Source organism: Triticum urartu, chromosome 6A (assembly GCF_056163025.1).
Source record: "Triticum urartu cultivar PI428250 chromosome 6A, HENAU_Tu73, whole genome shotgun sequence".
NCBI classification, from domain to species: domain Eukaryota; kingdom Viridiplantae; phylum Streptophyta; class Magnoliopsida; order Poales; family Poaceae; genus Triticum; species Triticum urartu.
In genome coordinates, this window is record NC_141878.1 from 582322908 (window position 1) to 582394845 (window position 71938).

A 71938-nucleotide genomic window follows, 5' to 3' on the forward strand; every position below is an offset into this window, starting at 1 on the left:
AAAAGAGAGACGTGCTCCTATGACTGGTTCGAATGGTTTTTAAAAAAATACGCGAATAGTTTTTGATGTTTTCATCTTATTATTTTGAAACATTGTGATCTATTTTTTACCAAAAATATGAAATAATTTTCGTAGTTTAATAAAAATACAATAACTTTTATGAATAGAGAAAACCTAAAAAACAAAAATTGGAAGTGAAAAAAAAATAGAGACGGGCGCTAGGCGAGTGGGAACTTAGGCCCAGACTATCTAACATACGCTGTAGGCAAGCGTCCCCCGCCCATTGGCGAGGTGGGCGGTGGGAGCCGATGAGGAAGTGCCCCGGTCGAGAGTCGCCGTGGATGTAGCCGGCCGGCGCCGTCGCCAACGTAACCTTGTAGGGGTAGCACATCGAAACGAGACAGAAACTACAACTTTGCAGAAACTCATGTACACAACCCTCTCCTCCACTGGCTGCTGCTCCCAGAATTACCCAGTTCAGCTCCCTGTTTTTCCACGCGTTCCTGTTAAATCTCCTGTGTTTTGCACTTTAGCTGGACTGCCGGCCTGACCAGCCACGAAACCCATGAGGCCATGAGCACATCCTCCAGATCCTTAAGATAAGCTTCGAAGTAACTGTAATTTGGAAAGGCACGTGGGTTGTGATATGATAAGATAAGAGGGTATGCTCTGTACGTGGTGAAGAGCGAACGTGCAGTACCCGTGCTCGTGCTTTCGGTTTTGTAGCTTGATTAGCGAGCAACAGCACACCGGATCCGTGGCGCAATGGTAGCGCGTCTGACTCCAGATCAGAAGGTTGCGTGTTCGATTCACGTCGGGTTCAATACCCCCGATCCTAATCCGGTCTATTTTTTTTTTAACTTTTTGCCGCAGTTTCATTTCGGACTTCAGATCATATAGATGCAGAAGCAGGGGAGGTGTTGCTCCAGCGACTGAATAAGCACGGCACATATTTGTACCCGATAAAAAGGTATGTTCTTCCTTGGAGTAATTTGGGAGCATTTGGCACCTCCGCAAAATTCAAACTCTGCAAGCCAAAATATTCAAGCTCCCAAAGCAACTCAAAGATGGCCCCATCAAGCAAGCCAGGGGCAGGCGCTTTGTTCTCCAATCATAAATTGAATACCTAATTTTGAATGTTAAATTTGTGTGCAAAGTCACTGACGGTCTACTTAGACTAGTCACAATAGGAGTAACTTAACTAGTAACATCACACATTTCAATACAAGATTGCTTATGTGGCAGTTAATTAATGAGGAGAGAGAGATTTGTGGTAACTTAGCTAGTTACTGTAACATCACACATTTCAAGGCATAATGAGTCTATAGCCTAATAAATGAACTCTTTCATGATACCATTCATATGTTACTATCCACTATGGAGGTAGTAACATAGACTAGTAACATCGGCAAGTTATTACTACTCTATGTTACTCTCCACTGTGAGCAGTCTTAGTTTGACAGTGTATTGTGATTCACCAAGCTCCAACTCTTCCTGGTCACCTCATAGACCGTGTTATTCATTTATTACTAATGATGACACCATTGTTACCACTATAAATAACGACGACATAATGACCAAATTAAGCGGCTTTATCATATATCCATGTAGGAAAGAGAAGACGAAACCACCGTGCAAAACAATCAATCACAATGATTTCATCGAGAATGCATCTGGTGCTCGGTAGGTTAGAGTACTCCTGGCACTTCTAGCTATGGAAACACTATTTTAAAACATGTCCAAATTTCAATAAAAAAATCATGACATACACACATCATGCATCAACCATCATGTCACAAAATTTAAAGCTCAAATGTTGAAAAAGGAAAGATCTAGCTGTGAATGGTAGTTTAATTAAATTGGGATGTAGATTATGGCCAATTATCGCTATGATCGCTGACTTTGTCTTCTTTTTGCCGAGTTACAAATTGAATTTACATTTTATTTTTTGTGACATGATGCATACATGTAGCATCATCATTGCAAAAAAGAAAAATGTTTGAGACTTCTAGACCCCCTCCCCCCTCCACCCTGGATGTTTCTACTCAACCACACTCATCTTTCTAGAAGAAAGAGCCATTCCCCTGCTACCCATCAACCCATCGCCAATATTGCTTCTAAAAGTTGAAGGATTCCTATGTCAATTACGAATAACCTCAAGGCAAGTGTGAAAAGATCGAACAACAATACAAGGAATCATCAAGACTCAAGAATTTTGACCCACAAACATAAAGATGACCTTTGTGACTATGACCCAAGGGGCTTACGTTGTTGGAATAGCTAGTCCTACCTAGGGAAGCAACTAGTCTTCTGTGTCATCTCATTTGAATACAAAACAGGGGAGGACACTAGAGACGAGATTGGGGAGCTTGGGGGTCGAGTCCAAGGAGTCGAGCACAAGTTGCACCAAGGTCGAGGAACAATAATTTGGAGTCGGGCTTGATTTCCAGGAACAATTGAGCCATCAATCAAAATCCTCCGGTGTCACCTTTGTAACATTGGTGTAGATCACACTCCGTCAAGGTGATTGAACATATTTAAGAAAAATCAAAGTGTTAATTTTATCGGTGTACAATAACCTTCCTTATAAGCTCCATACACAACTTTCAGTAGTTATTGTTGCGACTATGTTACTAAAAATCCCCCCTAATCTCATGTTGTCACGATGAAGAAAACATGGCTTCATCTCATTAACAAAAGTTATTTGGTTGTGTACTATAGGAAAACTCAAGAATTTACTTTAAGGGTTGAGTGCATCCCATGGTTTGCATAGACAAAGTTTTGATATATGTTTTTTTTTGGAAAATAGTTGTATAAAATTATGACTTAGGAGTTACATCGTCCTCTGTTCTGAAGGTGTTCTACTTACTTTTCTAAATCGGATGTATGTGGATGGGTTTTAGTGTGTTAATTTGTTCACTCATTTTAGTAAACATGTACTATGTATTGAAATATCCAAAACATCTTATAATTCGCAATGGAGGTAGTACATAGCAAATTTCAATGTCTTGTTCTTTGATCCAAAGGTACGTCTGTATAGAAAACACTACTTCTCATGGACAGCTAGAATATCCTTCTACAAAAAAAACTCTCACTCAATGATTATTTGCAACTAATAGAATATTTGTCAGTAAGCAATACTAGTAGTACTTGAGAGCAAAATGGGGCCGCAAATCGTCCGGTGGTAGCGAGTGCAATTTGTGACGTTTTTTCCAAGGGAGAAGTCGGCCACCCCATCCCTTGTGTCAGTCATGGAAGAGATAGATACGGGTGAGGTATAAAGAGCAGAGAAGAACGCGCCGGAGGTGCTAGCCTAAGTGGCTGCAAAATATTTATTTTATTTATTGCAACCTTATAAGTGACCCATGTGTGGTTGTCTATCTTAATACAACTCTCTGTTTATGTGTTTGAATGAAAACTATGGGCGGGTGGTGGTGGAAGGGGGCATTGCGAGCAGAATGTGTCATTGACTGTGGTGGCTAACTTGGATTGGGAAGGAAGAGTAATATCGATAGAGGTGGTGAACTTGGACGGGGGAGGCAAAGCATCGAAGATCATGTGTACATAAAAGTCAAAAATGGAATAAATAAAGTCTTGAGTAACTAAAATGGGTTTAAAGTGCCATAAATATTCAATGGATAACAAAGGGTCATATAGGAGCTTGTTTGTCTTGTCAACGTTCACCATATTCTGCAGCTATCATTGACTTCATCATCCATGAGTTGCATGTCATGTTTTTCAATTTTATGAGAATACAAAGAATATAATGTTAAGGCAAGATGAATAAGTTTCAAAGCGGTGATAATTCTCGAGTAAGGTCGGGTCAAGAGAATAGAGATGAATAGGGTTAGGGTACATCAAGATATATGCCACTTTATATTTTTGCAAGGAGGTGATGGTTAAGGAGACGGAATGTCGACCAGAAAAAGATGAGGATAGAGAGAATTAGTATTTATCGCTATATGAACAGAGATGGCATGCTTTCATATTCAGCATATATTTATAAATCAAAACAATTATTTCATTGATTTATTTTTGTTTTCTATGGCAACGCACATGCATTTAGCTAGTTTCTCCTAAAAGTTGAAGGATTCCTACGTCAAGAGCGAATAACCTCAAGGCAAGTGTGAAGAGCTCCAACAACAATAGACGGAATCATCAAGACTCAAGAATGTTGGCCCACAAACATAAAGATGACCCTTGTGACTATGACTCAAGGGGCATGCGTTGTCGGAATAGCTAGTCCTACCCAGGGTACCAACTAGTCTTTTTTTTTGAAAACGAAAGGGGCTCGAGCCACCTTTATATTTCAAAACAGGCCGAAGCCTGAGTAGCATACAACATGAGGCTTGTGGGGTGCACTTTAGTGCAAGGCCACAAGATAACCTGATAGAAAAGGAGTTGCTCAGACAGGAGTAGAAGAAGAGGAGAACCGATAGCCAAAAGCCAAAACATAAACAAAAACAAGCTACATTGCTACTAAATCGCCCCAGAACTTGAGGTCCTCCTTGTCTTGCAACTTCCTGGCTCTGTAGGACCAAAGACGGATCATATCTGCGGCATGAAAACGTACGTATGCATCTGTCCAAGATCGTGAGTTGAAAACACGATCGTTACGGGCATGCCAAAGGGAGATGGCACAGGCGGCAAAAGCAACATTCCACTTGCGTTTGTACTGAAGATGAGCAGCAGCTTGCCGGACGAAGGAGAGGATGCCAGGCGCCCTGCCAGCTAACGTAGCAAGTTGAAGGTGCTGCCAGAGAGAGGATGCCGCCCGACAATGTAGCAAAATGTGGTGAACCGACTCCATAGCAGGGCAGATGTCACAACCAGAGTCAGTAGTGATGGCAGCCCAGTTCTTCCTGATCATGTTGTCTCTGGTATTGAGCCGGCCCCAAAAAGCGAGCCATAGGAAGGTTTTATGCTTCAAAGGGATCAGGGCGTCCCAGATCAAGTCATGGAAGACGCAAGAAACACCACGGAAAGTCAGCAGGCTGTAGAAGTAACCTGTGCTCAGATATTTGCCAGTGGCCGACGGCAAGCGAACATCTTTAGCTGACCCATCAGGGGCGAGCGGGGCAAGCAGCTGCTGCAGAAGGACGAGCTCGCGCTCATCAGAACGGGAGAGGTTGGGGTGTAACTGTACTGACCAGGTGCCATCTGAGTATTGTGAGGACACGGAGCAGCAGCGGTTCCTGGCGAAGGAGTATAGAACAGGCAGCAGCAAACGTAGCCTGCCTTCTTCGACCCAAAGATCATGCCAGAAGGAGATGAACTGGCCCGAGCCGAGGATGCATCGTGAGGAGTTAAAGACAAAGGGGATGCAGTCTTTGAAGCCATGCCACAAAGCAGTATCCCTCCCGGAAGGCCCAAGAGGCAAGGTAGACTGACAGTGTTGCAAGGCGAACCATTGGTAGCACGGGATGTCAGAGTGTTGTAGAACCTTGGAGAGAAACTTGCAGAGCATGGCTTGGTTATGAGCTTGCAGGTTTCTCACACCCAGACCTCCATTCTGGCGATGAAGAGTCACCTTGTCCCAGGCCACGAGGCATTGTCCCCCTTTTACTTTGTTCTTTCCTTGCCAAAGGAATGCTCGTAGCAGGCTCTCCAGGGAGCAGATTGACTCCTTAGGCCATGGGAAACATGCCATGAAGTATGTAGGAATGCCAGCCAGCACAGAGTTGATGAGGGTGAGCCTCCCACCTAGAGAGAGGAAGGTGGCCAGCCAGCCTGACAAATGACGATCCACCTTGTGGATAACAGGAAGCAGCAACCCATGCGTGATCTTGTTGAGTGACAAGGGCAGACCAAGGTAGGTGCAGGGGGTGGAGGAGATGGGGCAACCAAGCAGACCGGCACTAAAGTGCTTTTGTGAAAATTAATAGTCAAACCGGAGAAGGCTGAGAAGGAGTTGAGGATGTCCTTGATGATCGTGGCCTGCTGCATGTCCCCCTTGAAGATGATCAAAGTGTCATCCGCGTACTGCAGCACAGGAAAGAAACAGTCGGCGTTGAGTGGATGTTGCAGAGACCCACTTTGGAAATGCAGACAGCATAGTCTTTGCAACACATCTGCCACCAACAGAAAGAGATAAGGCGACAAGGAGTCACCCTGCCGAAAACCACGCTTGGCAAGGATGGGTGGGCCCAGCTCCCCGTTGATCATGACTCTGGAGCTGGCAGAGGAGAGCAAGTTGTCGACCCACTGCCTCCATTGTTGTGGGAAACCCCGTGCTTCCATAACCTGCTTGAGACAGTCCCAGCTGACGCTATCGAAGGCTTTGTGGAAGTCGAGCTTCAACGCAACAACAGGCAGTTTTCTTTTGTGAGCACACTAAATTAACTCCGCAGCCAACGCAAAATTTTCGACAATGGAGCGTCCTTTCAGAAACCCAGACTGTAAGGAGTGCACTGCGTTGGCTGCGGAGTTAATTCAGTGTGCTCACAAAAGAATTGGTGACCTACAAAAGTGATACATAGCAAATTGCGATGCCCTGTTCTTTGATCCAAAGGTACGTCTGTATGGAAAACATTAATTCTCACGGACAACTAGAATATCCTTCTTCCAAAAAAGCGCTCTCATGAATTCAATGATTATTTGCAACTAATAGAATATCCGTCACTAAGCAATACTAATAGTACTTGAGAGCAAAATGGGGCCTCAAATCGTCGGGCGGTAGCGAGGGCAAATCGTGACGTTTGGTTTCTCCACCGTATGTGCATCGTCTCCAATGGCCTACGAGCTTGGGTGTAAGCATGGACGTTTGTGTATGTACATATGGGTGAGAGGCACTAGTCCCATGGCTGGCGTGAATCACACTCACAAGTGGAAATTGCGAGAGCTCACATCACAAAAGGACACGGGCATCTTCCTACGAGCATAGGGACATGATGGATCAGAATTGGGCACAGTGCACACACGCGTCCAGGCCGGGAAGGCACTGGATATCCAGGTCTCGCGTATTCACACTGGCACGTTATACACAGCCACACACTGATCTATCTGGCAGATTACCTGGCAGCCAGTACGTGCCGCGAGGCCGATCTTGCTGGCTATAAAATGCTGCCCGGCGCTTCGAGAGAGAGTGAAAGGCAAGACTGGGAAGATCATAGAGAGAGCCAGCCATGTACACTACCAAGAGGTGCATTGCCACGGCCATCGTGGTGGTGCTCTGGCTCCAGGCCGCCGCGGACGCCCGCCGCCTCTCCCCTGGCGGCGTGATCCGGCTTCCGAGCGATGGCAGAGGTTCGTGACTGACACAAGTGCCCGTGAACTACTGTTTGTTGCCATAATGCATGACATTTTTGTAATGTCGAAAAATGTCTTGCATTACGGGCCGGAGGGACTACATGCTATTTCTACTTCGTTTATTGCTTATCACGGATGGACTCACTGTAAGCATGGAAGATCTCAGGTGATTCTGTTGATCAAGTCGGGTCGTCAAAGGTGATCGGCATAGAGGATCCATTCTATACTTGTCCGGATGGCAAGGTGCTGAAATGCAGAGTCATTGCGTTACAATGGTATTGTGGTTGCGTGCGTGAAAAAGGTGTTGGCCCCGCTGGTCAAGCCATGTCGGCGGTGGCGGGCTCGCCGAGGAAGATCGGTGAGGAGATGCTGTCGCGGAAGAACTATTGTTATTGTTAGAAAAAAAATTCTTAATTGGAACATTTTAACTAACTATTGTGCCACGTGGATAAACTAACTCACGGATGGCCTCAGGTGGTCCTACCGATCAAGTCCAAGTGACAAAGGTGCTCAACGATCTAGAGCCGTGGTGGCCGTGTCCGGACGGCACAGTACAGAAATGTGAACTCGTTGCATTCAAAATCTATTGCAAGTGCGTGCCTAAAGACGGTGCAGGTCTCACCGGTCCATCCATGTCGGCGCCGGCGCACTCGGCGAGGAAGAAGGACGGCAACGATGTCGCCGTGAGCGACGGTAACTAGCTAGCGCGTGCGCCTGTGCGACATGCTAGAAATATACTCTCTTTGTCCGAATCACTTGTCTTAGATTTGTCTAAACACATTAGGATGGGGGTAAATATACTTAAAGCAATAGTAATAAGGTCCAGCACATATGGTTGCATGGACACCCTTTCCCGTTTTGTTATACTACTAGTCGTACGCATGTGCGTTTATGTACGCACACCACGTATATGGCAAATCAGGGCTAGCACACACGCTCTCTAGATCATCAGGATGTATTTTTGAAGTGTCGCCAGCTCCTGTGTATGCATGTTTTTACATATATAATAAATGGAATAATGGCTACTACGCACGGCCCCCTTTTTTAACCCGTCACTCCGTTGATTTCACTCCATGTCAACGTCTGCCGATGGAACAACCTCCTTCGTTCTCCGTTGGCCTCATTTCGTCGGCTGCGTCAGCAGTCGATTCATGACAAAGCTAGTGATCTACTGTACATTCCTCTCTATCTATTCTAGATTAGCGTGGTCCTGATGTCCGGCCCAGTGCTGTCTGTGAACGTTCTCCATCCATCTTGATACACACATGCTTTCGATGCTGGAGCTTGGACGGTGGCGCTTGGGCGTCGATCCTTTCGGAAGGTGTTGCTATTGAAAAGTCTCATTGTCCGTGTCGTGCTATGACATGATTGGTACAGATATTATCGTTGTTGTAATTTGTCGACCACAGATCTGATCACTTTAGATTTCTTTTTCTTTTTTTCTTCAGCTGCATCGCTTTGTTTTTATATGACTTTGCTAGTTGTTGGCGCGTTTTTTATGTGTGCGTTAATGACAATTGTGTGCATCCTAACTGTAAAGAGGCCGAATATGTGCTCTTTGTGTTTGTATCATCTTGATGCTTCATTTTGAGCCAATAAAATTCACCCTCTATAAAAAAATCATTTTTTCATAAAAGGCATTTTTTTATTAACTAAGTAGCAATCGAGGGATATAATCATAATGAGTGACCGAAGCTATATTCCTCTTCTATCTATCTAGATTAGCATGCTCTTGATGCCCGGCCCAGTGCTGTCTTCGTATGTTCTCCATCCATCTTGATACACACATGTAAGCCCTTCCACATGCTACAAAAAATTACGGAACATAGTGTGTTTGCTAAATAAGAATGCAGAACGGAATACGGCATGCCAACTTCCCCAACGTTCTCTCTAAAAGATGCACAACATATGGGCCGTTCCATGTGAAATTTCTACTGCAATATTTATGCTTCCAACTTATGAAGCAGATGTTGCATATCTTGCATAAACTCGGACGCAAACACAAAACCATAAGCCACCCACCGCACCGCACACACCCTACAGGCTACAGCTACAGAACGACAGCAAGAGTAAAAAGTCAACTGAACTGGAAACTATATCTTTTTCACCTCACCAATGAGAGGAAGATCACTTCATCAACATTTAACAGTCCAGTACATCGGCAAGGCACGCAGGATACAACAACAAGAATGATATCGCCCAGATTTCTGGCAATAATCCTCCTACCAAGACCACACAAACCTGACACATGACAACCGAACTGCGGTTTCCAAAAATTAGACAGCACCTGCCAGCCACGCCGCCGGCCCATCGCCCTTTCTTCTAGGGAAGCAGGGCAGCTCAAGGCAGATTACAAACATCATCAGACTACCAGAGAGAGAGTCACTGGCTGGGACTCTGTCGGAAAACTGTACACTGACCAGAGGCAAGAATGGACGGGGGCGAATCAGCGAATGGCATTCCCCCTAGCCTCTGTCTCATCAAGTCTAAAAAACCGAAGCTAACAGTCGGTCTAACGCTAGTTTATCAAATCAATGGCGAGGCCGCCGCCCATGCTCGCTGAAGCTGCCTCTTGACCAGTGAGACGGGGAGAGCTTCCTGATTTGCAGAGGGGCTGATCTACTCTGGGATGCTGGTTTTTGTACACGGCCGCCCGTCGATGCTGCCGAGTAAGGGCCACCTTCACGCTCCTGCCTCGCTTCTATTCGGCCAGAGCTGTACTCCATGTTTATGAATGGCGAAGGGTTCCGGTAGTCCAGGCACCCGGAAGCTCCGCTGTTCCACCAGCTGCCGCTACCACTGTCAAAGATGAAGCCCGCCGGGAGGTCGTCGTCCGGGTCACATGATGACTCCCTGTGGCTGTAGGAATCACCGACGGCCTCCTCTGCATCATTGTAAATCAGCTTCAGTGCCTGGACTACTTCACCCATGAACGGCCTCTGTGACGGATCGCTGTGAACGCACACCGAAGCGATGGACGCCACTTTGGCTACGTTGTCGAATTTGTAGTTGCCGTTCAGAGAAGGGTCGATCAGCCTCTCCAAGCCCTCTCTATTGCCTAGAAGAGGACGAGCCCAAGTCACAAGGTTCTCAGGATCCATGTTGTCGGAGATGCCTACGGGCTTCCTTCCTGATAAAAGCTCCAGCAAGACAACCCCATAACTGTAGACATCGCTCTTGACAAGAAGATGCCCTGTCATGGCATACTCTGGAGCAACATACCTGCATGATCAACAGAGAAATTTTAGCTTTTGAAAGCCAAGGATAATTAGAATGGAATTAAGACAAGCTACTCTTGAGCAAATTTATGTACCGAAATTCATATAGCTTTAGAGAAGTGTAATTCATGAACGACCCTACCAAGCATTATTGTTGTTTGACATGAAGACATTCTTACAATATCAACAAATGTGTATGGAAGGCAGTATTAATCACAAAGAGACACAAAATCATTCGATCACAGCATCACAAAATACCAAAAGAATAGGTGCTATATATATCATTTATTTTCATTAATAGTGTGTATTGACGATATTATAGGGGCTGGACATAAGCGAAGTTTCTTACCCGAAAGTGCCCATTACCCTTGTGGAAATGGGATTGATTCCATTGGTTGCTTCCCTTGCTAATCCAAAATCGGTAACCTTGGGAGTGAAATCATCCTCCAGCAATATATTGCTACCTTTGAAGTCGCGGTGTATGACATGTGGGTTTGAATCTTCATGTAGGTACGCCAGGCCTCTAGCAGCACCCAAAGCAATTTTCATCCTGACATCCCAGTTCAGCATGCCCTTATCCTTGTCAGCACCTGGACACACAAAGGATCAGATTAACACAAAGAGTCATGCTGAGTGTACACACTCCTAATCCTAGGCTTACATGTGGCAGTGATAATTATGAGGTCAATTTTTGTTTTCTAAGATAGCTCACTGCTTTCTTTGAGACACGCCACTGGAGAAAGTTCAGATGTTAGTAGATTAGTAACGGTAGTTGATCCTGTTTCATCCATGCAGTTTTCTTTACTCATATCATTAATGAGATAATATTCTGATCTTTCAAAAAAAGATAATATAGTGCAGCGTTTTGGACCTTTTGGCATCGGGTTCCATGGAGCCCAGAATTTGAAAATAAACAAAAATGTTATTTCAAAGTTCCAAACAAAAGTTGAAATTGTTTCTACGAGTACATATGGATGTTCTCTGTGTATATGTAAATTTTCCTAAATAATAGGATATACACATTAGAAAGTTAGTACAGATATACTACACATCTATATACGATATACACATTAGAAACTTAGTACAGATATACTACACATCTATATGTGCAATGCCCAAAAAAGACAAAAATAAGCCCATTTTTGTTCATGTATTTGTCCTTTTATATGCATCACATACAAATATGTACATTAATGAAACTTAGTACAGCTATACTACACATCTATATCTACACATAATCGAGCTATAAAGTTAATATTTTTGAACTTCTCTTTACAGTCCTCCCTAGAGCCCGTCCTCCAAAGCGACTTTCTGAATTTTGAAATCTTATAACAAGAATAGCAGCTGGTCCTGCCAATCTAAGCTTAGCTAAAAGAAATTGTTGGACCAGACTCATCTAGTCATTCTACTACCTCCTTTCCGGTTTATTAGGCCTGCGTGTATATCTAGGTTGAGAAGTAGATCAACGTAATACAAGTTATATATCACAAAAAATATATCATTAGAAACTTTAAATTGTATACTTTCTAATGGATAATTTTTGGACTATACAACTCATCCTATGTTGGTCAAATTATTGATCTAGGGATATGCTCAACAGCGCAAGCCTAATAAACTGGAAAAGAGGTAGTATTACGAGAAAATTGGACGCTTAGTTAAATATTTCCATTTTGGCTGCTATGCATTAATATATACGAATTTCTTGCTATGGTTTCACTAGTTAAGACTTACCAAACATAGCATGTATTACTAATACTAGAACATACCATGAAGATGGGATTCCACACTTCCGTTGCGTATAAGCTCGTAAACAAGACACCTTTTTGCACGTTCAGTGCAAATGCCAATCAATTTGACGAGATTACGATGGTGCAATCGACTGAGCATTTCCACCTCCGCGATGAACTCACGGTCACCACTCCTGTCCTCTCTTGTGAGCATTTTAACAGCGATCTCGTTTCCATCATCCATGGTCCCGTGATAAACACGCCCAAATCCACCTTGACCCAAAACTCTTCTTGAACTAAAACCATCAGTAGCCTTTTCAAGCTGTGCAAGCGAAAATGTCTTCACTGATGCGGCACAAGTGGCCACTGTTGAGAGCATTGACGCTGATGCAGAGCTCACCAAGCTAGTTGACTGAGATCTGCCACCTGTGTACCACACATTAGGTCGTTAGCAACTTAGCATAACTGCCATTACTAGCGAATTTTGTTGTGAAACAGGGGGTTATAGGTTTTAAAAAGTTCATGTGCCATGCATGCAAAGTGACATTCTTTTTTCACAATAGGGGGTAACTAACAAATATTAAAACGGTTATTTCCACGCAGAACATAGGCACATAGGACATAGCATATGAGAACTCTAGACTAAAATATATATTTTTATCAATTTTAGGATTCGGACAAATTTATAAAAAGAAGTGTCCAATTGTTCTGCCTCGCCGATAAGTGTAAGTCTGATTACCAATATCTATGTGGCAATAGAATCATTCAAGTGGAAATATTACCCACCAGTAAATATTATAAATATCCCTATTGCCCACATGAAGATGATCTTAACGTGGTTAAAGGGAGAAGTTCCCTCCCTTAAATGTACATTGTCATGTAGAAATGAGGAACCCTGTGGAGCTTGCTCTAACCATAGTTTTCGAGTCGACGAGTCGTTCTGGGGTAGCGACTCTTGAATAGTCCACCCTGCAGATGCGAGTAGTCGTGACTCGTCGACTAGTCAACACGTTGTTGAGTCGACTTTTTTACGACTCGACTTTTTTTACGACTCAACGACTAGTCCCGACTAGTCGTTCGACTCAAAAACAGGGGCTCTAACCAACTGCCCACTACGTGGTTCTCAAGATGATCGTAACAGATTCTTGTATAAAGCCGGCAAATGTCTGTGTGTTGCTATACTGGGGAAATTATACTGTATATTCAAGAATATCTTTAATTTCCCCTGCGAAAAAAAGAATATCTTTAATTTTACCATCTGTGCCATATCAAGATATTCATATAGGCTCCTAACCATTTGTGTGAAATCCAACATGTAATGTAACCCGAAGGTGAACAGACAATCACCACCAATTGGCGGCATATTTATGGGAGTGTAGATACTTTACATAGTATCATGTTTTTATGCTTTTAACTAGTGTATTTTTGTAAGAAAAATGATCAAGGTTGTATCTTGAAGACGATCTAAAATAAAAGAATCAGGAACAATGCTTTCTTCACTCTTTGGTAACGGGTGTAAGTAGGTAAATTTGATCTATCACGGGAATAACTGAAATATCATTTGTGCACAGCCAACAAGAACACTCTATTAAAGGATTCTAACATTGCCCATCAGGTTTCAAAATATGTGTACAATGGTTAAAGTAGCAACAATAATAAATAGCATACTTAACGACAACAAAAGCTGTCGATTTTACCATGTCTTCTTTTAACTGACGGGGTGATCACATGGTTCCCAGCTTCATGAAAGCGCTTAAGTTTCTTCCATTTTACTATTAAAATAATGAGCGCAATGCATGCCACGATTAGTACCAGAGAGGACCCTGCAACTACCACGATGATCCAGCTATCTAATTTCTTCTTCTGATGGTGCACATCTGCGGTTATAGGGTATTCTTCATTTCCTGGAGGACCTGACGTAAGAGATGACATAGCTGGTGGTGCAGGTCCCAGCCCTGCAGTGATGACATTGCGCATCTAAATCATAAATTCAAGTAAATAACCTAAGAAGCAAATACTCCACACAGAGGTTTCTTACCTGGATAGGTAATATTTATAACCTCGTAAGCTCCAAAAACAGATGAATTAATCTGAACCTTTTTATTCCAGAACCTATCTGATATTAGTGATGCAGTATAGCGATCAAAATGTTCTCTTAGTGGCACCAAATAAAAGGTGACTCTTGTCTTCTGGTCATCTTGGACACTTGGAATAGCAGCCATAATCTTCACTTGGCTCTGTTTAAGAAAGGTGCCAGCTGCAACTTCAACTTCCAATTCTGCTGTGTGCATGAATAGTAAATATGGAGCTACAGCAATGTCAACAATAACACTAAGGGGCATCACACAGCCACAGGGGGAACCGATCGGTGTTGAACTCAATGGCTCAGTACAAACAGTGCTAGAGCAACCTGCTGAAGGTACCAAAAAAAAACTATTCAACACAAAAAGTTACAACAAAACAAACAAGCTTATACTCTGATCAACAATTAGTCTGCATGTCAAAAGCAGCAGTACTAAAAAGAATAGTCCAGAGGGATGGATAATATCTGGGATTAGGTGAACTAACTCGAGGATGCAGTATGAAATTGTAAACATAAATGGCAAACCTTCAGGTGGGAGAGATAGGGATGGCGGAGGGGCATGGTGTGGGCGTCTGTGGTGTTTGTGTGAATGCACAGCGATGCCTGTAAGAATAGCAGATATTAAATAATTGATAGTTTATGGGAAATTTAAGCATGAACTTTTAGCACTGACGTTGTCACGGTTACATACCAGGAGATCTTGGAGACAGCACTGCAGGAGAAAATGCCGGGGAAATTCGAGGTCCAAACACTCTTGCTTCAGGGGGATTTGACGGATGTGGCGCTGGACTAGGCTGTATGTTTGCTGGAGAACGAAAGGTAATAAGTTTACGTTTGACAGAAACGAATTGCAAAAATCTCATAAGAGAAAAACTTCGACCAACCATATGGGTAGCATCATGTTCAGATTAACATATACACTTTCAAATGGTTACTTCAAGAAGCTCAGGCACACTGTACAATCGTACATTTGCATTTGCGACCTATATAGGCAATGCCCGTTGGCAGTGTCTATTTCTAAAATAAGAGCATATGAACTGGAAAGGTAATAAGACATTTTCTAGAAGTTTTGTTCTGCATCTGGAAATGTTTGAATTCTGCGTATGTTCTCAATTTATCCAAATTTTACATCACAGTGACACTTTTTATTCCTCATACATGGAATCAAAACATGAAATGCCTTTCCAGCGCATGCTGCTGCTGTGTCATGCACTTTTTGGAGTTTTGAGTGAAAGTTAGCATTTCACTCAAATTCTAGCAGTTGGTTAGGAGGCACTGGCTTGGGTGAGGTGTGTGCGTGTGGTGGTGTCACTGGTGTGTGTTCACGTGTGCGTCGTCCTTGTAATCGCCAAAAAAAAAGGCTTCATGGTTGCGATCCAAAGCTAAGAGCATGAGAGACACCAAGTGCAATAACTATTCCAGAAAGTAACGGTGTTAGTAATTAACTCCGAGAATGACACTGAATTGGTACCCAAACGTGTCCGATACGTTTTGGCGGGTATCAGAACGTATTCGAGTATTCAGACGTATCTAACCCCTGATACGCTGGTTTCCTGCCGTATCCTTGCAACTTATAGCTGCCAATCAAGAGGGGTCATCATACTACACTCAGCTATTGTCGATAGCTTCACCGGGATGGAAGAATACAACTATAAAATCTAGTACCACAGATTTAGTTAAGAGAAGATCGGCAAGTGTTACTTGCAAGCAAAGCAAGTGTTGGCTGACTATTAAGAGACCATACTACATGTCGGATTCGAACTATTGCGCGCCTTTTACCTTAAGGTTTTGTGCTGTGGTCTCTTGGCTGGTTTTTCACACAGATGGGCACCCCCCTGTGCTGTTTTACGCGCGCCACAAACCCAAATTAAACTCAAAAATGCATGTACAGGGTCCAGTGTAGTGCTCCAGCGGCAGTGGGAGCACAAACTGTCCACCAGTCCCATGCCTCCTTGGCATAAGGAACAAGCAGTGGTAGCCATTGTCATCTGTTACTTTCAGGCATGAAAAAACAATGTCAGGCTAAAACCGCCTTCCCTCTCACAGACCGTACACAGAGCTCCAGCCGCATGTACCCACCTTGCTGGATCCTTCCTCTAGTAGTCAAAACCATCGATCATGGCAGAATCTAGAAACAATACTGTCGGGCATACCTCTGACAGAGAGCAGAATTCCCCTAATAATACACGGCGCTCACGCACACGGACCGACAGAACCCCCACCCGAACCCCAATTCCCAGCTTCCCCCAATCCCCAGAGCACGCGACAGCAACGTCGCATCTTGCTGCTGCTGCTGCTATGTCCACCGTCCACTCCACAGGCTAGTGACGAGGAGCTGGAATTCGCACCGAAAATGCCGCCCCCACGGGCGCAAGCAACCCCCACGCCCTCACTCCAAACCTAACCCCACCCCACCCGACTCGGAGCGCGCAACACAAGCGCGGCCGCGGAGCAGAGCGAGCCACCAACCCCGCCCCGCCCCGCCCGCCCGAACTCCCCAAACCCAAACCCAACCCAACGAGAGCGCGGTCCGAAACCAAGCAAGCGGAGCAAGGAAGGAAGGGAGCGAGTGGACAAGCATACCGTGGAGCGCGGAGGCGGCGGCGGGGAGGAGCAGGAGCACCCGCAGCAGGAGGAAGAGGAGCCCTCCGCGGCGGCCCATCGCGTCCCGGGTGCCCGGCGCGCGCGCTACGCCATTGCCGTCGCCCGCGCGGCGGATCTGGGCGCGGCGTCGACGGGGGTCTTAGGTCGGCGAGGCCTGCGGCGAGCGAGAGGAGAGGCGATGCGAGGGGCGCTGGAGGTGGGGGAGGGAGGGAGGGGGAAGGCAATAAATTTTGGGCGCTGGGGTGGGCTGGTTTGCTTAACCTCGGAAGCAAAGGAGAGGAAAGGAAGGTGTTAATTCCCTACTGGAGTTAATGCGCTCCGCTGCTCATCCTAATCGCAGACGCGGGGTTAGTGGGGGATGAGAAGATGGATTACGAATCCATCCATCCATCCATCCGGCGAGCCGCGCTTTACCGGTGGCGGGGAGGAGACGGGGCAAAGAGGGAGGGAAGAAGGGAGCCGCTCGCTTTGACTGTCTCTGGCGGACCGACGCGGCTGCGTTGGAGCCTTGCCCCTCTTGGGATGGGAAGCTCGGGTCGGCCGGTGTCAACGCGGCCAGACCGTCGTCCGTGCACGCTTGGACTGAGACTACTGACACGACAGCCTTTTTATCCGGGCCGTGCGACTTTGTGTGCGCGAATCTTGCTTGTTTTTACATGTTTTTCGGGTAATGTTGAGTGCTCCGACGACCTTGCTACACACAGCCAAATTTTATCCATGTTTATTTTTTATTATATTTTTGCGGGTTATCCAGATGATGTTTCCGTGTAGCAAATGGGTGTATCATCAGCGGCGAAAATGGGTACCGATGTTTTCAGCCCTTACCTTGATGGTGGAGGGAGGATGAGGGTGTGGTTATGGATTAACGACTTAGAACAATGTACTTGTATAATTGAATGATAATGTTGAATTGCATTACCGTCAATGCATGATTAATCATGTACTCCCTCTGTTTCCAAATAAGTGTCATTGATTTTACGAGGGTATCATCGTTGTGGTACTATATATTTTATTCCCGCTATCTGTGGTTATTAGCATGTTATTTACTCGAGACGGGGCCATAAATTGGACTCTTCTCACGTCTCGGTGTGCTTGATTGGATGCATCAAATGAAACGTAAGGGAACGGTCCTGTTAGTTGGGCCGATCCCGGTGTTCGGTGAGGTGGTTCCGCTAAAGGGAATATTCCCCTGGTATGCGGAACCACATGGGTAACGCCAATTTGGCCGAACGACTCGAATCATCGCTTACACATCCGTGCACACGTCGGCATGTGACGTCTGGCCTTGGCATTCGGTCACCGCAATGGAGGAAAAAACCAAGCCTTTCTCCCCTCAGCCTCCAACGCATCCGTTTGACCTCAAAAGTTTGTAATGCCACCTCGTTCACCGCTTACCTTGAGAAGGAAGGGTGAGTGGGTAGGGCAGGGGCGACGTTGCAATTATGGATCGACGACTTGGAGCATGCCTAGTTAGGGCTCCTTTGATTCAAAGGAATTCTATAGGATTTCTGGAGGATTGAAATCCTTAAGAATTTTTCCTATGTTGGTCCTTTGATTCATAGGATTGGATCCCATAGAAAATTTTCCTATGGAATCTTTTGTACTACATTTCATAGGAAATCTAACATCCACTCCAACCTCTTTTTACAATTCCTTTGCTTTTCCTGTGCCATCAAACACTCCATGCTAATCCTGTAGGATTCATGTGTGCATGCCACTCCAACCCTATACTTTTCCTATTCCTACGATTTAAAAATCCTGTGAATCAAAGAGGGCCTTAGTATAGGGTAAAGTTTGTAATGCCACCTCGTTCACCGCTTACCTTGAGAAGGAAGGGTGAGTGGGTGGGGCAGGGGCGATGTTGCAATTATGGATCGACAACTTGGAGCGTGCCTAGTTAGTATAGGGTAAGTCAAACATGTAACGGGGCTGGCGTGCCTTCATCACACGTGTGACAACATAACGTTAACCTAAACCATTAAGTTTGCTTCCCTAAAACAATCAGACTAATGTATTTTGGTATGACAACATTTTCCAGGTGATATTTTGTAAGATACTAGAAAATCCACCTCATTATGAAATATATATCGTGTTCAGATCTAAATTGGAATGCTTTTATTATTTTGTTGAGGGCCTCTCGCATTGGTACTTCAGTCGCGAAGGAAATAGTTTCCTTTTATAATTATATCGGGAGATTCCGTACATATGAAGCTACTTTTGTGTGTGGTGCAATACGAATATTGTCATAATTTATTCGATGGGCTTTGTAGTTTGTATATGCTTTTTACACAGGGGGGAGGCTATTCTTTTAGTCTCTGCATGCATCCTGGCTCTAGCAAAAGATAAATTTTATCCATACGGCACTCAAGACGTTAATGTTGAACGGTTTGTGAAAGGAAAAAAGGCACATGCCTCATGGATTTTACCTTCTTGGGGGGGGGGGGGGGGGGGGATGCCCATAGGGGGTATAAATTGGGTTTAAAATATTTAGAGATAGACAACATTATACAAATGAGTGGACGGTAGCGGTGAAAATTGGTACCACACATTCACCCATACCCTAAGGAGAGAAGATGAGGGGGTAGACACAGGGCGAGCTGGTTACAGTTGTGGATTAACGACTTGGAACAAGTCTAGTCAATAAAAAGTTTTCCAAACGTGCAATTGTGTTTTAGCGAGGACCTTTCATCCACTTAGGCTACTCCCATCTTCAAGCTTCCTTGTATGATAATATGGGTTGCATTACTATCATGCTTAATCTACAGTCTCCTTAAATGAGTAAGGTTGTACTATCTTTGATTCTCGACATCTATACTTAATGATATCCATGTTATTGCATTGTCTTTGTCACGTGATCTCAATTGAATTTAGACGAGGTAAGGTCATAAATTTTACACTAATTTGTTTCTTTCAAACAAGGAGACTTAGTTTTAATATATTGTGACATCTTCGAGGCAATATTTTACAAGATACCCACAAATCCGCCCCGATACAGAAAATCTACTATGTCCATGCCCGAATTGGAATGCTTTTATTATTTCACAGAGGGGCCTTTATCGTTTCTTTTGTAGTTTCATCTAAGTATTTGGTTTCTTTTTATGTGAGATATTCCGTATGGACATAGTAATAATAAAAGCATTCCAATTCGGGCATGGACATAGTAATAATATTGTTTCGTTTTTCTGTATGGAGTAGTAGTTCTCAATCAAAATACCTAAAAACGTCTCTGTTGTTTCAGAGAAGAAAACCAATATTATTACTATTTTTATGGGGTGGGGGTTGGAGCTACGCTGTGTTATCAATTTCAATTTGAATGAAATGAAATTGGAAGACCCGCGCCTTAATTCGAAAAGAAAATTGCGGGGAAAGAAGAACAGTATTGCGCATACGGCACCGTGGAAACCGGTGGTGGGTGTTTACTTCATATACCATTAATTCATATACTTTTTTGCGGGGACGCTAGTTCATTCTTTGGTTCCAGCATATCTGAGATGCATACACTACCGTTACGGCGAGCTGGAAGCAGCACGCAGCAGACGCCTACAGCTACAGGAAATAAGATAAAAATGTCTTCCGTTGCTCCAACCAACCGGCCGGGTCCCGGGGGCACGTACCCCGGCGGTGCTGCCTGCATACAGTAGCAGGTATGGGTGTCCCGGGAAATAAGACAACAGGTATGTGTGCAGTACTAGAGCGTTCGTTCATTCGGGTAAATCCGTTCTGCGAGAGAGAGAGAAGATAAAAATGTCTTCCGTTCACACGAATGCATCGTCGGCTGGGGAAAAGCTCGGCTGCTGTTGTGCCTGCGGCCGGCGATGGTCAAGGCCTCAAGGGCCGAGCCGGTGGTCCTGTCCGATACCGACGTTGCGACGACTTCGGCGCCAGGAAAACTGCGCCCAGCGGGGCCTCGTGCTGGCTCGTGACTTGGCTCGCTCCTCTGTGACTGACGAACGTCGCGCGGGCTGGCTTGGGGTCGGTGGCGCCGTCCAACTCGTCTCTCAGGTGGGCCGGGCAAATGTGAGCCTGCTCCACTGCCGTACTTTTCTTCTCCATATAAAGTCCATCCAGATTTTTTTTTAAATTCATGTGGAAGTTGTTCAGTTCCAAAGAGTGACCGAATCCGGCCATCACCCACTCTCGCGGCACGCTGGCAGTGATCCAATCCTTTGCCTCATTTTCGACAGTTGCAACGATGATAGTCGGCATTGTTGACTTGCTGCACAAGGCCCTAGCATTCCGCTCGTTCCATAACTCTAGGCGAATTACACTACAATGTGCAGCAATTTCTCTACGCCATATCGCCAAAATTATATTATTGAGGAACAACCAAGCGGAGAGGAGGATTTGCACTTGGGAGGCACACAGCTGCTTGGAAACGTCGTCTTCACGACAACGGAGGCTTACTAATGGAACTAGGCCTTCCCCTTGCGGTAAGCCTCCAAACAATGTCACCAGCGATGCCATCCCGGAGTTGCATTCACCACCAGAAGCTTGTGAGAACCCGCCCATAGGAAGGCACGCTCAAACTTCTCAACTGCACACAACATCCAGAAGGACAAAGGGCGTGTCATCTCTGAGGTCCATTTGCAAGTTGTGTGAGTTGCTGGTTCGTATTGGCCTTCATAAAAGCAACTTGAAATGGTATTTTTATTTTCACAATGAATTCATGAGAAATCCAACAAATATGATTTGTTACACCTGTTCAATTTCACTCACAACTGCTTCCAGTGCTATTGGTAGACATGCTTCACCCTTTCCTGCTACATTCCGGCAAAGTCAAAAGAAACATAACATATGAGGCATTGTGAGCAACATAGTGGCAACATATTCTCTCTCTCTATTTGACTGGAAGGAAAAGGGCAACACATTTGTAACCGGCCGAGCTCCGCACTTCAAATCCCTTTACGAATGACCTAGGCAATTTTCCAGGGCAACGATTTGCTTTGGTTGCAGCGAGACTGAAGTAGGTCTCGCCTCAAGGGCGCCTCGGGTAGGTACTATTGGACCGGCCTAGTAGTGTTTTCTTTTTTTTTAATTTGATTTCCATTTCCGTGTTTGAGATATTCTAAATACCTCAAAACTTAATTTACTTAAAAATAAACTGTAGCAAAAAAACAGAAATGGGAACATGGTGTAATATTTTATTAGCGTAATGTTAAAAGAATGTTTAAGCATTAAGAAGAAAATGTTCATGCCATTTTATAAAACTTTATACAGTGTAAAAAATGTTAGTGTAGTTTTAATTTTTTTACCATAGAATTCAAAAATAAACGTGACATTTATAAAAATACTCACATGTTTAAAAAATATCTTCATGACATTTTAAAAAATGTTTATCCATTGTAAAAAAATATTCACATAATTTTAAAAAAAATCATACCAGTCATAAAAATGTTTAACAAGTTTTTGAAATTATTTAATATGCATTCAAAAAATCCAACGAATTCTAAAAACTGTTTCTTGTGTATTAAACAAAGGCCCAAACTTGTAACTGTAAAAATGTTCAAACGTGCGTAAATAATGTTCTACATGTATAAAAATATATAACTTGTATTAAAAGAAGTAGACATGTGTTTACAAAAAGAAAACAGCCAACACTTAAAAAATCATAGACAACCGAAAAACGAAACAAATTGCATGAAAAGTTATAGAACCGGTCTAAAGAACATTCCCGTAACTATATTAATGGGCCTGCAACTAAAGCCACCTCCCATCCAGCATCAGAGGCGACGCAGAGCACAGGAGCTAGGGGCTAGTTTGGTTTGTGTCCATGCCACAATATGCCTTGCCTGGCATGTGACTGGAACGTGCCTGATAACCGTTTGGTTGGTGCCTGGAAAGAAAAATTGCTGCCTCGCTTGGCCCTCCCAAGCAACTGCATTAGCCTGGCTCCATCAAATAAAATGGCTCACTGATTCAATATTTTTAAAGGCTAAGGAGGCAACTGCAGGCAAGAATCAATCCAAATACTTCAAGCCCAGGCTGGCCTGGCCAGGCACAAATCAACACCTACTCAGGCCCAGGCCAGGTGCTAGTTTTTCTCCAGGCACAAAGCCAGGTCACCAACCAAACCAGCTCTATATCTCGCTTGTAGCGAGATACATGCTCCCCTTGTCTGAAGTTTTTTCTCCCTCGCACGGGTATTGGGCCGGCCATTTTTTTTTTCCGCTTCCAGGCGAATCGCTCGGGTTTCGATCGAAGAACTCGTTAGCTGTAGTTTTTCGTTGGTTTTCTATGGGTTTTACTTTTCATTTTTTCTATTGTTTTTGTTCGGCCTTCCTTGTATACTCCCTCTGTAAAGAAATATAAGAGCATTTAGATAACTAAAGTAATGATCTAAATGCTCTTATATTTGTTTATAGAGGGAGTACTTTTTTTCAAATATATGTTTTGATGTCTATTGTTTTCATGCACATTGTACATTTTTTATAAACATCTAAAATATCTTTTATATAAGTCATAGCAATTTTTTCCAAATATATGTTTTTATGTCTACTTTTTCCATGTAGTTATATTTTTTTTGATACATGTGAAACATTTATATACATGTTTAAAAATATTAAATCACAGGAGCATTTTGGTACATAGTATAATTTTTCTTAAATCATTGTACAGGTTTTAGAACGTGTGAACATTTTGTTAAAGTCGTCAACACTATTTTAAAGTTATGCTAACAAAACATTTTCACTGCATTAACATTTTCTAAACTCTCATTTATAAATATTTTGAAGTGAAATAAGTTTTGGAGTATATGTATCTTAAGGCCGCGTTTGGCTCCTCTCCGCTCCCTGGACCGCGCTCCCGGAGCGGATCAGTCTCTAGCTAATTTTCAAGGAGCAGCTAAAATCGAGCTCTACAACTCCACATAGTCAGCTCCACGGAGGGATCCCGAACAGGGCCTAAATATATTTGGAAACAGAAACATAAATAACTAACTTGAAAGTTGGGTCGGCCCATTACTTGCGGTTGGGAATATTGAGTAGTCCCATCAGTGCATCCTTGATGTGAGTGTAGGTAGGTCACGCTCTAAGCGAGACAAAGTCTGAAGTCGCCAATTAAGGGTTACCCCTCGAAAATTCACTGCACACCTTCTTAGGTGTCGATAAGTGGGCGCACTACATATGCGTCACTTGTCACAATCTAAGAGTTTTTTTTTATAAATTCGTTTGTATAAAATGTTTTATCTTTCAAACCGTGCACCCAAATACAATATTGTTTTCACCGTTTGATTTCTTGCGACGAGACCTTTGAAACTAGATCCAATGTTAATAAATTTCGACAAAAAAATCTTGTAAAAAACGGACATACAACATGAAGACATAATGCACAAGTGTGTAGATTTTCAGGACAAAAATACATTGGAATGAGGGTTGTGCAAAAACAAAATGAGGCTTTTTGACACATGATACTATTCATCCTCCCAGAGCATTAATTTGTCTTTTGTTATACCCCCTCCTTCCATCTATAGGGCCTAATGCGTTTTTCGAGACTAACTTTGATCAAATGTTAGAGCAATAATATATGGCATGCAACTTACACAAAGCATACCATCAAATTTGTATGTGAAAAGAGCTTGCAATGATATAATTTTCACATTATACATCTCATGTACCATTAATATTATCAATAGTCAAAGACGGTCTTGAAAAACACATTATACCCTATATAGATGGAAGGAGAGAGTAGCTCACATTGCAACGTATTTCATCTTAAAAAAATTCACACACACACCTCACATCCTTGTTTACTTATCCAAAATTTTGAGATTATTTTGAAACCATGAAATTTCGAACTTTTTGTAAAACACCATACTCCTATCCTAAAAAAAAGAAGTAACCAAACTATATGGTCGAACAACGCGGAGCGCGGAGTGGATTTGAAAACGCTGACAAGAAGTACGCCGGCGACGTCCGTCCCAGTCCAAAATGAAGACGGTCCCTATCACCATAAGTAGCAGCAGCAGCAGCAAGAGCGGTACAGTGCTAGTAGCTGAGCGCCTGAGTAGCAGCAGGGAGAGGCTCGGCGAGTAGCTATAGCCCGCCGTGGTGCTGCCAGCAGCTGCTGCTGCCATTGCCATTGCCAGTAAGTATCATCGTAGCAGCAGCGGCCGGCTGACGGCGACAACCGAAGCACGTACGGCAAGCAAGAGCAGCGAGCAGATGGCCAAAAGCTAGCAACACTGTGACTGTGCGAGACGTGCTCCTAGGACTTGACGATATACGTCTCCTACTGCTGCTTTGTACTACACCGGTGCTCGTGTCGTGTGTTGGTTCCAAGTGATAAACCGAAAAGCACACTTGGCCAGCGTCCACTCCATTGCTCTCCGCTGCAGGAAGCAAGCAAAGAAAGCAATGGAGCAGACACAAAGCAGTCCGCCAAAGCTGCCGGCCACGTCCAGTGTGGCGCCCGCGAACTAATCTATCAACAATCGAGCGTGTGCGTGCAGAGCATTTTCGATTGCACTGTACTAGTACCTACTACTCCCTCCGTTTTGAATTACTTCCTCTGTCCGGAAATACTTGTCGTAAAAATGGATACAAATGAATGTATCTAGAACTAAAATACATCTAGATACCTTTATTCCTTGGACAAGTATTTTCGGACGGAGGGAGTACTTGTCTTAGATTTGTCTAGATACAGAGGTATAAGATACATCCGTATCTAGATAAATCCAAGACAAATAATTCGGAATGGAGGAAATACTAGCGTGTTGATACGAGATATGCCTACTCATTTTTCTACTATATGAGGTGTATGCGCGGCAGTTTTCTGTTGCACGTTTTCTTTCCATCTCTAGTCGCGCATGGTGAGCGTCTAGGCGTGCGGGCGGTGGTAGTTCACGAGAGCCGCTCACGTGCACCGGCCGGGCATGCCAGTGGCCGATCCGGTGAGCTCACTCGGCCGGCACCCTACCTCAGAGTCTGGCATGCCCATATTTTCTCCTCCCTCCCACTCCCATTCCGTCCCACCTACGGTGGCATGTGCGCCCGCGGACGCACGCACGCAAAAGATACACCGCCCATTTCTGGGTCTCTGTACCCAAAAAGCCACCAGCTCCAAAGGCGTGGAACTGGAACCCGTCCGTCCGGCCGGCGGGCATCGCCTCGCTGTCATCATCGCACACGACGCACGGAGGCGTACGTTGGCATGGATAATGGGGCCCGTCCAGCTTTAATCCCAAAAGCCAAACAGTCTACCTTGTAGCATTGCAGCTAGTCAGAGTCTGAGGCCCTGCCCTGAGCCTGCTGTCAGTGCTCTCTGGCATGTGTCAAATGGCGCTTATGCCCCCGACCCCCTCTCTCCTGCTGGCTGCTACGAGGCGGCCTACGGCCAAGGAGAGAGGAGTAGGAGACGAGAGGGAAAGGGGTGGCGGCAGGCGGAGCCAGGCCTCGCTGCCTTTCCACGCGCTGGCTCGCGCCCTCTCGCTTGACCGTTGCCCACATGAATTCCCGACCCCACCGCCATGGCCCGCATGCCATCGTCGTGGCCTGGCCGCCCGGGGCTACTGGAAAAGGGTTCTACAGTATAGTACTACTAGAAAGGATGGAAGAGGATGAGGCGAAAACATTGGTGCTCCCGAGGAGAGTGTTTCGTTCCTAGAAACAGGAGCACGCCAAGCTAGGTGTAGAGCACTAGCTAGCTCGGCATTAACAACTTGATTAGCCTGTAACGAGAGGCCGGCGGGACACTAATCCGTGTGCGCGCAGGTGACCCACTTTAACTAACCAAACCGGCCAGAGCTTGCCGAGAGCAGGCGCCAAGAGGATACTGTACTCAGTAGTGTATGTGTACGTGTAGCAAAAGCATGCTGCTGCTGCTGTTGCGACGCTGTGTCGCTGTGCTGCTCTGCCTACCTGCGGCCTCCTGCTCCCAGTAAATAAAAAACATAGCCGTGCATGTCCATGCTCCATGCGCATTTGGTACTGGAGACGATCGAGGCCGCTGTTCGTTGAGCACGCCGGGAGGCCAACAGAGCCAGCCGGATGCCGCCACGCGCCCCGACGCCGGAAATAAAACGTTTCCGTGTTGTCGGCCCCGCGGCCCCGGCCGGTCTCATCGTCTCGTCTCTATGGAGTTGCACCAACCTCGGCAACCACACGGCGCGGCCTCCGGCATGCATGCATGCATGGCCATCGGCATGGGCGCCGTGGCAGACGGCGCACAGACCGACCACTCGTGCAATATAAGGAGGTGTTTGTTTCTTTAGTCCTAAAACTTTTTCTAGTCCTTAGGACTTTTTTAAAAAAGACTCTTATGGAGGTGCTTCTAGAGGGGTGTTTGTTTTCAGGGACTTTTTTGTTTAGGAACTAGAAAAAGTCCCTTTTAGAGACTTTTTTATCAAACGGGAGGGCCTTTTTAGGGACTAAACTAGGCATTTGGGACTAAATGAAGAAGACTCTCAAAGAGAGTCTTTTTTGGGATTTTTTGGGACTTTTCCAACAATGTCCCTCCATGCATTCAATGGCCCGCCATCCCACGGTGTTGTTTCATTATTATTTTTCTATATACTAGGGCAACATGGTCATTTAATAACCTCTAGGAAGGGACTAGGGACTTTTTAGTCTCTGGAAACAAACATGAAGGGATTTTTTAGGGACTAGTGACTTTTTAGTTGGGACTAGAAAAAGTCCTAGGACTTATGAACCAAACAGGGCCTACGGACTTTTAGCAAAAAGTCCCAAAAAAGTCCCACCCTATTTGGTTTGCTAGGGACTTTTTTCTAATCCCAACACAAAAAAATCCCTTGAACCAAACACCCCCTAAACATGAATCCAAACCCTTCAGCTTGACAGCTTCAGGCGTCCTCCCTGTCCGCTGCACGTCGGCGGTACGAGCGAGCGAGCGGGTACTGGCAAATGACCGGTCGCCGGAGCCGTTCCTCGCCGTGGTACGGCCGGAGTGACGGCACGATCGGTGGCCGGCAGGGGCGTCGTGTTCGGTCGCATGCAACGACCTCATTTACGCCTGCGTACCTTGTGTCGTGTTCAATGGTGCTGCGATCGACCTTGGTGGGACGCAACACTGGCCACCGCGTCAGCGCTGCAGCAGGGCGGTGCGTGTTCGAGCAGTGCCGGCCGTCGGAGTACCACGCTAGGGATCGAAGCGGCTTTTTTGTCCGTTGCCAAATACCGACGCGGGTGCCGCAGCTGCACGCCGTGTTCTTGCACGTACTAGGTTCACCAATTCCTTTCATCTTTCCCCGCAAAAAAAAGAACACCTTTCGTCTTGTATGGTACGTACGGGGCAGCATTTGTCCTGACGCGAACACGTTAAATGTGCTTTTGTTTCGTAGCCGTCCACTAATCCGCACGGTTGTTTCGACGCTAATCCATTTGTGTGACCCACTCCTGGACCTGGACGAGCCACACGGGGGCGGAGCAGACATGAAGCGGGACCCTGCTGCAATACGACCGACGCGACCGATGTGCACGTACGTACACTTGCACCATGCACCATTTTGTTCCTTAAAAAAAACACGTCCGTCCCAGCCCGTAGGCATGCATGCAGCTGCCCCCTGCTGCTCTCCTGCTGTAGCCAAGCAACCAACCCTGTGTCTCCGCTGCCGTGTTCATTGCTCTCCTGCAGTAGACCGTGTTTTTTTTGGCCTCACCTTCATCTCGCCCCCCCTATGCCTAAATCCTGCTCCGCCCCTCTAACCAACCCTGTGTCTTTCTCTGTTGCACGCACGCGGAAGGCCCTGCATTGTTTATCACGACGCGAAGGAAGCCAAGCACGCCGCACAGCTCCACACGGTCCAAGCGAAACCGAGTCGCGGCTTTTCCTTCGGACGTGGACGGTCCGGTGCGCCCATGTTGATTTCTGATTATGACAGAGAAGTTTGAGCTGCGGGCGGCGAGGCCACGACGGCAACGACGACTCCGCGGTGCCGGCGATCTTTCGGATGTTTGCCTTGGACTAGGTCGGTGGCTTGCAACTTTCTTATGTGAAGCTCGTTATCAAAATCGGAGCTGCCTTGTCCTCAAGAAGGGAGCGACTAAACGCCAGGTGACTGAATCTAAAATTTGAGTCAGTCACTTTTTTTCTTTAACAACTAGCTAACCACAGACGGGAGCTACTCGAGGGCATGTGCAGTCCCACAGTGCATGAGTACGTACGACGTTGGCTCGCTTCGCCAATATTCCCTTCGTAAATTAATATAATAGCATTTAAATAATTATTTTAGTGATGTAAACGCTTTTATATTAGTTTACGGAGAGAGTACTGAATATCCTTGGTTCACACCAACTATCTGTCAAGTCGGCTACTATTAGCTAGCTAGTTAGAACCAGCTGATCAGTCCAACATGCAAGAATTTTTTTATTATCAGCTAAACTACACTAGCAAGCAACACTGCACAGGCACATGCAAGACTTTTTTTTCTGCGTTCTCCTCTAGGCTGGCCGGCCTAGTTTTCATTTTTCATTCTCGGCCACTGCGGCCAACTATTTTACACAAAAACGAATGATTATGCATGCGTACAACAGCTCCAAGTGTACGTGGGTAAGTGATCAACGAAATGAATAAAGTAGAACCTACTATATAGATACACGCATGTGCTAAAAATCATATCTAAATTGTATAATCTCTCAACTTTTTGGCACATCCTGTAGTAATCGAATGCAATAGAGCACGAAAATAATCACAGTCCAACAAAAGAAAATAACTTTTCCAAGAAAGAATGAGCTAGTGGCATTGGTATTACCCTTCAAAAAAAGGAAAGAAAAAACCAAATAAAATAAAGACAAAAATTGCACACAGTTTACAGAGAAATTGCGCTTATTCATAATGTGCAAGAATAAACTGAAAGTTTCCAAAAAAAAGTTTTCTAAGAAGGAATAATTTGTGGCATGGTGTTACCCTTCAAAAGAAAGAAGTGTCAAACAAAGAATAAGAAAAATATATGCAAGAATAAGCACATAATAGTGGATTCTTTCCTAGAAAATTGTGCTTTTTTAAAATATATGCAAGAATAAGCACATAATAGTGGATTTTTTTTTTGCAAAAAACAATATTCATAAGAAGAATTGATTAGAGGCATTGGTATTACTCTTAAAGAAGAAACAATATGAAACAAAAGCTAAAAAATCAAAATAATAACTAAGAATGAATGAATTAGTGGCTTTCATATTACCCTTTAAGAAGAAATAGAATGAAATAAAAACTAAAACATAAATCTAAAATCTAAAACAAAAAATGACAAAATTTGCACCAAGCATACACGAACATTGCGCTTTTAAATAATATGCAAGAATAGGCATATAATAGTGGAAATTTCATAAAAAAAGGAAGAACAAATGTGTGACCTTGGTATTACCCTTAAAGAAGAAAGGAAATGAAAAAAAAACCTAAAATAAAATCAAGGTAACTAAGTTTTGTAAGAAATAATGGATTAGTGGCTTTGGTAATACCCTTAAAGAAGAAAGAAAACGAAACAAAAACTAAATAAACTAAAAATATGGAGTTTTCTAAGAAAGAATTTCATGGCTTTGGTATCATCTTTTAAAATAAAGAAAATCAAATAAAAACTAAAACCTAATAAAAATAATGAAGTATTCTAATGATGAATAAACTAGTGGCATTCGTATTTACCCTTTAAGCAGAAATAAAAGTAAAACAATGAAAAATCTGCACAAAATATACACTAAAATTGCGCATATTAAAAATATACAAGGATAAGCATACAATAGTGCAACTATGGCAAAAAAGAAGTTTTCTAAGAAGCAATGAATTAGTAGCATTGGTGTTACCCATAAAGAAGAAAGAAAATGAAATATAAAAAATCAAAGCAATAAAGTTTTAAAAGAAAGGATTAATTAGTGGCATTCGTATTACCCTTTGAAAAGAAAAAAATAAGAAAAACTTACACACAACTTTGCACTAAAATGGCACTTTTTATAATATGCAAAGAATAATTATATAATAGTGCAATTTTTGCACATATTATATAGTATTTATGTACATACATTTACACCCACCAATAATCCTAAAAATACCGACAAAAGAAAATTTTAAAACCATCTAATAAATACAAAGAAAAAATAAAATAAAAAGCAAATAAAAACTGAAAAATAAGATAGACAAAAATAAAAAAAAGATAGAGGAAGGTTGGGTCATCTGATGGGCCGATGGGCTTCAGCCTGCTAAGGTTTGACTCGCCCAAAACAGTGGTTTGTTGAATTCCCAGCCCAAATCAGACACAATACACAACAAGAAAAAAAAGGAAGCACGGATCTATAATCATCAATCAAAGGTCAGAAAATTGACTGACCATAATTCAATTTTCAGGCAACTTACATATAGCTAAAGTGCCTCAATAATTGTTTCACGTGTGTGGCCAGGTCGTCCACGTGTGCCCCATGTGGGGTCTGTATTCGAGGTTTTCGCGCGGTTTTTCTCTAAGTAACTAGGCAACTCACTTTCTCTTAATTAATGAAAATGTTAAATCTTTTGTATTGTTTTAGATAAAAGGTACGATCCCACTTGAACCCATGTGTCATGTTTATCTTCCTCTTTCTCTTTTTCCTCGATTGAGATTAGCCCTCTACTTTCTATATGGATATAACAGTCTACCATCAAGGTCCCTAACGGTAGGGTTGCACGTCCTACCGCAAAATTTTCCTAAGTATTACACACAGTACATGCTCGCACCTACCGTCATGCACCTTGGCGATAGGGGTGTTTCCTACTGCCAAGGTCCCTGATGGTAGGCTGTACACCCTACCGTCATGGACTCTGGCGGTAGTAAAAGGGTCAGATCCCGGATTTTTTGCAAACTGAGGTCAGATCTCAATTAACTTTCAAAAAAGGGTCAAAACATGAAATTTAGCCCAGCAAGGAGAGCCGTAGTACTAGCTGAGTAGGAGCAGAGAGTCGGGAGAGGCTCAGCGAGTAGCTATAGCCCGTCGTGGTGCTGCTGCCAATGCCATTGTCAGTAAGTATTCCCTCTGTTCCAAAGTATAGTGCATCCTCGGTTTTAGCGCTTCAATTTTAATCATAAATTTAACCAACGACGCCGACTACGACGGGAACAAAATTTATATAAGTGAATTTGTGTTAAAAAAAGTTTTCAATTATATAGTAGCAGGAACGGCAGCTTGACGGCGACAACTGAAGCACGTACGGCAAGCAAGAGCAGAGGTCAACTAAAAGCTAGCGACAGTGTGAGACGTGCCCCCTGTAACTTCACAATACTACTCTAGTACTTCCTTCGGTTCTTTTTACTCTGCATATTAAGTTTGTCCGAAGTCAATCTCATCCAACTTTAACCAAGTTTATATAAAAAATTATAGACATTCACATAACAACACCAATATCATTAGATTCATCTTAGAATATATTTTCATATTATATTTATTAGATATATAGATGTTAATAATTTTTAATATAAATTTGGTTAAATTTAGCAAAGTTTGACTTTCGGTAAATCCAATATGTAGAGTAAAAAGGACTAGAGGGAGTACTTGCATACGCGGGTGCAAATTAGGTTGTACCCGAACCGATGAAGTGAAAAGTACTACGACGGGCATGCCATCATGCCCTCCTCGCCATTGCCCACTCGATTGCTGTCAAGCAAGCAAGCAACGCAGGGGGCATGCAGGATGGTGGCGGCCCTGCTCGCCCGGCCAGTCAGCACGTCTAGTGTGGCGCGGGCACGTGTGTACGTCGCCGCCCGCGGAAAAGAAGAGAAGCACGCCAGCCAAACCACAACCAGAAGGCGAAATAATCAGTCGATAAATCAATGGCGTGCGTGCGTACAGAGCTTTTCTATACGAGTACGAGGTACGGATGCAGCGGTGCATTGCCAATGAAAAATGTTAGTACTACCACTAGCTCATTTTCTGTGTATGTGCGTCGGTTTTTTCATCCCTCGGTCTCCGTTCACGCGATGGCGGTGGCGGTACACAATACTGCAAGAGCCGCTCACGTGCACTGGCCGCCCGGGCAGGCCAGCGGCCGATCCGGTGAGCTCACTCGCCGGCCGGCCACCCTACCCCGCATGCCATATTTTTCCTCTCCCGCGACGACCTAGGGCATGAGCGCGCGCGGACGCTCGCACCCAAAAGATACACCGCCCATTTCTGGGTCTCTCTGTCCCGAAAGCCAGCGGCTCCAAAGGCGTGGAAGACAAGTGGCCGGCGGGCATCATCGTCATCATCGCACACGACGCACGGAGGCGTACGTTGGCATGGATAATGGGGCCCGTCCAGCTTTAATCCCAAAAGCCAAACAGTCTACCTTGTAGCATTGCAGCTAGTCAGAGTCTGAGGCCCTGCCCTGAGCCTGCTGTCAGTGCTCTCTGGCATGTGTCAAATGGCGCTTATGCCCCCGACCGGAACACCTCTCCCCCGTCTTCTGGCAGCGATCTCGCTCTCTTGCGGCCACGAGGCTACTGGCGCTAGGAGACGAGAGGAAAATGGGAAAGGGAAGCAACGCCTAGCTGCTCACGAGACACGCCGGGGCAGCAGCGGGCACGACGCAACTTTCCACGCGCTCGCTCCCTCTCGCTTGACCGTGCGCCTCCCCAAGCGCACCCCGCCACCATGGCCCGCATGTCATCGTCGTGGCCTGGGGTTCTGCAGTACTAGCAAGGATGGAAGAGGATGAGGCGAAAACATTGGTGCTCCCGAGGAGTGTGTTTGTTCCTTCAAACAGGAGCACGCCGAGCGGTAGAGACCTAGCTACTAGCTCGTCATTAGCAACTTGATTAACATTTAACGAGAGACAGGATAACGGGACATGGACACATGACAGGACGTTAATCCGTGTGCGTACGTGACCCACTCGTGTACAAGTACTATGAGCACTTTAACTAACCAAACAGGCGAGAGGTGCCCAGAGCTGGGGCCAACAGGCAACAGCTCGTGCTCCTGTAGCGACGCCCTGCGGCGTCCTGCTCCCAGTAGTGAATAAATACTCGTACATGTCCATGCGCATTTGGTATTGGAGACGCTCGAGGCCAACAGAGCCAGCCCGATGCTGCCACGCGCCCTGACGCCGGAATGAAAACGTTTCTGTGTTCTCGGCCCCGGTCTGACAGGCTGTGTCTCCCTGGAGTTGCATGCACATGAGACTCCATGCACAGGGCCGGTCCTGAGATTTCAGGGCCCGGGGCGAGTCTACAAGTTTAGGGCCTTTAATACAAACATCATGACAAATCAGTATCGTATACAAGATGTTTTCAATAAATGTCCTTGTCATTAACGAATTAACTATGTTCTTAGGGCCTCTTACATTTTTATCGTCGATGTTGATGCCAAAAATTTCTTCCGCTTCAATTTAGAAGTTTTCTTAGTTGGTTTCTTTTCCTCCACAACAAGTATCCCCAACTCATCATTTTCTCTTCCTTTTCTTCAATCTACTCCCTCTGTAAACAAATATAAAATATTCTAACTGTTTTCTTATTAGAAAGTAGCATACATTTTAATGTATTTATTCACTCATTTCAGTTCGTATTTATTTACGAAGGGAGTACTGGATAACATACATTGTAAATGACAGTAATATATAGCACAAATTGTTAGGAAAAAAATTGCATCGAAGGTTGAACGATGCATGCTATGCATCATGTAAATTACGTAAATTAGCAATATACGTATAGGATATAGGGATTGATTGTATGGCATACCTTGAATCATACAGATCGGTGTCGCCTCATGGCGAACGCTTGTCAAGTGCTCGGCGGCTTGGCTCGGCAATGGCACCGTGTTAACTGGAATCTGGCGGGACACTCTATGATGTGCGTGTGTGTTCAAGGCCCAAGGACAGGGTAGCGGAGTTCATCGACGTATTGCCGCAGTCAGGGCCATGGAGTTAGATCGTCCAGCGCTTGCCTGACGGCAACTCACGATCGGGGCCCTGAACTACAGATCGTGGGAAAGAGCCAGAGACGCACGATTCAAAGAAAGAAATCACTGATTAAGGAAAGAAAGAAACCGCTGATTGCCTGCGTTGGTTAGCTTTTTTTTAGGGAAACCTGCGTTGGTTAGCTGCATTTGCGTGGCTGGCAGTGGCGAGTCTACTAGCAGGGCTTAAACAGGCTCAAGCTTACCCTCCAAATAACAACAATTTTTTACTACTACTAGTAGTACTTTCATCCCAGCTCAATAGTATATCTACTATTAAGTACTTCATCCGTCCCAAAATTCTTGTCTTAGATTTGTCTAAATACGGATATATCAAGTCACATTTTAGTATTAGATATATCCGTATCTAGACAAATATAAAACAAGAATTTTGAGACGGAGGGAGTAGCAAACACACAACGCCACACACGCACACCAAACATGCACCACACCGGAATGCCCAGCCTCTATCTACTGTAACCACTAGTTCATGTACTGTTAACTAATTTAGTGTCCAATGCAACTTATTTGCAAAAAAGAAGTGTACAAAAATGAGTATGCATGCATGTACTCCTCGCACTCAACCTAAACCTATCCCAGCTAATTTGAACCCAGATACTCTTTCCTCAACTATTGTGGTTGTAGTCCCTCTTCCAACTTATATGGACCACAAGAAGGGGATATAACGACTATTTTGCAAGATAAATTCAAATTTTGATTAAAGTTTTCATATATTTTTTCAAAAATCCTAGAAAAAATATAGTTAATACTACATGTTTTAAGTAGTAATATGGGAAATTCTGAGCTTATTTTGATAACAAGGTTGGGACATCATGTTTTTTTTAGAAAAAAAAGAGAGCTTAGTTTTCTCACTGTTGACTTTAGCCTACCCTTCATTTCCTTCCTAGATTCGCCACTGATGGCTCGGGTACATACGTTTTTAGGTAAGGATGGGCTACCTACGTAGCATACAGAATACCTGGCGCGGGGCCCCTGTATTTGGGGGGCCCGGGGCGGCCGCCCCCTCTGCCCCCCCCCCCCTCAGGGCTGACCCTGTCCATGCACATCGGCAACCACACGCCGCGGCCTCCCCCATGGATGCATGCATGCCCATCGTTTCCGTTAGGCCAACTTCGCTGCGCGACCCCAAACAGACGTCCGTTTGGTTCGAATTATGTCCATTTGGGTAGGACAATTAGGTCGTATCCGGACGCGTCCTGGGATGCAATGGCTGTGCGCCCAGCGCGCGGCCGCATTCGTTTGCTCCATCTTGTCCATCTCCATTTTAAAAAAGAGCAACGTTTCAAATGCCATGCCTAGTTCATGGCCAGCGGTCCTAGTTCATGCCGGCAACAGAGCCAGCGGCCGGCAACACAGCCGGCCTTCAAAATGAATGTTCTTCTCGCCGGCACACATCCAGCGGCCCAACGAGCGGGCGGCACCCATTCCAGCCTCCAAAAAGAACGGCCACGGCCGATTGGACGACCTAGTTCAGGCCGTCGGCGTCGAGCATCTTCTTCTGCCTAGCCTCAAACCAGGCCCTCATCTTGTCGCTCATCTTGGACATCTTCCATGAAATGGTCGTAGAAGGGATCGTCGATCGGTGGCGTTGGTGTTGGCATTCCATCGAACAAGACGCGGGGGGACGACATGGTGCCCGTGAATGGTGGCCGTGCTTGCTTTCTATGCATCTCGACGGACGGACGGTCGTCGCTGCTGGACCTAGGCGTGACGTTGAGGTCGATGACGGCCGAGGGGCGCGGGGTGGACGGCGCGATCATGCCAACGTCCGGCGACGCTGAGAAACGGGTTTGGGCGTCGTGCCTTGGCGGAGAAAAGCCGGACGACATAGGCGTGGTCCGCGACGTCGGCCACTGGCAGTGCGGAGGCCGGGCGGCCGACGAGCCTGTGCTCGCCGCACCGACGGCCGCTGTAGGGAAACCAGCCGGACGGCACATGCCAAGCATGAGGAGGGCGTGCGCTTTGTTGACGGTGTCCTCCTTCTCGTTGACCGCGGCCTCCATCGCATCGCGCTCGGCGGCGAACTTGGCCGCGGCGGCATTGACCTTGACGACCGCCCTCCGGTTCCTCCTCTTCGCCGATTCCGCGTCCAACCCGGCGATCTCCTCCGGCGTGCACTCCGACCACGGCTTCCTTGGAGCTTTGGTCGCCTTCTTCTTCACCTTTGCGGGCGGGTCGACGGCCGGGCCGCTAGAATTCGGCTGGACGTCAGCCATGGACGGGGGAGGGAGGGGGCGGCGGGAGGGACGTGGGACGGTTTGGGGGGAATGGCGCCAAATGGGACGCGGGGTTTTTTGCTTTGTGACGCCGACAGACGGGCCAGGGGAAGACAAGCGCGCGCTTCCCGCCTGTCCGCGCGCTGTCCGTTTCCCTCAAAATCGGCGCAAACTTGGGCCGAGGATGGTCGAAAGCGAACAACCCGCACACTGGGTCGTTTGATTTGTCTTTTTTACCCAAAACGAACGGGGTGGAGTTGGCCTTGCTCCAACTAGCGCAACGGCCGGGACGTCGTGTTCGATCGCATGCAACGAGCTCATTTATGCCTGTGTACGGTGTTACCTTGTGTCGTACGTCTGCGATCGACCTTGGTGCGACGCAACACTGGTCACCACGTCAGCGCTGCTGCAGGGCGGTGCGTGTACGGTGTACCACTAGGGGGACGAAGCGGCCTTTTATCCATTGCCAAATATCGACCCCAGGCCGCCGGACACCGGCCGACGCGGAGGAGGCAGTACTACCGCACGCAGCTGCACGCTGTGTTTTTGCACGTACTAGGTTGGCTCGGGCCCGGTTTGGATAAGCCAATTCCTTGCACCTTTCCCGCAAAAGGAAATTCCTTTCATCTTGTATGATATACGGAAAAAAATACTACGCGTACGTAGATGTACAAACACGACAGTAATCCATCTGTGTGACCCACTCCTGGACGAGAGACGTGAAGCGGGACACGATCTGCACCTCGAGGGGACGTGCCAAACGTGGCGTCAGCCTCGAGCCGTGCTTCGAGAAATAGTAACTGCTCGATGTTATGGCCGGAGGCGAATCTTCATTAAAAGAGAAAAAAATTGTCGGATGAAGACACTACTATCTCTCTCCCAGTTTTTTTACATGACGTGCGCGTGGTTGTTAATTTGACCAACTTAATACAAGCCATATATTATAAAAAATATATCAATATAAACTTTAGATGCTCTATTTTCAAACCGTATAATTTTTGTGTTATATAGTTTATATTAAGGTGATAAAATTGGCAACCTAAATATACGTGTAGGACTTATAAACTGAAACGGAGGTAGTATTTACACTTGAACGGTTTTTTGTTATTGCCTTCGTTGTTAAGTAAAAATGCCGTTTCAGATTACTGCACATCACTTGGCTCCGAATATGAACAGAGCACATTGAAGAACTCGCCCCGCAAGCGGGATACCGTTGGGTGAGCGAATGCCGGGTACAAGTCTTGGTGTTGGAGGTAAGTTCGGAGACTACTGAGGGAGTTATGGACTAAGGGGTCCTCGGGGCGCCGACCCATTGAATATGGGCCGGACTGGTGAAGCCGCGTAGCGACGAAAGATCTATGAAGCCGTGGTGTGTCCTCTGTGAAAGGTGGTGCTGAAGCGCATGCATCTGCAGGGGCGCGCTGCATGTTAATATAGCCACAAGGTGCGGCGGCGATAGGAGTACAGGAGGTTAGGGTTTAGGTTAGGTAGAGATAGATCGCTTAAACTAACTACTAGGATCTTATCTCAATACCTAACCTATCCTAACAAGTTTACAACACACACGCCACAACTATCACGGTTTATACATAATACCGTGAGTACAATGTTTAACATCCTCCAAGTTAAGGATAGACATGATCTTTTTATCCCTTATTGTAATCTATCTCCCGTAACCATAACCCTATCGGTGTCTATATAAACCTAGGGTTGTAGTCTTTAGGGCGAGAGCTATATTCATCACCTCATCGCATCAGGGTTTAGCTCGTGTTGATCTCAAGGTCTATCTACTCTGTAAACCATACTATACATCCAATATAATCAAGCAGGACATAGGGTATTACCTCTTCGAGAGGGCCCAACCTGGGTAAACACTGTATTCGTCGTCCCTTGTTCCCCATCGATCCTAGATCCACAGCTCGGGCCCCCCTACCCCGAGGTCTGCCGGTTTTGACACCGACAGGTATAGTTGCTCAAAAGGGGAATCATTTGGCGAGTAGAAAATGGATAAAACATTCGAGTATGGAAGTACAAGGAGGATCAGTTCGCCAAAAGGAAGAAACTTAATAGGAAGAGTTTCTGAATTGATAATCCTACAACATACTAATGGGATGTTGACCTAATAAAGCAAACATTTTGGCCAGAAGATGCAAATATCATCCTTCAGATACCTATTCAAGAACAAACATGTGACTTCCTCGCTTGGCATTATGATAAAAAGGGTCTCTTCTCGATAAAGTCAACGTACATGGTTGCTGTAGATAATGCAGTAAGAGAATTGTCTTCAGGACTAACTTCAACTTCTAATGCAGCAATAGAGAATTCAGATTTTGACTGGAAGAAGTTATGGGCACTTCCCCTACCAAGTAAAGTGAGGCATTTTTTATGGAGAATTGCAACATACAACCTGCCTCTAAGGACAAATCTAAAAAGGAAAGGTATGCCTACTGATACTAGATTCCCATTATGTTTTAGATTCAATGAAGATGGTGGACATATATTTTTGAAATGCAAAAAAGTAAGAAAAGTGTGGAGAACATCCATGTTAGAATATATTAGAATTAAACTTCTTGATTGTCCTGATTCGAAAAAGGTTCTTGAGGACATTTTTAAACTAAACCGGGTGAATGTCTCAAAGTCTGCTTTTTAATGTGGTTGTGGTGGAATGAGAGAAATAAAGCCAATAATGACAACCAAATTAGACCCATAGGGGAAGTTTCATCTCCTGCTGAATATTATATTTTTTAACTGCATGAAGGATAAGACTTAAGAAAAAGAGAAGAGCAACAGGAAAATGCAGAAATGGAAACCACCTCCAGAGGGAAAACTGAAAATTAATATAGATGGGGCTTTCATCGAGGCATCAAAAGCAGGAGGATGGGGTTTCACGTTGAGAAATGACCAAGGAGTTTTATTGGCTGCTGGTGCGGGTAAGATGAAGCATGTGTCTAACCCACTACACGCTGAAGCGCTTGCCCTGTAACATGCAAATATTGCGATCAGAATGCCAGCAGGTAATTTTTGAAACGTATTCCATGATGTTGAAGCAAGCAATCAGCAGTACGGAGTATGATTTATTAAAGTTGGGATCCTTACTCCAAGATGTAAAATTTCAGATGCGTGTAGGTTTGATTGTTGTAAGCTTTGAACATTGTAATGGAGAGTGTAATGTAGCAGGGCAGCACACGTTTTAGCTTTGCATGGTCTAGGCATGGAGAACGACTGCTATGAGACTTGGCTTGGTAATTTCCCAGAATCTGTACTCGATGTTGTTGTTGGCGATGTGCAAGTGTTCTAATGTAATGGCATATAATGTGTTCCTTTCAAGAAAAAAAAAAGAAATTCCTTTCATCTTGTATGATATACGGACAAAAATACTACACTTACGTAGATGTACAAACACGAGAGTAATCCATTTGTGTGACCCACTCCTGCACGAGCGACCGACGCGACCGATGTGCACGTACGTACACTTGCACCATGCACCATTTTGTTCCTTAAAAAAAACACGTCCGTCCCAGCCCGTAGGCATGCATGCAGCTGCCCCCTGCTGCTCTCCTGCTGTAGCCAAGCAACCAACCCTGTGTCTCCGCTGCCGTGTTCATTGCGACGCGACCGCACTGCCCGACGCGAAGGCGAACGGTGGAAACGAGCCAGAGCGAAAGCGAAGCGAGGCACCGCCACCGGATAGCCGCCACGTAGAAGCCGGCGCCGCGTGCGCACGTCGGCAAACGCGAGGCGGCGGCCGGTTGTGCTGTGTGTGCGCTGTGTTGCTTGCTTCGGGCGGACGGCTTTGCTTGGACAGCGTGGCGCCGCGGCATGGGCGGGCGCCCGACTCCGGTTTCGCCTCCGCTAGCTAGTTCCTAGCGAGGTCGACCGATCGCGACGGCGGGTGCCGGCACGTCGTCATCCGTCGCCAGTTCGCCACCACACACCACACGTTCGCATGCATGGCCGGGCGTGTCGACCGCGTTTAAGTTCGTACCGCCGCCCCTCGGCTCGTGCTCTTTTCAACGCCGCGCGTCAGCGTCGCAGGCGCGGTGCGTACGGTGTACTACTGTTTACGATCTGTACCACGCCAGGGGAGGCAGGCTTATCCATTTCATTCATTATAGAATTTTTTAAAACTCAAGCATCGCAAAGTTTGATCAAATTTGTGTAGAAAATATTTACGTCTAGAATGCCAACCTTATAGTACCATTAAGTTCATTATAGGAAGCCCCGCAAACAAAAAATCCTGTATACATAAAAGTTTTCAAAGTTTAACTTTTCAATAATTCCGTACATATTACATCATGGAACGAAGGAAGTAGATATTTCTCGGCCGCTCATGATATAACCTTGGGCGGCGCTCCGTCCGGCCCAACAATTCCCACCCGCATGATTAGCAACTCGGTCCTTCTAATATGGCATACGAGTGCGTCCCGGTCCCACGATCATTGCAACAAAACACTTGATGGTTTGCTACAGCGGTTAGTTCGTCCGACTCGATGACACCTAATAATAGGGAGGCGCGGTCTGTGTCGCCCCCGTCCCCTTCGGCAGTCTGATTCGTTAGAGGTCTGCGTCCGCCGACTGGCGCGGCTTGCTCCCAAAACAACACGCCCGTCCTTGGAATTCCTGCAACCATGCCTTTCATCCGATGAGAAGCTGCTAACCGTCATGGATCTCGGCTCGACCTGTGTTGTTTGGATGAGCTCCACCACCCTTCTACATCGATTTCCTCCGTGCTCGCTCGACGTTGGTGGTAGTGGACTGGCACTACAGCGAACACAACAATGGCACATGAACAATGCGGTGGTCTTCGAGCATGCAATCCACAATGGTCGAGACGAATTCAATTTGGTGAGGATAGTATTTTCAGTCAGCTATTGCTATTAGTAGTTGTCGATCACGACTTTCTCATATTTTCTATCTATACACATTCTAAAATCTGGTTGAAGGTTCACCACGATGACTTAAAAATAGTTATTTCTTGGCCGTTGGAAATTATCAAAACAATTCTAATCACACTCTGGTTTATCCTGTTCTTTATTTCACCAGTCATCTTCTTCTCATGATCTTCTCTATTTCATCTAACCCTTTTACTCTTCAACTTCAACCTTGGCTCTAACTCCAACAAAATCTCTTCCATTTGTTTCGCCACCAACCTTCATCCCATGTCATAGGTGCCTCCATCTCGCAAACTTGGCCACACCAACTAGCCTATGTAATTATCAGCATGTGCCAAATTTGGTTCGTAGGTGAATGATCTTTTCCAACAGGTTCTCAACGCTCATTGGTGTGTTTTCAACATTACCAATACTTTACTTGTAATTGTGTTAATCTGTTCATTTACTACTAGCAACAGTCAATAGTTTCATTTGTTGGATTTAGTTATTATTTTTCATCATTCCACTTTTAACGTTAAGTGAGACAAAAAACATAAGTAAGTAACCGTTGTATATAAAGAAAATAGCTGGCAGGTGCATGCGCAACGTGAGGGGGTGTACGCAAGGGCAACCTTAAGCTTTCACTTAGTGGACAATGCAGACTTTGAAAAATGGAAATAAGTGTTTCTATAGTTAACATTACTTCAACGAGATCTCCACATTCAATGATGTTTTTCTATTAACCATTTTGTTTACTACATGTCGTAATCACTCACCTCATTTAGTGCATTTAGTTATTAATTTTCAGGAATCTACTTCTAAAATCAAAGAGAAACAAAAGACATAAATCGGTACTATTCCTCCGCCTCATAATATAAGAATGTGTTTGACACTACACTTTGCAATGTGATAAAATATGCACTAGGGTGATATTAACCTTTCTGTTTTATGTTTGTAAACCCAAGAAGGATAACCATTCACTTAAAAGAGGTAAACCAAAAGGAACATATCTATCTTCACCTAATTAAGGATAAAATTTTATTTCCCATAAATGTGATGAATTCTTATCTTACATCTAGTAACTTTTACAAGCTCATTTTGGAAGAGAAAAATCACTAAATCTGATGCCGGGAAGAGGCAAAGAGCTAATAGAAGGCTGGTTTTTTCAATCACGGTTTACCTAGCCATTAGGCCGTTACTATCAAATCTTGGTAGTTAATTGATGGATTAATTTAGCTGGGTCAATTCCCATATCAAATGCCCCTTTCATATTTTTAAAAGAGATCTTCCCACTCAATGCTTTTTTTAACAGTGTCGATACTTTACCGGTATTAGTGTAAACCCGTTCATTTACCACGAGCAGTAGTCAATAGTTTAATTCAATGGATATTGTGATTAATTTTCAACATTCCACTTTTTATTGTTAAGTGAGACAAAAGCAGTAAATAAGTAAACAATAATGTATATAAATAAATAGTTAGCACATGTCTATGCAACGCGAGGGCGTGTACACCAGGGGTGACAGTAAGATTTCTTTTAGTGGATAGCGAGGACTTGAAAAAATATTTCCATAATTACCTTCTTTAAACAGGTTATGTGCATTCATTGATGCTTTTCAATTAGCCAACTCATTTTTTATTCATTGAAATTTGGTTTTTATTTTTCACGATTCTACTTCTAACGTCAAAGAGAAACAAATGGCTTAAAATGAGTGGTAGAGTGATGGAAGATACAATAGCTTTAGTAACCAATGTAGTGGAACGACGGATATTTACCACTACAAGAGCTTTTCTAGAATCACTACTGCAATAACTAGCACATGTACGTTGCAATGTGATGAAAGACACACCAGAGTGATTATTAATTTTTGTTGTTGTGAAGCCATGTAGGATAACCATTGACTGAAAAGATGGGTAAATTGAAAATACATATCTTTCTTAATTCACTTAGTTAATGATGAAATCAGTCCGAAAAAAGGATAATTTTTATTTTACTACTACTCAATTTTTACAAACTATTTTTTGAAAGAGATAAATCACTAAATCTGATAAAGGGAAGAAGAGATAACATGAGGTGACTTTTTCACCCACAGATTACTTAGCCGTTAGGCCCGTTACTATCAAATCTTGGTCGGTAATTGATGGATTATTTCCGCTAGCTTAATTTGCATATAAAATGCCTCTTTTCCTTTTTTTAAATGGGATCTCCGCACTAGTGATGTTTTTAACATCGCCGATACTTACCGATAATAGTGTTAACCCGTTCATTTACTACGAGCGGTAGTAAATATTTTAATTTAGTGGATCTATTATTAATTTTCATCACTCCACTTTTTAATGCTAAGTGAGACAAAATCCCTAAAAAGGTAACCGCTATATATAAATAAATATTTAACACATGTTGTGGCGAAGCATGAGTGAAATCGAAGGAGGGGCCAAAACAGCTAGAGAGATTAGAGGTCGGGAGATTAGCAGGGAGTTTAGGATTAGCAGAAGCACATGCTTGCAAATTTTCTGTTGGAAGGGGGCCCCTTCTTGGTCCCATTGACGCTCCACGAGTGAGCATGTGTCTATGCAACGCGAGGCCGTTTACACCAAGGTGACATTAAGCTTCCTTTTAGTGGATAATGCAGACTTGGAAAAATTAAAAATACATGTTTCCACAAATATCTTCTTTAAGTATACACATTCAATGATGTTTTTCAATTGACCAGTTCATTTTTTCATTCATTGAATTTAGGTTTTCAGTTTTCATGACTCTACTTCTAACGTCAAATAAAAAATAAAAGACTTAAAATGATACTACTACAATAGCGAGAAGATCAAACTAAAGAAACATATCTACCTCAATTCACTTGATTAATCTTAGAATCTACTTCTAAAAAAGGATACATTTCTATTTTACAACTACTGAATTTTTACAAACTATTTTTTGAAGGGATAAATCACTAATAAATCTGACAAAGGGAAGAAGAGATAACATGAGGCTCAATTTTTCAACCACGGGTTACTTAGCTGTTAGGTCCGTTACTATCGAATCTTGGTAGGTAATTGATGTATTAATTTCAATGGGTTAATTCACATATCAAAAGCCTCCTTTCCTTTAAAAAAATGGGATCTCTGCACTCAATGATGTTTTTAACATCACCGATACTTTATGGATAATAGTGTTAACCCATTCATTTACTATGAGCAGTAGTCAATAGATTTAATTCAGTGGATCATGTTGTTAATTTTCACTATTTCACTTCTTAATGTTAAGTAGGACAAAAGACGTAAAGAAGTAACGTTGTATATAAATAAATAGTTAGCACGTGCGGTGGCGAAGCGTGAGTGAAATCCAGAGAGGGGCCAAAACGGCTAGAGAGATTAGAGGTCGGGAGATCAGCAGGGAGTTTAGGCTTAGTAGGGGCACATCCTTGCAGTTTTTTCTCTTGGAGGGGGGAGAGGACCCTTCTTGGTCCCTCTAACGCTCCGATAGTGAGTACATGTCTATGCAACCCAAGGGCGTGTACACCACAGTGACACTAAGCTTTCTTTTAGTGGATAATTCGAACTTGGGAAAATAAAAGAACATGTGTCCGTAGTAATCTTGTTTAAATAGGATCTGCTCATTCATTGTTGTTTTTCGACTAACCAGCTTACTTGTTTTATTCATTGAATTTAGGTTATTGCTTTTCATGACTCTATTTCTAACGTCAAAGATAGGTAATGACACTACTACTACAATAGCTAACGAGTACATTGCAATGTGATAGAGGATATACCAGAGTGATTATTAAATATTTTGTCATGAAGCCATGTAGGATAACCATTGACTGAAAAGATAGGTAAACTAAAAATACATGCCTATCTTAATTCACTTAATTGATGATAAAATATACTTCAAGAAAAGGATTCATTTTTATTTTACAACTACTAGAATTTTGCAAACTATTTTTGAAAGAGATAACTCACTAAATCTGATAAAGGGAAGAAGAGATAACAGGAGGCTGGCTTTTTCAACCACGGGTTACTTAGCCATTAGGCCCCTTACTAATAAATCTTGGTAGATAATTGATGGATTAATTTTGCTGGGTTAATTGGCAGATCAAATCCCTCCTCAAAAAGATGGCTGTATTGAAGCGTTGGCGATATTATAAAATCTTGGTAGGTAATTGATGGATTAATTTTGCATATCAAATGTCTCCTTTCATTTTTAAACGGGATCTCCGCACTCAATGATGTTTTTAACATGATCGATACTTTAACGATAATAGTGTTAACCCGTTCATTTACTACGAGTAGTAGTCAATAGTTTAATTCAGTGGATCTTGTGATTAATTTTCATCCTTCCACTTTTTATTGCTATAAGTGAGACAAAAGCCATAAGTAAGTAACCAACGTATATAAACAAATAGTTAGCACATGTCTATGCAACGCGAGGGCGTGTACACCAGGGTGACATTAAGCTTTCTTTTTTTGGATAACTCGGCCTTGGAAAAATAAAAAACTATATCCATAGTTACCTTCTTTAAATAGGATCTGCGCATTCATTGATGTTTTTCAATTAACCAGCTTGTTTGTTTTATGGGAAATGATTAGTATCCACCGGCGGATCGCTCCGAAACGTCAACCGTCTTCATTGTCTACCACGTGTCCATGTGGCCCTGCCCGCTGTCCACCTTTCCCTCCCTAGAAATCACGATCCTATCGCTCTCGTCTCACCCAGGAATAGTTGCAGGGCCTCGGTTCGCACGGAAATCGATTGTGAAAAGACTATTAATTTCTGCAACAAGACTTCCGTTGCAGAATAATTCTGCAACAAGACCTTTGTTGCAATTTTTGTTTGCAAATTTCCCGACTTCTGTAAGAAGACTTTTGTCATGAATTTTTTTGGATAACCTAAATTCAATGAATAAAACAAGTAAGTGTTGGGGAACGTGGTAATTTCAAAATTTTCTTACGCACACGCAAGATCATGGTGATGCATAGCAACGAGAGGGGAGAGTGTTGTCTACGTACCCTCGTAGACCAACAGCGGAAGCGTTATAACAACGCGGTTGATGTAGTCGTATGTCTTCACGGCTCGACCAATCAAGCACCGAAACTACGGCACCTCCGAGTTTTAGCACACGTTCAGCTCGATGACGATCCCCGGACTCCGATCCAGCAAAGTGTCGGGGTAGAGTTCCGTCAGCACGACGGCGTGGTGACGATCTTGATGTACTACCGTCGCAGGGCTTCGCCTAAGCACCGCTACAATATTATCGAGGATTGTGGTGGAAGGGGGCACCGCACACGGCTAAGAATATGATCACTGAAGGAAATATGCCCTAGAGGCAATAATAAAGTTATTATTTATTTCCTTATTTCATGATAAATGTTTATTATTCATGCTAGAATTGTATTAACCGGAAACATAATACATGTGTGAATACATAAACAAACAGAGTGTCACTAGTATGCCTCTACTTGACTAGCTCATTAATCAAAGATGGTTATGTTTCCTAACCATGGACAAAGAGTTGTTATTTGATTAACGGGATCACATCATTAGTTGAATGATCTGATTGACATGACCCATTCCATTAGCTTAGCACCCGATCGTTTAGTATGTTGCTATTGCTTTCTTCATGACTTATACATGTTCCTATAACTATGAGATTATGCAACTCCCATTTACCGGAGGAACACTTTGGGTACTACCAAACGTCACAACGTAACTGGGTGATTATAAAGGAGTACTACAGGTGTCTCCAAAGGTACATGTTGGGTTGGCATATTTCGAGATTAGGTTTTGTCACTCCGATTGTCGGAGAGGTATCTCTGGGCCCTCTCGGTAATGCACATCACTTAAGCCTTGCAAGCATTGCAACTAAATGAGTTAGTTGCGGGATGATGTATTACGGAACGAGTAAAGAGACTTGCCGGTAACGAGATTGAACTAGGTATTGGATACCGACGATCGAATCTCGGGCAAGTAACATACCGATGACAAAGGGAACAACGTATGTTGTTATGCGGTCTGACCGATAAAGATCTTCGTAGAATATGTAGGAGCCAATATGGGCATCCAGGTCCCGCTATTGGTTATTGACCGGAGACATGTCTCGGTCATGTCTACATTGTTCTCGAACCCATAGGGTCCGCACGCTTAAGGTTACGATGACAGTTATATTATGAGTTTATGCATTTTGATGTACCGAAGTTAGTTCGAAGTCCCGGATGTGATCACGGACATGATGAGGAGTCTCGAAATGGTCGAGACATAAAGATTGATATATTGGAACCCTATATTTGGATATCGGAAGTGTTCCGGGTGAAATCGGGATTTTACCGGAGTACCGGGAGGTTACCGGAACCCCCCGGGAGCCATATGGGCCTTAATGGGCTTTAGTGGAAAGGAGAAAGGGGCAGCCCAAGGTGGCCGCGCGCCTCCCCCCTTCCCCTAGTCCTATTAGGACTAGGAGAGGTGGCCGGCCCCCCTCTCCCTCTTTCCCCCTCGGGGAATCCTAGTCCAACTAGGATTGGGGGGGGGGAGTCCTACTCCCGGAAGGAGTAGGACTCCTCCTGCGCCCTCCTCCTGGCCGGCGCCCCCCTCCCCCTTGGCTCCTTTATATACTGAGGCAGAGGCACCCCAGAAACACACAAGTTGATCAACGTGATCTATTCCTTAGCCGTGTGCGGTACCCCCTGCCACCATAGTCCTCGATAATACTGTAGCGGAGTTTAGGCGAAGCCCTGCTGCTGTAGTACATCAAGATCGTCACCACGCCGTCATGCTGACGGAACTCTTCCCGGCACTTTGCTGGATCGGAGTCCGGGGATCGTCATCGAGCTGAACGTGTGCTCGAACTCGGAGGTGCCGTAGTTTCGGTGCTTGATCGGTTGGATCGTGAAGACGTACGACTACTTCCTCTACGTTGCGTCAATGCTTCCGCAGTCGGTCTGCGTGGGTACGTAGACAACACTCTCCCCTCTCGTTGCTATGCATCACATGATCTTGCGTGTGCGTAGGAAATTTTTTGAAATTACTACGAAACCCAACAGTGGCATCCGAGCCTAGGTTATTTATGTTGATGTTATATGCACGAGTAGAACACAAGTGAGTTGTGGGCGATATAAGTCATACTGCTTACCAGCATGTCATACTTTGGTTCGGTGGTATTGTTGGATGAAGCGGCCCGGACCGACATTACGCGTACGCTTACGCGAGACCGGTTCTCCCGACGTGCTTTGCACAAAGGTGGCTAGCGGGTGACAGTTTCTCCAACTTTAGTTGAACCGAGTGTGGCTACGCCCGGTCCTTGCGAAGGTTAAAACAGCACCAACTTGACAAACTATCGTTGTGGTTTTGATGCATAGGTAAGATTGGTTCTTGCTTAAGCCCGTAGCAGCCACGTAAAACTTGCAACAACAAAGTAGAGGACGTCTAACTTGTTTTTGCAGGGCATGTTGTGATGTGATATGGTCAAAACGTGATGAGATATAAGTTGTTGTATGAGATGATCATGTTTTGTTAAAGTTATCGGCAACTGGCAAAAGCCTTATGGTTGTCTCTATATTGCATAAGATGCAAGCGCCAAATAATTGCTTTACTTTATCGCTATGCGATAGCAATAGTTGCAAGAGCAATAGTTGGCGAGACGACCGTGTGACAACACATTGATATAGATCAAGATGATGGAGATCATGGTGTCATGCCGGTGACGATAGAGATCATGACAGTACTTTGGAGATGGAGATCAAAGGCGCAAGATGATGATGGCCATATCATGTCACATATTTTGATTGCATATGATGTTTATCTTTTATACATCTTATTTTGCTTAGTTTGACGGCAGCATTTTAAGATGATCTCTCACTAATTATCAAGAAGTGTTCTCCCTGAGTATGCACCGTTGCCAAAGTTCGTCGTGCCCAGACACCACGTGATGATCGGGTGTGATAAGCTCTACGTCCATCTACAACGGGTGCAAGCCAGTTTTGCACACGCGGAATACTCAGGTTAAACTTGACGAGCCTAGCATATGCAGATATGGCCTCGGAACACGGAGACCGAAAGGTCGAGCGTGAATCATATAGTAGATATGATCAACATAGTGATGTTCACCATTGAAAACTACTCCATCTCACGTGATGATCGGTTATGGTTTAGTTGATATGGATCACGTAATCACTTAGAAGATTAGAGGGATGTCTATCTAAGTGGGAGTTCTTAAGTAATATGATTAATTGAACTTAAATTTATCATGAACTTAGTCCTGGTAGTATTTTGCAAATTATGTTGTAGATCAATAGCTTGCGTTGTTGCTTTCATATGTTTATTTTGATATGTTCCTAGAGAAAAATTGTGTTGAAAGATGTTAGTAGCAAGGATGCGGATTGGATCCGTGATCTGAGGATTATCCTCATTGCTGCACAAAAGAATTATGTCCTTGATGCACCGCTAGGTGACAGACCTATTGCAGGAGCAGATGCAGACGTTATAAACGTTTGGCTAGCTCAATATGATGACTACTTGATAGTTTAGTGCACCATGCTTAACGGCTTAGAATCGGGACTTCAAAGACGTTTTGAACGTCATGGACCATATGAGATGTTCCAGGAATTGAAGTTAATATTTCAAGCAAATACCCGAGTTGAGAGATATGAAGTCTCCAACAAGTTCTATAGCTAAAAGATGGAGGAGAGTCGCTCAACTAGTGAGCATGTGCTCAGATTGTCTGGGTACTACAATCGCTTGAATCAAGTGGGAGTTAATCTTCCAGATAAAATAGTGATTGACAGAATTCTCTAGTCACCATCACCAAGTTAGTAGAACTTCGTGATGAACTATAATATGCAAGGGATGACTATAGTGATTCCCAAGCTCTTCGTGATGTTGAAATCGACGAAGGTAGAAATCAAGAAAGAGCATCAAGTGTTGATGGTAGACAAGACCACTAGTTTCAATAAAAGGGCAAAGGGAAGAAGGGGAACTTCAAGAAGAACGGCAAGCAAGTTGCTGCTCAAGTGAAGAAGCCCAAGTCTGGTCCTAAGCCTGAGACTAAGTGTTTCTACTGCAAAGGGACTGGTCACTAGAAGCGGAACTACCCCAAGTGATTGGCAGATAAGAAGGATGGCAAAGTGAACATAAGTATATTTGATATACATGTTATTGATGTGTACTTTACTAGCGTTTATAGCAACCCCTCAATATTTGATACTAGTTCAGTTGCTAAGATTAGTAACTCGAAACGGGAGTTGCAGAATAAACAGAGACTAGTTAAGGGTGAAGTGACGATGTGTGTTGGAAGTGGTTCCAAGATTGATATGATCATCATCGCACACTCCCCTATACTTTCGGGATTAGTGTTGAACCTAAATAAGTGTTATTTGGTTTTTGCGTTGAGCATGAATATGATTTGATCATGTTTATTGCAATACGGTTATTCATTAAAGTCAGAGAATAATTGTTGTTCTGTTTACATGAATAAAACCTTTAATGGTCATACACCCAATGAAACAAGTTCATTGGATCTCGATCGTAGTGATACACATATTCATAATATTGAAACCAAAAGATGCGAAGTTAATAATGATAGTGCAACTTATTTGTAGCACTGCCGTTTAGGTCATATTGGTGTAAAGCGCATGAAGAAACTCCATGCTGATGGGATTTTGGAATCACTTGATTATGAATCACTTGATGCTTGCGAACCATGCCTCATGGGCAAGATGACTAAGACTCCGTTCTCCGGAGCGAGCAACTGACTTATTGGAAATAATACATACTGATGTATGCGGTCCGACGAGGGTTAAGGCTCACGGCAAGTATCGTTATTTTCTGAACTTCACAGATGATTTGAGCAGATATGGGTATATCTACTTGATGAAACATAAGTCTGAAACATTTGAAAAGTTCAAAGAATTTCAGAGTGAAGTAGAAAATCATCGTGACAAGAAAATAAAGTTTCTACGATCTGATCGCGGAGACAAATATTTGAGTTACGAGTTTGGTCTTCAATTAAAACAATGTGGAATAGTTTCACAAACTCATGCCACATGGAACACCACGGCATAATGGTGTGTCCGAACGTCATAACCGTACTTTATTGGATATAGTGCAATCTATGATGTCTCTTACCGATCTACCACTATCGTTTTGGGGTTATGCATTAGAGACAGCTGCATTCACGTTAAATAGGGCACCATCTAAATCCGTTGAGACGACACCATGTGAACTATGGTTTGGCAAGAAACCTAAGCTGTCGTTTCTTAAAGTTTGGGGTTGCGATGCTTATATGAAAAAGTTTCATCCTGATAAGCTCAAACTCAAATCGGAGAAGTGCGTCTTCATAGGATATCCAAAGGAAACTATTGGATACACCTTCTATCACAGATCCGAAGGCAAGACTTTTGTTACCAAATTCGGAAACTTTCTGGAGAAGGAGTTTCTCTCGAAAGAAGTGAGTGGGAGGAAAGTAGAACTTGACGAGGTAACTGTACCTGCTCCCTTATTGGAAAGTAGTACATCACAGAAAACTGTTTCTGTGACACCTACACCAGTTAGTGAGGAAGCTAATGATGATGATCATGAAACTTCAGAACAAGATACTACTGAACCTCGTAGATCAACCAGAGTAAGATCCGCGCCAGAGTGGTACGGTAATCCTGTTCTGGAAGTCATGCTACTAGATCATGATGAACCTACGAACTATGAAGAAGCGATGGTGAGCCCAGATTCCGCAAAGTGACTTGAAGCCATGAAATCTGAGATATGATCCATGTATGAGAACAAAGTATGGACTTTGGTTGACTTGCCCGATGATCGGCAAGCCATAGAAAATAAATGGATCTTCAAGAGAAAGACGGACGCTGATAGTAGTGTTACTAACTACAAAGCTAGAATTGTCGCAAAAGGTTTTCGACAAGTTCAAGGTGTTGACTACGATGAGATTTTCTCACTCGTATCTATGCTTAAGTCTGTCCGAATCATGTTAGCAATTGCCGCATTTTATGAAATCTGGCAAATGGATAAACAAAACTGCATTCCTTAATGGATTTACTAAAGAAGAGTTGTATACGATGCAACTAGAAGGTTTTGTCGATCCTAAAGGTGTTAACTAAATATGCAAGCTCCAGCGATCCATCTATGGACTGGTGCAAGAATCTCGGAGTTGGAATATACGCTTTGATAAGTTGATCAAAGCATATAGTTTTATACAGACTTGCGGTGAAGCCTGTATTTACAAGAAAGTGAGTGGGAGCACTACAACATTTCTGATAAGTATATGTGAATGAAAGCATAAAGAAGTGTTTGAAAGGAGTTTTTCAAAGAAAGACCTCGGTGAAGCTGCTTACATATTGAGTATCAAGATCTATAGAGATAGATCAAGGCACTTGATAAGTTTTTTCAATGAGTACATACCTTGACAAGATTTTGAAGTAGTTCAAAATGGAACAGTCAAAGAAAAGGTTTCTTGCCTGTGTTACAAGGTGTGAAGTTGAGTAAGACTCAAAGCCCGACCACGGCAGAAGATAGAAAGAGAATGAAAGTCATTCCCTATGCCTCGGTCATAGGTTCTATAAAGTATGCCATTCTGTATACCAGATCTATTGTATGCCCTACCACTGAGTTTGGCAAGGGAGTATGATAGTGATCTAGGAGTAGATCACTGGACAACGGTCAAAATTATCCTTAGTGGAATAAGGATATGTTTCTCGATTATGGAAGTGAAAAAAAAGGTTCGTCGTAAAGGGTTACGCCGATACAAGTTTTGACACTAATCTAGATGACTCTAAGTCTCGGTCTGGATACATATTGAAAGTGGGAGCAATTAGCTAGAGTAGCTCCATGCAGAGCATTGTTGACATAGAAATTTGCAAAATACATGCGGATCTGACCGATAAAGATCTTCGTAGAATATGTAGGAGCCAATATGGGCATCCAGGTCCCGCTATTGGTTATTGACCGGAGACATGTCTCGGTCATGTCTACATTGTTCTCGAACCCGTAGGGTCCGCACGCTTAAGGTTACGATGACAGTTATATTATGAGTTTATGCATTTTGATGTACCGAAGTTAGTTCGGAGTCCCGGATGTGATCACGGACATGACGAGGAGTCTCGAAATGGTCGAGACATAAAGATTGATATATTGGAAGCCTATATTTGGATATCGGAAGTGTTCCGGGTGAAATCGGGATTTTACCGGAGTACCGGAAGGTTACCGGAACCCCCCGGGAGCCATATGGGCCTTAATGGGCTTTAGTGGAAAGGAGAAAGGGGCAGCCCAAGGTGGCCGCACGCCTCCCCCCTTCCTCTAGTCCTATTAGGACTAGGAGAGGTGGCCGGCCCCCCTCCCCCTCTTTCCCCCTCGGGGAATCCTAGTCCAACTAGGATTGGGGGGGGAGTCCTACTCCCGGAAGGAGTAGGACTCCTCCTGCGCCCTCCTCCTGGCCGGCACCCCCCTCCCCCTTGGCTCCTTTATATACTGAGGCAGAGGCACCCCAGAAACACACAAGTTGATCAACGTGATCTATTCCTTAGCCGTGTGCGGTGCCCCCTGCCACCATAGTCCTCGATAATACTGTAGCGGAGTTTAGGCGAAGCCCTGCTGCTGTAGTACATCAAGATCGTCACCACGCCGTCGTGCTGACGGAACTCTTCCCGGCACTTTGCTGGATCGGAGTCCGGGGATCGTCATCGAGCTGAACGTGTGCTCGAACTCGGAGGTGCGTAGTTTCGGTGCTTGATCGGTTGGATCGTGAAGACGTACGACTACTTCCTCTACGTTGCGTCAACGCTTCCGCAGTCGGTCTGCATGGGTACGTAGACAACACTCTCCCCTCTCGTTGCTATGCATCACATGATCTTGCGTGTGCGTAGGAAATTTTTTGAAATTACTACGAAACCCAACAATCACGTGGATCAACTTGTGTGTCTAGGGGTGCCCCCTGCCCCCGTATATAAAGGAGCAAGGGGAGGAGGCCGGCCGGCCCCTATTGGCGTGCCAGGAGGAGTCCTCCTCCTAGTAGGAGTAGGACTCCTACTAGGAGGGGCAAGGAAGTGGGGAGGGAGAAGGAAAGGGGGGGCGCCGCCCCCCCTCTCCTAGTCCAATTCGGACCAGGGGGGAGGAGGCGCGCGGCCCACCCTGGCTGCCCCTCTCTCTCTCTCTCTCCACTAAGGCCCATATGGCCCATTACTTCTCCCGGTAGGGTTCCAGTAACCCTCCGGCTCTCCGGTTTTCTCCGAAATCACCCGGAACACTTCCGGTGTCCGAATATAGCCGTCTAATATATCAATCTTTATGTCTCGACCATTTCGAGACTCCTCGTTATGTCCGTGATCACATACGGGACTCCGAACTAACTTCGGTACATCAAAACTCATAAACTCATAATATAACTGTCATCGAAACCTTAAGCGTGCGGACCCTACGGGTTCGAGAACAATGTAGACATGACCGAGACACGTCTCCGGTCAATAACCAATAGTGGAACCTGGATGCTCATATTGGCTCCTACATATTCTACGAAGATCTTTATCGGTCAGACCGCATAACAACATACGTTGTTCCCTTTGTCATCGGTATTTTACTTGCCCGAAATTTGATCGTCGGTATCTCAATACCTAGTTCAATCTCGATACCGGCAAGTCTCTTTACTCGTTTCGTAATACATCATCTCGCAACTAACTCATTAGTTGAAATGCTTGCAAGGCTTATGTGATGTGCATTACCGAGAGGGCCCAGAGATACCTCTCCGACAATCGGAGTGACAAATCCTAATCTCGAAATATGCCAACCCAACATGTACCTTTGGAGACACCTGTAGAGCTCCTTTATAATCACCCAGTTACGTTGTGACGTTTGGTAGCACACAAAGTGTTCCTCCGGCAAACGGGAGTTGCATAATCTCATAGTCATAGGAACATGTATAAGTCATGAAGAAAGCAATAGCAACATACTAAACGATCGGGTGCTAAGCTAATGGAATGGGTCATGTCAATCACATCATTCTCCTAATAACGTGATCCCGTTAATCAAATGACAACACATGTCTATGGTTAGGAAACATAACCATCTTTGATTAATGAGCTAGTCAAGTAGAGGCATACTAGTGACGTTTGGTTTGTCTATGTATTCACACAAGTATTATGTTTCCGGATAATACAATTCTAGCATGAATAATAAACATTTATCATGATACAATGAAATAAAATAATAATATTATTATTGCCTCTAGGGCATATTTCCTTCAGTAAGCTGGTTAATCGAAAAACAACAATGAATGAGCAGATCCTATTTAAACAAGATTACTACGGACACATGTTTTTTTATTTTCCCAAGTTCGAATTATCCACTAAAAGAAAGCTTAATGTCAATGTGGTGTACACGCCCTTGGGTTGCATAGACATGTACTCACTATCGGAGCGTTAGAGGCACCAAGAAGGGTCCTCTCCCCCCCTCCAAGAGAAAAAACTGCAAGGATGTGCCCCTGCTAAGCCTAAACTCCCTGCTGATCTCCCGACCTCTAATCTCTCTAGCCGTTTTGGCCCCTCTCTGGATTTCACTCACGCTTCGCCACTACACGTGCTAACTCTTTATTTATATACAACGTTACTTCTTTACGTCTTTTGTCCTACTTAACATTAAGAAGTGAAACAGCGAAAATTAACAACATGATCCACTGAATTAAATCTATTGACTACTGCTCATAGTAAATGAATGGGTAAACACTATTATCCATAAAGTATCGGTGATGTTAAAAACATCATTGAGTGCGAAGATCCCATTTTTTTAAAGGAAAGGAGGCTTTTCATGACTCTATTTCTAACGTCAAAGATAGGTAATGACACTACTACTACAATAGCTAACGAGTACATTGCAATGTGATAGAGGATATACCAGAGTGATTATTAAATATTTTGTCATGAAGCCATGTAGGATAACCATTGACTGAAAAGATAGGTAAACTAAAAATACATGCCTATCTTAATTCACTTAATTGATGATAAAATATACTTCAAGAAAAGGATTCATTTTTATTTTACAACTACTAGAATTTTGCAAACTATTTTTGAAAGAGATAACTCACTAAATCTGATAAAGGGAAGAAGAGATAACAGGAGGCTGGCTTTTTCAACCACGGGTTACTTAGCCATTAGGCCCCTTACTAATAAATCTTGGTAGATAATTGATGGATTAATTTTGCTGGGTTAATTGGCAGATCAAATCCCTCCTCAAAAAGATGGCTGTATTGAAGCGTTGGCGATATTATAAAATCTTGGTAGGTAATTGATGGATTAATTTTGCATATCAAATGTCTCCTTTCATTTTTAAATGGGATCTCCGCACTCAATGATGTTTTTAACATGATCGATACTTTAACGATAATAGTGTTAACCCGTTCATTTACTACGAGTAGTAGTCAATAGTTTAATTCAGTGGATCTTGTGATTAATTTTCATCCTTCCACTTTTTATTGCTATAAGTGAGACAAAAGCCGTAAGTAAGTAACCAACGTATATAAACAAATAGTTAGCACATGTCTATGCAACGCGAGGGCGTGTACACCAGGGTGACATTAAGCTTTCTTTTTTTGGATAACTCGGCCTTGGAAAAATAAAAAATTATATCCATAGTTACCTTCTTTAAATAGGATCTGCGCATTCATTGATGTTTTTCAATTAACCAGCTTGTTTGTTTTATGGGAAATGATTAGTTTCCACCGGCAGATCGCTCCGAAACGTCAACCGTATTCATTGTCTACCACGTGTCCATGTGGCCCTTCCCGCTGTCCACCTTTCCCTCCCTACAAATCACGATCCTATCGCTCTCGTCTCACCCAGGAATAGTTGCAGGGCCTCGGTTCGCACGGAAATCGATTGTGAAAAGACTATTAATTTCCGCAGCAAGACTTCCGTTGCAGAATAATTCTGCAACAAGACCTTTGTTGCAATTTTTGTTTGCAAATTTCCCGACTTCTGTAAGAAGACTTTTGTCATGAATTTTTTTGGATAACCTTTTTTTTTGCAATTTTTATTTGCAATTTTTGTCATTGATGTTTTTCAATTAACCAGCTTGTTTTTTATGGGAAATGATTAGTATCCACCGGCGGATCGCTCCGAAACGTCAACCGTCTTCGTTGTCTACCACGTGTCCATGTGGCCCTGCCCGCTGTCCACCTTTCCCTCCCTAGAAATCACGATCCTGTCACTCTCGTCTCACCCAGGAATAGTTGTAGGGCCTCGGTTCGCACGGAAATCGATTGTGAAAAGACTATTAATTTCTGCAACAAGACTTCCGTTGCAGAATAATTCTGCAACAAGACCTTTGTTGCAATTTTTGTTTGCAAATTTCCCGACTTCTGTAAGAAGACTTTTGTCACGAATTTTTTTGAGACAAGACCTCAATTGCAAGAAAAAGAAACTATAACAAGACCTTTTGCCAAAAAAATCTGCAACTTGGCCTATGCTGTAAAATTCTCTACAACATAACCTGTGTTGCAGAAATTTTCTGGAACACGGCATATGTTGCAATGCTACCGGGTGATACTTGACCACTCAATAATAGCAGCGCCCGGTTGGTAATCATCAAGACAATAAATAAAAAGCAATGGGAAACGTTTACCATCATCCCCCGGATTGCAACGGCTGCCTCGACGTGTCCAAGTGAAGGCTCGTATGCGGCCCTTAGTCGGACACGCTTTTCTGCAACAAGGGCCATGCTTCTGAAATATATGTGGTATTGCAATGCTCTACAACGAGATTTGTGTTTTGCAGCAAAACCTTTGTTGCAGAAATTTTCTGCTACAAGACCCGAGTTGCAAAAAAAAATTACAATCTTTTTTCAACAAAACCGTCGTTGCAAACAAATTCTGTAACAAGACCTATGTTGTGGAAGTAGTTCTGTAACAATACATCTGTTGCAATGATGAAGGCGCACTCCACACACCAGATCCAACGGGTCGTGACCGGGCCGATCTTTTTGAAAAGATCGCCCGGCGGACGCGTAGCACTCCCCTTTTGTTTTGTTCATTGAATTTAGGCTTTTAGATTTCATGACTCCACTTCTAGCGTCAGAGAAAAACAAAAGACTTAAAACGATACTACAACAATTGCTAGAATACATAAATTGCAATTGTGATGAAAGATACACCAGAGTGATTATTAAACTTTTTGTCGTGAAGCCATGTAGGATAACCGTTGGCAAAAAGATTGATAAACTAGAAAAAACATAACTATCGTAATTCACTTAGTTAATGATAAGATCTACTTTGCAAAAAAGATACATTTTTATGTTACAACTACTGAAATTTTGCAAACTATTTTTGACGATAAAGGGAAGAAGAGATAACAGGAGGCTGACTTTTTCACCCATGAGTACTTAGCCGTTAGGCCTGTTACTATCAAATCTTGGCAGGTAATTGATGAATTAATTTTGCTGGTTTAATTCGTAGATCAAAATCAATTTGATAAAGGGAAGAAGAGATAACAGAAGGCTGACTTTTTCAAGCACGGGTTACTTAGCCGTTAGTCCCGTTAGTATGAAATCTTAGCAGGTAATTGATGGATTAATTTCGCTGGTTTAATTCGTAGATCAAAATCCCTCCTTATCCGGCTCACTCTATCAAAGACGACTTCTTTTTCCAATTCCAAAAGAATCGCCGCATTGAAGCGCCAGCCGAGCGGAGCAAACCCAAACGCCAAAACCCCCGCCTCAAAAACCACCCAAAGCCACGGCCACCCGACCCAAGAGCAGCAAAGCACCACCACCACCCGAGCTGCGGCAGCGAGCAGAGCAGCAGCAGCAGAACCCACCTCGCCCTCATCCCCTCGCCCCCATCGACTGCGATGATGGAGATTCCACCACGCGCGCCCGCCTCCCCCTCCTCGTTCCCCGCATAGACCAGCCCACTCTTTCCACCCCCCTCCCTCCTCCCTCCTCTGTTCTCCGAGCGAGTTTGAATCTTGGTGATGGCCAAGGCGGAGAAGCTGGTGGTGGAGGTGGTGGCGGCGCACAACCTGATGCCCAAGGACGGCCAGGGCTCCTCCTCGGCCTACGTGGAGGTGGAGTTCGAGCACCAGAAGCGCCGCACCCGGCCGCGCCCCAGGGAGCTCAACCCCGTCTGGAACGAGCGCCTCGTCTTCCCCGTCGCCGACCCCGACGACCTCCCCTACCGCGCCATCGACGTCGGCGTCTACAACGACCGCGCCGCCTCTTCTGGGAACAGCCCCCACGGCCGCAACTTCCTCGGCAAGGTGCGCGTCCCGGCCGCCGGCGTGCCCGCGCCAGGGGAGCCCGTCGTGCCGCAGCTCTTCACGCTCGAGAAGCGGAGCCTCTTCTCGCATATCCGCGGCGAGATCACGCTCAAGATTTACCGCGCCGGCGCCGGGGCCGGCGAGATGGTCGCCAAGGGCAAGCAGGAGAAGGCGGCCAAGGTGGTGGTGACTGGCCCCGAGGTGGTCGCCGCGCCGTCCGTGAATGGGGGCAAGAAGCAGCAGCAGCAGCACCAGCGCCAGCAGCCGGTGGTGTCCGCGCGGCCGCATCAGACGCAACAGCAGCAGCCGCAGCAGCCCATGGAGGTCTTGCCGCAGCCGCAGCCGGCGGCCATGAAGCCGGTGATGCTCGCCGACCACTACCCCGTGCCCGGCATGTTCCCCGGCGGCCCCGCGGACTTCTCCCTCAAGGAGACGCGTCCCCACCTCGGCGGCGGCCTGACGGCCGACAAGGCCAGCGCCACCTACGACCTGGTCGAGCAGATGCAGTACCTGTACGTGCGCGTGGTGCGCGCGCGCGGCGTGGCGACGCCCGGCGAGGCCGTCGCGGAGGTCAAGCTCGGGAACTACCGCGGCGTCACGCCGCCGGCGGCCGCGCACCAGTGGGACCAGGTCTTCGCCTTCTCCAAGGAGACCATCCAGTCCTCCTTCGTGGAGGTGTTCGTGCGCGCCCGCGGCAGCGACGACCACGTCGGCCGCATCTGGTTCGACCTCTCCGAGGTGCCCCGCCGCGCGCCGCCGGACAGCACGCTGGCGCCGCAGTGGTACGCCATGGAGGACCGCAAGGGCGAGCGCGGCAGCGTGGAGGTGATGGTCGCCGTGTGGTACGGCACCCAGGCCGACGAGGCCTTCGCCGAGGCGTGGCACTCCAAGGCCGCCGGCGTCCAGGGCCACGGCCCCCTGGGATCCATCAAGTCCAAGGTCTACGTCGCCCCCAAGCTGTGGTACCTCCGTGTGTCCGTCATCGAGGCGCAGGACCTGCTTCCCATGGACAAGGGGCCCATGGCGATGGGCCGGTACCCGGAGCTCTTCGTGCGCGCGCAGATCGGGAGCCAGATGCTGCGCACACGAGCGTCGCCGATCATGGCGAACCGGGGCCCGGCGAGCCCGTTCTGGAACGAAGACCTGATGTTTGTGGTTGCCGAGCCATTCGAGGAGTTCTTGGTGGTCTCTCTGGAGGATCATGTGTCGCCGGGCAGGGATGACATCCTCGGCCGCCTCGTCGTCCCGGTGACTGCCATCGAGAGGCGCTGGGATGAGAAGCTTGTTGTCTCCAGGTGGTTCGGGCTGGAGCGCGGCGCCGGCGGCGGCAATGTCGCCGTCAACAATCCGAACAACAGGTTCGGGAGCCGGGTGCATCTCCGGCTAAGTCTCGACGGCGGCTACCATGTTCTGGATGAAGCAACGGCGTACAGCAGCGATCTCCGGCCGACGGCCAAGCAGCTGTGGTACCCGCATGTCGGGGTGCTCGAGCTCGGCGTGCTGGGTGCCACTGGTCTGACACCGATGAAGGGCCGGGCCGATGGCAGGGGCGCCACGGCGGATTCCTACTGCGTCGCAAAGTATGGGCAGAAGTGGATCCGCACGCGCACCGTCGTCGACTCGGTGTGCCCCCGGTGGAACGAGCAGTACACCTGGGAGGTGTTCGACCCCTGCACCGTCATCACCGTCGGCGTCTTCGACAACTGCCATGTCGACAAGCCGGCGCCTGGGAACAACACCACGGTGGCTGTCCGTGACAACTGCATCGGCAAGGTCCGCATCAGGCTCTCGACACTGGAGACCGACAGGGTGTACACTCATGCCTACCCTCTGCTCATGCTTCATCCGTCCGGTGTCAAGAAGATGGGGGAGCTCCACCTGGCCGTGCGCTTCTGCTCCAGCAATGCCGGCAACATGTACCATGCCTATGCCCGCCCGATGCTCCCCAAGATGCACTACGTCGAGCCGCTGCTGGTGCGGCAGGTCGAGAGCCTGCGGTTCCAGGCCACGAGCGTCGTCGCCGCCCGGCTCGGCCGCACCGAGCCGCCGCTCGGCAAGGAGGTCGTCGAGTACATGCTGGACCACCGCTCACATCTGTGGAGCATGCGGCGCAGCAAGGCCAACTTCTTCCGCCTCGTCTCCGTGCTCTCCGGCGTGATGGCGGTTGGCCGGTGGTTCGAGCTGGTTCGCTCCTGGCACTACCCGGTGCACTCATGCGTCGCCGTCTTCACGTTCCTGGTGTTCGTCCTGATGCCGGAGCTGATCCTGCCGACGGCCTTCCTGGTGATGGCCTTCACCGGGCTGTGGCGCTACCGCGTGCGCCCGAGGCACCCGCCGCACATGGACATGCGGCTGTCCCACGCGGACGCGGCCACCGTGGACGAGCTGGACGAGGAGTTCGACACGTTCCCGTCGAGCCGCGGCGACGTGGTGCGCTTCAGGTACGACCGCCTCCGCAGCGTGGCCGGGAGGGTACAGACGGTGGTGGGCGACATCGCGACGCAGGGCGAGCGGATGCAGGCGGTGCTCAGCTGGCGCGACCCGAGGGCGACGATGCTCTTCTCCGTCGCCTGCGTCGCTGCTGCGGTCATCGCCTACGCCGTGCCGATGAAGCTGCTGGTCGGGCTGTGGGGCCTCTACGCCATGCGCCCACCGAGGTTCCGCAGCCGGATGCCGTCCCCGCTCATGAACTTCTTCCGGAGGCTGCCATCCAAGGCCGACATCCTGCTCTGATCATCCCATCATCAGGTGGCATTCCTTCTCTGAAGTTGGCTGCAAAATGGGTAACTAATTAACCTGGTGACCGATTCAGTTAGTGGTTATTTTGGAGGGAATTAGGTGGATGATGCTTCAAAGGTTTCTAGCAAGAAACAAACTTGCTTGCTTGCTTGCTGCAGGTGGTGCCTGGCATGCTTCAAAGGTTGCTTAGCTTAATTGCTGTTAGTGTTAGTAGTTAATGTATTCTGCTGCTTCGTGGCAGCAGCAGTACTGCAGTAGAAGTAGCACAAGACTTGTGGCTAAGCATATCAGCCTTCTTGTAGTTCCAGTTTCACTTGTGCAAGGACTAAGTTTCAGTAGATGGCAGTCAACCCTAAATCCATTATGTCTTTGTCGAAAAAAGAGTTAATCTATTATGCGACGATGATTGTTGATGAAAGGATGAGTAAGTTCAATATGCTGTTAATCCATGTGATGATGATGTGTTGATTTTAGCTGTAGCAGAGTAGAAGGCTTGGTGCTTTTTATGGTGCTACTGTTGCGAGCTCAGCAGCTCAGTGTGGGGGAGAGGTGCTGTTCATGTAGCCCCAGTTTCAGTTGTGCAAAGAATGAGTTCAGTTGGTCTTTGTGGTGATGATTGATTAGTTGGTGAGGCAACAAGGTTTAATCTAATCTACCCTGTCTGTTGTTATCCATGAGGAGCTGCAGCTGTGACTGTGAGGATGAAGTAATAGTAAATGTTTGATCTGTAGTACAAAGACTGGGAATGATGCCTCTCACGTGCATGTATGTGTTGCTTTTGTTCTCCGGTGAGAATAAAAATCTTGTGTTTGGAGTTGAGGCATCTGGCGCCTCTTTTTGTTTTAGTTTGTCTCCACGCTGTTCCCATGTGGCTGCAAGCTCAAGCTAATGCAGCAGGGAATTTGTTGCTGGTGTGAACTCTGAATTCAGCATGTTGCATTACTGCTACTGTGTAGCCACCACTGCAGTCAGTTATCCGCATGTATTTTGGTTGTGAAACAACAAGGACTCGATTCGTTTTGTTTTAGGGAGTACTCGACACAATTTCGCGGCTGCATTGAGTTGATGAAATAAAAACGCTTCCAAACTCACGACGCAGGGGACTCCGATGAAAACCAGATTGAACGCCACCACCGCAGCATGGGGGAAATTCGGGCTGGTTATTTTGGCGGGAAGGGGATGATGCTCCGAAAGAATGTAGCAAGAAACAAACTTGTTTGCTTGCTGCAGGTGGTGCCTGGTATGCTAGTTGCTTAGCTTAATTTCTGTTTGTGTCAATTAGTTAATGTATCCTGCTGCTTTGTAATGTACATTTGGTAGTAGCAGTAGATGGCAGTCAATTCGGGTTTGTAATGTTGAACTTAGTCATCACATAGATTAACAGCAATATATTGAACTACAAGAACAACATCAAATCAACACATCATATACTGCTGCTTTGTAATGTTGTTCTTGTAGTCCTGTGTTCAGCCCAGTGGTGATGGCAATCAATTTATTATGTGATGATGAAAGGACTAAGTTTAGGATGTTGCTGTTAATATGTATGTTGATGATTTGATGATACAGACAGGTTTAATTTACAATTACAAAACTGTGTTATGTAATGTATGGTGCTTCTTTTAGCAGCAGCAGTAGCAGAGTAGAAAGACATGGTACTGCTCTTGTAGTTGCAAGCAGAAGCAGAGCAGACTGGTGGTGGTGCTATTCTTGTAGTCATAGTTTCGCTTGTGCAAAGACCGGGTTCAGTCAATGGTAGTTAAATCTATGTGACAATGATTAGTTGATGAACCAATTAGGTTTCTCCATGATGAGCTGAAGCTGTCATAGTAAATGTTTCATCTCTACTTCAAAGACCAGGAATGATGCCTCTCACGTGCATCTGTGTTGCTTTTGTTCTCTGGCGAGAATAAAAATCTTGTGTTTGGAGTTGAGCCATGTGGCTCCTCTTTTTGTTTTAGTTTGTCTCCACTCTGTTCCCATGTAATTGCAGGCTTAAAATAACGGTGCAGGGAATTCTTGCTTATGGTCTGAAGTTTGAAAATGCAAGTGTTTTTTTCCTCTTCTGTTAACTGACGATAGTGGATATCATTTCTCTGAAGATCATGGATCACCATAATACCCACAACGCAACCACCAGTCTGATGAATGCATCATGCGACAGTGTTTCAATCATGGTAAACAGCCACTGTCGAGCACTTGGTTCTATAGTCTTGGTTTGAAAGTTGCGTTTGGGCTTATTGGGCAGTGATATAGGCACATATTTGGTTTGTATATACCGTAAGTAAGGGCATCTACTACGCCGGTGCCTAGGCGAGGCGCCTGACTTCTATTCCTGGCTGATATGGCCGAATCCCGTTCGATCAGGGGATTCTGGCTAGCGTTGATGCAAAGCCAGGCACCAGACGCTTGGCTTTTTTTAGCATGAGCCTTTTTTTTATCGAGTGCTACCCATATCTTTTATGGGGGGAAATCCCATTAGCGCTTAAATAGGCACCCCACGTTGGAGACTCTTACCCCGATCTTATTTTCTCAATTAATTCTTTTTATTGTCTAAGCGCCCAAACAAGCACCTTTGCATTGTAGATGCCCTAAGTTGCAATTCATGCATGCACGCTCCTGTGATTTTCATAAACAATGTGGTATTATGAAACTGTTTTACAATCCAGTAAAGCCATAGCCTTTAAAACACTTCAAACTAAGTAAGTTGGAATTCATGCATGCATGGCTCTATCAAGATCATCATGGAACCAAGCCAATTAGTCTTGATCTATAAACTCCATCAAGGGCTTTTCCAACTGTTTTATCTCTGCGCCCCAATACGCATGTGTTCAATGCATGTTGTCATTCATGTCTGAGGAAGTGGATGGGGGTGAGGAGGTGCTGCAAGATAGGAAGGAAGAGACTATAAGAGAGGATAAAGAGGTGGGCGATATTACTACCAAGCTACGAGCCTATGGGCTATGGTCAATTGATGGGCACACATGGTGACTGTCGGTGTCAAAACCGGTGTATCTCGGGTAGGGGGTCCCGAACTGTGCGTCTAGGCCGGATGGTAACAGGAGGCAAGGGACACGAAGTTTTATCCAGGTTCGGGCCCTCTTGGTGGAGGTAAAACTCTACGTCCTGCTTGATTAATATTGATGATATGGGTAGTACAAGAGTAGATCTACCACGAGATCGGAGAGGCTAAACCCTAAAAGCTAGCCTATGGTATGATTGTTGTTCTGTATGTTCTATCGACTAGCCTGGCCCTAGTTTATATAATGCACCAGAGGCCTAGGATAACAAGAGTCCTAGCCGAATACGCCGGTGGGGAGGAGTCCTTGTCTTGATCGCCAAGTCTTGTGAAATCTTTCTTGTATGCGGCAACTGTCCGAACTGGCCCATGAGTATACGGCCATGGGGAGCCTCGGCCCAATCTAATAGATCGGGAGACGACGTGGTGAGTACCCCCTAGTCCAGGACACCGTCAGTAGCCCCCTGAACCGGTCTTCAAGTTAGGGACGCTCCTCGATTCTTCCGAACTGTTCTTCATCTTTGGTCGTCGGTCTTGAAAACTGGTTCAACAAATCTTCTTTATCTTCGATCTTGAGGATCGCCGAAATGCATTCGACGAGTTTACACGTCGGGTACCCGAGGAGCCCCTTTAAGTTTCCGGCCTTTACCAATGCCTTGTTATTTTTATGCCACACCTCGAGTTTGAAGTTGTTCCCGGGCGGCAGCGTCCTCTTGCGTCCGAGCTGTTGGAAATATGCCCTAGAGGCAATAATAAATTGATTATTATTATATTTCCTTGTTCATGATAATCGTTTATTATCCATGGTAGAATTGTATTGATAGGAAACTCAAATACATGTGTGGATACATAGACAACACCATGTCCCTAGTAAGCCTCTAGTTGGCTAGCTCGTTGATCAATAGATGGTCACGGTTTCTTGACCATGGACATTGGATGTCGTTGATAACGGGATCACATCATTAGGAGAATGATGTGATGGACAAGACCCAATCCTAAGCCTAGCACAAGATCATGTAGTTCGTATGCTAAAGCTTTTCTAATGTCAAGTATCATTTCCTTAGACCATGAGATTGTGCAACTCCCGGATACCGTAGGAATACTTTGGGTGTGCCAAACGTCACAACGTAACTGGGTGACTATAAAGGTGCACTACGGGCATCTCCGAAAGTGTCTGTTGGGTTGGCACGAATCGAGACTGGGATTTGTCACTCCGTGTAAACGGAGAGGTATCTCTGGGCCCACTCGGTAGGACATCATCATAATGTGCACAATGTGATCAAGGAGTTGATCACGGGATGATGTGTTACGGAATGAGTAAAGAGACTTGCCGGTAACGAGATTGAACAAGGTATCGGGATACCAACGATCGAATCTCGGGCAAGTGTCGTACCGATAGACAAAGGGAATTGCATACGGGATTGATTAAGTCCTTGACATCGTGGTTCATCCGATGAGATCATTGTGGAACATGTGGGAGCCAACATGGGTATCCAGATCCCGCTGTTGGTTATTGACCGGAGAACGTCTCGGTCATGTCTGCATGGTTCCCGAACCCGTAGGGTCTACACACTTAAGGTTCGGTGACGCTAGGGTTGTAGGGATATGTATATGCAGTAACCCGAATGTTGTTCGGAGTCCCGGATGAGATCCCGGACGTCACGAGGAGTTCCGGAATGGTCCGGAGGTAAAGAATTATATATAGGAAGTGCTATTTCGGCCATCGGGACAAGTTTCGGGATCACCAGTATTGTACCGGGACCACCGGAAGGGTCCCGGGGGTCCACCGGGTGGGGCCACCTATCCCGGAGGGCCCCATGGGCTGAAGTGGGAGGGAATCCAGCCCAAAGTGGGCTGGGGCGCCACTTCCCCCTAGGGCCCATGCGCCTAAGGATGGGGGAAACCCTACGGAAGAGTCCTAAGAGGGGAAGGCACCTCCTAGGTGCCTTGGGGAGGAGGGATTCCTCCCTTGGCCGCCGCCCCCCCTAGGAGATTGCATCTCCTAGGGCCGGCGCCCCCTCCTAGGCTCCCTATATATAGTGGGGGAAGGAGGGCCTCTAAAACCACGCCTTTGGTGCCTCCCTCTCCCTCTCCAACACATCCTCCTCCTCCATAGAGCTTGGCGAAGCCCTGCCGGAGTACTGCAGCACCATCACCACCACGCCGTCGTGCTGCTGCTGGAGCCATCTTCCTCAACCTCTCCTCCCCCCTTGCTGGATCAAGAAGAAGGAGATGTCGCTGCTCCGTACGTGTGTTGAACGCGGAGGTGCCGTCCGTTCGGCGCTAGGATCATCGATGATTTGGATCACGACGAGTACGACTCCATCAACCCCGTTCTCTTGAACGCTTCCGCGCGCGATCTACAAGGGTATGTAGATCCACTCCTCCCTCGTTGCTAGATGACTCCATAGATTGATCTTGGTGACACGTAGGAAAATTTTGAATTATTGCTACGTTCCCCAATAGTGGCATCATGAGCTTGGTCTATGCGTAGTTTCTATGCATGAGTAGAACACAAAGTAGTTGTGGGCGTTGATTTTGTTCAATATGCTTACCGTTACTAGTCCAATCTTGATTCGGCGGCATTGTGGGATGAAGCGGCCCGGACCGACCTTACACGTACTCTTACGTGAGACTGGTTCCACCGACTGACATGCACTAGTTGCATAAGGTGGCTAGCGGGTGTCTGTCTCTCCCACTTTAGTCGGATCGGATTCGATGAAAAGGGTCCTTATGAAGGGTAAATAGCAATTGGCATATCACGTTGTGGTTTTGCGTAGGTAAGAAACATTCTTGCTAGAAACCCATAGCAGCCACGTAAAACATGCAAACAACAATTAGAGGACGTCTAACTTGTTTTTGCAGGGTATGCCATGTGATGTGATATGGCCAAAAGGATGTGATGAATGATATATGTGATGTATGAGATTGATCATGTTCTTGTAATAGGAATCATGACTTGCATGTCGATGAGTATGACAACCGGCAGGAGCCATAGGAGTTGTCTTAATTTATTTATGACCTGCGTGTCAACATAAACGTCATGTAATTACTTTACTTTATTGCTAACCGTTAGCTGTAGAAGTAGAAGTAATAGTTGGTGAGACAACTTCATGAAGACACGATGATGGAGATCATGGTGTCATGACGGTGACGATGATGATCATGGAGCCCCGAAGATGGAGATCAAAAGGAGCAATATGATATTGGCCATATCATGTCACTATTTGATTGCATGTGATGTTTATCATGTTTATACATCTTATTTGCTTAGAACGGCGGTAGTAAATAAGATGATCCCTCACTAAAATTTCAAGAAGGTGTTCCCCCTAACTGTGCACCGTTGCGAAAGTTCGTCGTTTTGAAGCACCACGTGATGATCGGGTGTGATAGATTCTTACGTCCGAATACAATGGGTGTTGACGAGCCTAGCATGTACAGACATGGCCTCGGAACACATGCAAAACACTTAGGTTGACTTGACGAGCCTAGCATGTACAGACATGGCCTTGGAACACAAGAGACCGAAAGGTCGAGCATGAGTCGTATAGAAGATACGATCAACATGAAGATGTTCACCGATGTTGACTAGTCCGTCTGACGTGATGATCGGACACGGCCTAGTTGACTCGGATCATGTAATCACTTAGATGACTAGAGGGATGTCTATCTGAGTGGGAGTTCATAAGATGAACTTAATTATCCTGAACATAGTCAAAAGGTCTTCACAAATTATGTCGTAGCTCGCGCTTCAGTTCTACTGTTTAGTTATGTTCCTAGAGAAATTTTAGTTGAAAGTTGATAGTAGCAATTATGCAGACAGTAAAAGGCTTATGTCCTTAATGCACCGCTCAGTGTGCTGAACCTCGAACGTCGTCTGTGGATGTTGCGAACATCTGACATACACATTTTGATAACTACGTGATAGTTCAGTTAAATGGTTTAGAGTTGAGGCACCGAAGACGTTTTAAAACGTCGCGAAACATATGAGATGTTTCGAGGGCTGAAATTGGGATTTCAGGCTCGTGCCCACGTCAAGAGGTATAAGACCTCCGACGATTTTCTTAGCCTGCAAACTAAGGGAGAAAAGCTCAATTATTGAGCTTGTGCTCAGATTGTCTGAGTACAACTATCATTTGAATCAAATGGGAGTTGATCTTCCAAATGAAATAGTGATAGTTCTCCGAAGTCATTACCACCAAGTTGCTAAAGCTTCGTGATGAACTATAATATATCAGGGACATATATGATGATCCTTGAGATATTCGCGATGTTTGACACCACAAAAGTAGAAATCAAGAAGGAGCATCAATTGTTGATGGTTGGTGAAACCGCTAGTTTCAAGAAGGGCAAGGGCAAGAAGGGATACTTCATGAAACGGCAAATCAGCTGCTGCTCTACTGAAGAAACCCAACGTTGAACCCAAACCCGAGACTAAGTGCTTCTGTAATAAGGGGAACAACCACTGGAGCAGAATTACCCTAGATACTTGGTAGATAAGAAGGCTGGCAAGGTCGATAGAAGTATATTGGATGTATTATGTTGATGTGTACTTTACTAGTACTCCTAGTAGCACCAGGGTATTAGATACCGGTTCGGTTGCTAAGTGTTAGTAACTCGAAATAAAAGCTACGGAATAAACGGAGACTAGCTAAAGGTGAGATGACGATGTGTGTTGGAAGTATTTCCAAGGTTGATCAAATATCGTACGCTCCCTCTACCATCGAGATTGGTGTTTGCGTTGAGCATAGACATGATTGGATTACATCTATCGCAATACGGTTATTCATTTAAGGAGAATAATGGTTACTCTGTTTATTTGAATAATACCTTCAATGGTCTTACACCTAAAATGAATGGTTTATTGAATCTCGATCGTAGTGATACACATGTTCATGCCAAAAGATATAAGATAGTAATGATAGTACCACCTACTTGTGGCACTGCCACTTAAGTCATATCGGTATAAAACGCATGAAGAAGCTCCATGTTGATGGATCTTTGGACTCACTCGTTTTTGAAAAGTTTGAGACATGCGAACCATGTCTATTGGTGTATATTGTTGGGTTTCGTAGTAATTTAAAATTTTTCCTACGCACACGCAAGATCATGTGATGCATAGCAACGAGGGGGAGAGTGTTGTCTACGTACCCAACGCAGGCCGACTACGGAAGCGATGACACGACGTAGAGGAAGTAGTCGTACGTCTTCACGATCCAACCGATCAAGCATCGAAACTACGGCACCTCCGAGTTCGAGCACACGTTCAGCTCGATGACGATCCCCGGACTCCGATCCAGCAAAGTGTCGGGGAAGAGTTCCGTCAGCACGACGGCGTGGTGACGATCTTGATGTACTACAGCAGCCGGGCTTCGCCTAAACTCCGCTACAGTATTATCGAGGTATATGGTGGCAGGGGGCACCGCACACGGCTAAGGAATAGATCACGTGGATCAACTTGTGTGTTCTAGGGTGCCTCTACCTCAGTATATAAAGGAGCCAAGGGGGGAGGGGGGCGCCGGCCAGGGAGAGGGCGCAGGAGGAGTCCTACTCCTTCCGGGAGTAGGACTCCCCCCCCAATCCTATTCCAACTAGGATTCCCAAGGGGGAAAGGGAGAGAAGGGTGGCCGGCCACCTCTCCTAGTCCTAATAGGACTAGGGGAGGGGGGAGGTGCGCAGCCCCCTTGGGCTGCCCTTTTCTCCTTTCCACTAAGGCCAATGAAGGCCCATATGGCTCCCGGGGGGTTCCGGTAACCTCCCGGTAACCCGGTAAAATCCCGATTTCACCCGGAACACTTCTGATGTCCAAACATAGGCTTCCAATATATCAATCTTTACGTATCGACCATTTCGAGACTCCTCGTCATGTCCGTGATCACATCCGGGACTCCGAACAACCTTCGGTACATCAAAATGCATAAACTCATAATGTAACTGTCATCGTAACCTTAAGCGTGCGGACCCTACGGGTTCGAGAACAATGTAGACATGACCGAGACACGTCTCCGGTCAATAACCAATAGCGGGACCTGGATGCCCATATTGGCTCCTACATATTCTACGAAGATCTTTATCGGTCAGACCGCATAACAACATACGTTGTTCCCTTTGTCATCGGTATG

At 45.3% G+C, this 71938-nt stretch overlaps 3 protein-coding genes and 1 non-coding gene across 5 annotated transcripts; 3 read left to right on the forward strand and 1 right to left on the reverse strand.

Annotated features, from left to right (window-relative positions):
* Positions 1–751: 751 nt before the first annotated feature.
* On the forward strand, positions 752–823 carry TRNAW-CCA (transfer RNA tryptophan (anticodon CCA)). The gene has a single exon. It is a non-coding gene; the product is annotated as a tRNA-Trp (tRNA).
* A 6261-nt stretch (positions 824–7084) lies between these two features.
* LOC125512993 (uncharacterized) lies at positions 7085–8106 on the forward strand. The gene is made up of 3 exons (XM_048678041.2): positions 7085–7245; positions 7415–7606; positions 7723–8106. The coding sequence occupies exons 1-3, from the start codon at positions 7125–7127 to the stop codon at positions 7947–7949; spliced, it is 540 nt and encodes a 179-aa protein (XP_048533998.1). The 5' UTR covers positions 7085–7124; the 3' UTR covers positions 7950–8106.
* Positions 8107–9330: 1224 nt separating this feature from the next.
* On the reverse strand, positions 9331–17364 carry LOC125515388 (receptor-like serine/threonine-protein kinase ALE2). 2 transcript variants are annotated; one of them, XM_048680853.2, is made up of 8 exons: positions 16860–17364; positions 14968–15081; positions 14802–14879; positions 14232–14603; positions 13891–14148; positions 12233–12619; positions 10816–11056; positions 9331–10470 (listed from the first exon to the last, which is right to left on the reverse strand). In XM_048680853.2, exons 1-8 carry the CDS (start codon positions 16936–16938, stop codon positions 9780–9782), a joined length of 2220 nt encoding a protein of 739 aa, XP_048536810.1. In that variant the 5' UTR covers positions 16939–17364; the 3' UTR covers positions 9331–9779. The 2 variants fall into 2 exon arrangements, with proteins under 2 accessions (XP_048536810.1, XP_048536809.1); XM_048680852.2 differs by having other exon boundaries at positions 14232–14606; positions 16860–17362.
* A 42260-nt stretch (positions 17365–59624) lies between these two features.
* Positions 59625–63254, forward strand: LOC125515385 (FT-interacting protein 3). The gene has a single exon (XM_048680850.2). It carries the CDS (start codon positions 59777–59779, stop codon positions 62792–62794), a length of 3018 nt encoding a protein of 1005 aa, XP_048536807.1. The 5' UTR covers positions 59625–59776; the 3' UTR covers positions 62795–63254.
* The last annotated feature ends 8684 nt before the right edge of the window (positions 63255–71938 follow it).

What these genes read in the sequence shown, in the direction of transcription:
- LOC125515385 (XM_048680850.2), top strand. Translation starts at nt 59,777, where the DNA reads ATGGCCAAGGCGGAGAAGCTGGTGGTGGAGGTGGTGGCGGCGCACAAC.
- LOC125512993 (XM_048678041.2), top strand. Translation starts at nt 7,125, where the DNA reads ATGTACACTACCAAGAGGTGCATTGCCACGGCCATCGTGGTGGTGCTC. An exon ending in GCTTCCGAGCGATGGCAGAG is followed by an intron (nt 7,246 to 7,414) that starts GTTCGTGACTGA and finishes GGAAGATCTCAG; the next exon opens with GTGATTCTGTTGATCAAGTC. An exon ending in GGGCTCGCCGAGGAAGATCG is followed by an intron (nt 7,607 to 7,722) that starts GTGAGGAGATGC and finishes GGATGGCCTCAG; the next exon opens with GTGGTCCTACCGATCAAGTC.
- LOC125515388 (XM_048680852.2), bottom strand. Translation starts at nt 16,938, where the DNA reads ATGGGCCGCCGCGGAGGGCTCCTCTTCCTCCTGCTGCGGGTGCTCCTG. An exon ending in TATAAATATTACCTATCCAG is followed by an intron (nt 14,149 to 14,231) that starts GTAAGAAACCTC and finishes TCATCACTGCAG; the next exon opens with GGCTGGGACCTGCACCACCA. An exon ending in TGTGGAATCCCATCTTCATG is followed by an intron (nt 11,057 to 12,232) that starts GTATGTTCTAGT and finishes TTGTGTGTCCAG; the next exon opens with GTGCTGACAAGGATAAGGGC.